Source organism: Telopea speciosissima, chromosome 3 (assembly GCF_018873765.1).
Source record: "Telopea speciosissima isolate NSW1024214 ecotype Mountain lineage chromosome 3, Tspe_v1, whole genome shotgun sequence".
Classification (NCBI taxonomy): domain Eukaryota; kingdom Viridiplantae; phylum Streptophyta; class Magnoliopsida; order Proteales; family Proteaceae; genus Telopea; species Telopea speciosissima.
Window position 1 is genome coordinate 40,562,717 of NC_057918.1, and position 72,089 is coordinate 40,634,805.

The following is a 72,089-nucleotide window of genomic DNA, read 5'->3' on the forward strand; positions in this document are numbered from 1 at the left end:
AGGGCGTGGAATGGGTTATGGTTATCCCATGGCTTACAGCATACGCAAGGACCTAGTCTCCAGTGAATACTGACCCATTATAGCAAGTGACGGTCTCAGGCAGCCCAAACCTGTGGACTATTTGGGTTCTCAAGAACTGGATGACATTGGTCTGACTGACAGAACGCATGGGTACGGCCTTTGCCCACTTGGTGAAGTAATCCGTTGCTACAATTATAAAGCAGTGCCCCTTCGTAGCCGAGGGTGTTACCTTTCCAATCAAATCCATGGCCCACCCCCTGAACGGCCAAGGCTTTACTACTGGGTTAAGTTCCACGGCAGGGGCCCGTTGTATTGGACCGTGCCGCTAGCAGGCTTGACACCCCTTTGCATATCTTATACAGTCTGCCAAGATGGTGGGCCAGTAATACCCATGCCTCCTAATCAGCCATCTTATCTTGGGACCAGCTTGGTGTGAGCCACAAATTCCTTCGTGCACTTCGGCCATAACAACCATGGACTCATTGAGGCTGACACATCTGAGCAACAGGCCGTCTTTCCCTTTCTTGAAGAGATCGTCCTCCACCAAGACATAACTCAGGGCCTTGTACTTAGTCTTTCTATCCATGCTAATGCTGGGATTCCTCATGTACTGGATTATTGGAGTCCTCCAGTCAGGCTGGGTATCCTCTACCTGATTCACCTCTATTGGGTCCAAGTCTAGGACCGATGAGACTAATTGTTTCTGTACCACTATGGTCCTTTCCAAGCAGTCCCCTATGGGGCGTAGGCCTAATGCCACCTGAGCTAAAATGTTGGCCATCTGATTCCTTAGGCGAGGGACGTACCTCACAGACACCTCATCGAACTGGGTGAGTAGGCTGCCTACCAGCAGGTGGTGGCGGACCAAGTGCTCACTCTCACAATGGTACTCTCCTGCCACCTGCTTGATTACAAGCTGGGAATCCCCACTTATCTCAACCGACCTAGCCCCCATTGCGAGAAGGAGTTTCATTCCTATAATAAGGGCTTCATATTCGGCCTGGTTATTGGAGCACGCAAAGCCCAGATGAACTGCCAACTGGATTTCCGCCCCCTATGGTGACCAAATCGCCACCCCTGCTCCAGCTGCCTAGCTGGTTTTGGATCCATCAAATGACAAAGACCATGGTGTGATGCCGATGTGCGCGACTTCCCCCATCTCCTCTAGTTCCGGCAACCTGGATAGGTGGATGATCAACAAGAAAATTGGCCAAATCTTGGCCCTTAACGGCCTTCTGGGGGACGTACTGAAGGGCAAATTCCACCAACACCAAAGCCCATTTCCCAACCCGACCTCTCGTGATTGGCCGTGTGAGCATGTATTTGATGATATTGGTCTGGCATATGACTTCGATCGTTGTAGGTAGCAAATAATACCGTAACTTGGAACAAGACCAAAACAGCGCCAAGCACAACTTCTCCATCGGTGTGTATCGCTATTCAGCCTCTGTCAGGGCCCTGATGAGCACATTTATGTGTGAAATCTTAGGGCATAAAGCATACATTTTACCACATTGGATAGAGTTACTCGGTGCTTTCTTGTGCTTTTTAGGGTTTAGGTGAATTCTTATGAAATAGAGGAGATGATGCTAAGGAGATGTTTTTAAGCTTTTTAGAGGTGTTAATAGTATGGATATATATCCCATTGAGTCAGCTTTGCAATGGTTCAAACGACACTTGATTCTGAGTTGAAACGAAGAAGTTATGGCCGTTTTCGTAACGACGCGCGAAAATGGTCTGTGGGAGTTTATTTGTAATTATTGATAGTCGGCCGGGGACAAAGTAAAGCGGAAGTTCAGATCCGAGGGGTTTTAGCGCAGTAATGAGAAGTTATCCTTGCTGTACCCGAGAGATTCCATTTGAAAGGCTCTAGGTAGTACAACTTTAACTTGAGATATATTGGGCTTCCGAACTCCAAATTGGACGAAATTTAGGTCTATTTTGGGTGATTTTTCACAAGAAACACAGTGGTGAGGCCTATATAATCACCCCATGCTCCACATTTTTTGAAGGACAGATTTGCCATTTCATTTATTATGAGTGAAATCCTAGTCATCACTCTCTCTCTCCTTCAATTTTCTAAGGGCACTTCAGGAATTCTACTTGGGATAGATTTATTTTGAAAGATATTTTCTCATCTATGGAAGGTTGAAAAATCAAAGATGCTTTGATTTTATTGCTTGGAGAAGATATCTACAAAGAAAATGAAGCACAAGTTAGAATTAGAAATTTACTTTTCTAAAAATAGAAGGTCTATGTAAACAATCTTCTCTTCTTCTTCTTTCTATTTTTTTCTTTTTTCTTAGGATTCAAGGCATTGTAAAAGAGGAAGGAGAAGAGAATATTCTCTTTTCTTAGGGAATATTTCTCCTACACTTCCCTCTTCTCTCTTCTCCTCTCTTCCCCCTATAAATACCCCTTGCCCTTTGGGTTGTAACAAGTTAGTTTTTTAGTTCAGTTTTTAGTTAGTTTCTAGTTCAATTTTAATTCAATTTTTAGCGTAATTTTTAGTTCATTCACTTAGTAAAATTTCTTTTCTTCTTCTCCTTCTAAGTTGTGATTTTTGGTTTTTCTAAGTTCTAGTTTGCTTTTTTATTTTTATTTAATGGTTGTAATAGGTTTAGTTTATGCTTTAATTTCAATTTAAGTCTTCAATTGGGTTGTAATTTCTTAATTCTAGTTTAGGTTTTAAGCCTTCTAGTCTAAGTTCTTAAGTTGATGACAAGACTTGAAGATTTAGAAGAGGAGGCCAAGGTAAGTTTATGAAGTAGTCAAGCTTTTCAATTACATTTATGCAAGCACATCCAGGTTTTACTATCTAAACTCTCAATCTCATTCTCCCTCTCCTCTATCTCTCTCTATCTTCTTCTTCTTCTCCCTCTATTTTTTTTATATGGTTATGGTATGTGGATGCACTTTTATTCCCTTATTTATTTTTATGTGATTATGGATGTGTGGCTGTATTTTTTATTACTTCCAACTTGCGTTAATATAGCATTTTATTTTTAATTACTCCCAATTTGCATTAGTTTGATAGTTTAGATGTTCATGTGTTAGGACGCCAACTTAATCCCGCAGATGCATATTTTGTTAGATGCTTGTGAGTTAGGATCCGTTAGTTTAATCATCATTAATTTAGTGCTTAAATTAATTTGGTTCACTTTGCATTACTTTTAAGTTAGTTAAATAGAGTGGCATATATCTCCTCGTATTCGACCCGTAGCTACGATTGACCCGTACGCTTACGGTATAATTTTTAAACTCAAACAAGTTTTTGGCGCCGTTGCCGGGGAGATTATTGTCCACTCTATTTTTTTGATTTTAAGTAGTTCAAAGTGTTTTAGTTTATTCTTTTCTAATCCTCTTTTATAAAAAATAAAAAATCAGTTTTTGAAAACCTCTTCTTGTTTCTTTTCTGTTTCAAATAGTGTGCGCCCAATCTAAAGTCCTTCATATGCCCAAACCCAGCCAATCTTGGTGCCCCTTGATTCGTTGGGTGGTTTGGATTGGCATGTGACTTGTCTTTGGAGGTGACCACTCTTGATAACAGGAAAGCGACATAGTGAGAGCATTGGAAACATAAACGTATAGTAGTCTTCCACCCTACATCAGAATTCATTTGGAGTTGCCCGTAGGTGGCTCGTGAAGACTATACGGGTTCCCTTGCTGTCAACCTATATGGCAACCTTACAGCTTTGGAACCATTGTTTCAATTTTTGAGGGATAGATGCACTATCTACCTTGGGCTCCCTCTTGTTTTTAGTATTTTTTTTTCTAGTCTTTTATTTTTCTTTAAACTTTTTTTTATGGGAGACCTCAACTTGGGATAGGTGGTTAATTTAGAATAATGGGAGATACACTTCCATATAAGACTTTGGGGGAAAGATGGACCTATGCTAAGGTAACCATGATTTTGGAGGAAATGTTTAAACAGGTTAGGGAAGCCAGAAGTAGTGAGATAGAGAACAATTTTGCACCACCCCAGTACAATTTTGCTCCCCAACCCAACTATGGGCTTTCGGGAAATTTAAATTGGTCACATCCCCAGACTATCCATGTTATGGAAGGATACCCTAATCTTTATGGGGGTAGCAATGGTGATGAGAATGTGAGTCCTCAATTTCAATACAATTCTTTTGGCACTTACAATCACGGGTGGAGTGATCATCCCTATTTCTCGTAGGATCAATGGAATAACCAAGCTGGACCACCCAATTTCCAATATCATGGTCAATTTGATCCTCCAATGCCCAAACCTCCATTGAATCTCAATGGGCCACCTCTCCTTGAACCATACCACCAACCCCCTGAATTTCAGAACATGGGTGAGGAGGCTAGACTGAGTGAGCTTGAGAGGAACATAGCCCTTCTCACAACAAACCACAATACCATGGAGAAGCAACTCTCTCAACTGATCACTATGTTACAGGAGGAGGAAATGGGTACATTACCTAGTCAGACTGAACCTAGTCTATGTTTACTTCTGTCGAATGAACCACCCCATCCCCAATTTAATGATATTGAAAGTCCACCACCCCAGTTTGAGGTTAATGAGAGTCATTCCCAACAAGCTATTTTTCATGATGATTTATTTGTTGAGATTGAGTCTCCTCAGGATATTAGTGAAGCGAGATTTGATGAGCTACTTGGGGAAGTCCACCTTTTGCCTGAAATTTTTTATTTCAGTGAGCCTAGTGAATTTATTGATTTAGATTCAGATTTTCATGATAACATAGAAACCCAGGAAATTCGATCTCCCCCTCTCTCTTTGGAAAACTTAGATAATTGTCATTTTGAGGATTCCATTGTCTCACATGTTGATTTGTCCAAATCTCCTAGGTTTGATGATTTTATTGAGGAGGACAATATTAGTCATAATGCCTTTCAAGCATATTTCTATGATCCTTATTTAGCAAACCAAGTTCTGCAAAGAGCGGATAGTTTTATTACTATGATTGATTTGAGTAAACCTCCCATTTTTTATGATTATTTTGATGAGGTTATTCATAATCCTTTTTATGCTTATTGTGATCCATTCTTGGTTGGTTTTTGCGATAATGACATGTGTTCTACATTGCAAATGGTAGAGAAGGGACGGATTTATGGCCTAAGTTTCAATGCCTTCATTTTCCACTATACTGTGTGAAAAGATTTTTCTGTTGGATATTTCTCAGTTGTGCTTAACTTCTATATTATTTCTCACTTTACTAAAATTCATGGTCGAGTATTTTCTGGTTATAAATCTATTTCTACATTTACTGGCCATGGATTGAGATTTCTGTTGCTGCTCCTAGCACTTTTTGTAGAGCTCATCATGACTCTTCATGATCCTCTTTGTTGATTATATCTGGTAAGCCCCTTCATCTCCTCCCTTGTCCTTATTCTTTCTTTTATGCATGCATTGAGGACACTGCATGAATTATGTGTGGGGGGGATGTTTGGCATAATTGGTGAATTTTGATTGTGGCAGTAGTTTGGTTATGTACATACGTTTCTTTGATTGTAAAGCGAGAGAAAGAGGGAATTAGGTGCCCTAGCATGCGAAATAATAAAGAAATCCCTTTTCAAGGACTGTAATTAGTTTGTATCCGGTGATGGGGATTGAATTGAAAAATATGAGTGCTATTTCATTTGATGGCTAGATTACTCTATGTGTTTTATGGACCCTTTGATCTTTTAGCTAATAGTTGAGACCAATTTGTTTGTGGCAAGGCAAGGCATGAAAGTGGAAGTGAATGAAAAAAAAAATGAAAAAAAGAAGAAAAAGAAAAAAAAACAAGGAACAGAAAAGAAAGTGGAATTCCTTGGGACTAGACAGGGCACTGTGTGTTACACCCGCACCCGAGAGCCTATTTGTTTATTATTTATCCTTGTGGTGAGTAGACTATGCTACCTTATTTGCCGGTGTGTCTTTCGCCATGATGGTCAAAGGGTAGGTTACTAAACCTATTTTATTGCTTGTTTACTTCCTCTCGAAGTCCTTGAGGTGTGGGCCCGAACCCAGACCTTTTTGATACTTTATCTGCCTTTTCTATTGCATAGGATGCAGGGTCCTATGTGCATCCGACCCTGCATCCGACCATGTTGTCGTGGCTATTTTGAGTGAGACCTTATGTGGGGCCCACATGCCCTTTATCGAGGATGTTGTTGGTGCCTTGTCATGGTTGACTACTACCCTAGCCTCCCTTTTATTTTGGTGACCTCTTAAGTGGGTCATTGGGCCCAAGTCATGCTTAAAATAGGTTAATATACTTTAGACATTAAAATACCTTAGCCAAACAAGGCCCAATATTTATTCTAAAATGAAGCCCTTTGGGCCCAAGTTGTGTCAAAATGATGTTTAATTGAGTTTAGGTGGGTAATGACTTTAGATGAGTGATATGTTTGTGGTTCATTAAGAGACTCTACCCAAACAACCCCTAAGTGGGCATTTAAACTACCCTACCCAAACAAGCCCTAGATTTATAGCTAAGAGGCCCTAGCCAAACAGGCCTTAGTAAGGCACATCTATAGATATGAGAGCTAGGGCTATTCCTTAGTCTTTCTCATTTTCTTTCCTAACCTAATCGTGAAAGGAGAGGAGAGCTTTGAAGAGAGGAGGCAGCAAGGAGGAGAAGAAGGAGAAGAAGGTGGGATCGGCTGCTTGAGGTTGGATTTACAAGGAGGACCTCTTGTGTACCTCAAATCAGGTAGGCCGAGAACACTCTTGTCTCTCTCCCTTCTCTTTTCTCTTTTCGGTTGAGCTTAGGAGGCCCTCCATGTTTTAGTTTTGAGCTTAGATGGCTCTCCTTGTTTCAGTCTTGAGTTTAGGTTTTCTCTTGGAACCAAATGGCTTAGCCTAAGCTGTGTTTTTGGGACTCCATTAATGTATTTCAGTCCTATAAAGACCTCTATTTTAACCTCCTACTGAACCTATTTTGATTCTAGAGTTTCAACCACCAAAGGAAGCCCCAAATCTGGATTTTGAGCATTTGATCCTTTAAATCCCTCAATCTTTTGATGATAGGTACTTCTAAGACCTTAATAGACCATAGGACACCCCCTCCCTAGTCCCTTGGAACTTAAAGAACCAAATGGGGCAAATCTGGGCTATTAAGGACCTTAAAAATTGCACCTGGGTTGCATCAGAGGCAAAGCTCTGCGTGAGTCCGACGTTGCCTCCGATGTGGCCTGAGTCTGCAGGGAAGGTCGGACTCAAGTTCGGAGGCAAGCCTGCTGAGTCCGACGTTGCCTCTGATGTGGCCTGAGCCTGCAGGGAAGGTCGGACTCAAGGTCGGAGGCAAACCTACTGAGTCCGACGTTGTCTCCGATGTGGCCAAAGCCTGCAGTGAAGGTCGGACTCAAGGTTGGAGGCAGATCTCTGCTGAGTCCGACATTGCCTCTGACGCAGTTTTCAAGGCTTATAACTTATGTAAACTATGGGGTTTCTCTATGAGGCCTCCCCTACACTCTCTCACACTCTTATTCACTTCCATAGGCGCCAACATATGTGCAATGGAGTGGTTTTGAGCGAGAATCGTTGCGCTTATACAAATTCTATTTGAAGTAATTGGTGAGTGAGTTTGGGTGACTGTTTGAGCTTGTTTATTATTGCTTATTCATGCATTTATGAATTATATTATGACATTATCATTCAAGCATGATTGCATATTTGCATTTATTCTTATTCGATGATGATGATGATGATGATGATTATGATGATAGGGATTTGTGTTGCGTTACGGTGATAGGAAGTACTGGCACCGAAACCCCCGAATTACGTGGAATTGTATATTACATCTCATTCTTGCCTGTATGCATCGTGTTGTACTGGTGCCCGGGTGTTAGATGGAATGGGACATTGACACACCTGGATGTACCTCTCAACACGATAGGATTCATGTAGTATATCTGTGGTTAGGCTCAGTTTCCTATGCTACGACCCTTATCAACAGGGGTTTAGGTGTTGGGTAGCCAGAGCACCTGCTGCCTGTGGAGAGTTAGAGAGGCCAGGCCAGGGGTAGTAATGGTTATCGGGGTCTGCCTCTGGGTGGTGATTGCTACGATCGGCGCGGGCCCTATAGTAATAATTGAGGTTGCATTGTGGTGAGAATGGAAGGATCTATAGTGTCTTCCCGAGTTATTGCAGTAGCATATACCCATTGACTTAGCATTGTGTGTTAGGTGGTAAATGAATTAATAATGGCATACACCAAGGACTATTTATGATTGTGTGATTGTGCATCCCCTTTTCTCTCTCACTAGCTCGATGGAGCTAACCCCTGTGTACACATTCTTTTTAGATTTTGATGCAGATGATTACTGTGGAACCAGAGACCATGACTGAGGATCATGGCGATGGTTGCCCATGATGATTGTGCCTACGGGCTATACTGTTACTTGGGATCGTTCCCGTTTTGTTATTTTTGATAGCATTGTGCTTTGTATAAACTTTTATGTTTTACCTTTTTGGTAGCTACTTGATGGTCATAGGAATTTTGTAACTATGTTACTTATTATCATTAGCCAATGAACATCTTATAATTATTTCATTTATGCTTCCGCAAACTCTGACCTATCTTGGAATGTAATATTCATTTATCTTTCACGCTCTGATATTATTGTATTTTAATATTGATTTATGACTGTGAGTTGGCCACTGCATCAAGATCCTGGCGGTGAGGTGGGATGACGCGTGTCACCTCAATCATACCCTGATATTGTACTTTATCCCTTGTCGGGATAGGGGTGTGACACTGTGCCTCATGAAGTAGGGTGACTTGATCGAAATTCCTTGGAAGGAAACTCAAAAAAAAAAACTCTTGCATCAATGTCTCAATGTCTTATGGATATATGCAAAAAGCGAAGCTACGAAGTATTTGGGTGTCTGGTGTATGCTCCACCATGTCATTCAGGGAACAGTAGTAGAGTAGAAAAAGAGTTTGTTGTTGAGAAAGAAAAAAAAGCTTTTGCCTTAATGCCTGAAAAAGAAAGTATGGTAAAAAATACTCAAAGCCTAAGTCTTTGGTTCCATTGATATTATGAGTGGTTTACTTGAAGGTGAGTAATGTTCAGAAAATATGAGGAGATCCCTTAATCTTGATGCATGCTTATTACTTGAATTGATGTGGGGTGATAAAATTCAAGTGTGGGGGAACCTTTGGCTCCTTGATCTTTAGTTGAATACTTTTTGGGATGGGGATTATGTGCACTGTCCTACTTATGCCATGATTAAAATTTACAGCATTCATTTACAATTGAATTTTGGGTGTATATTCACTGTAAACACCCACGAGACACAACTCGTCCACTAGGGGTAACCTAGGGGTTTAAAGGTTTGTTGCATATGTTAAGTGCAACCGTGATTCCTACGAAAGTGAGTTAGGATTTTCTGCATTCTAGATTAGTTTTTCTTTTGCTTTACTTGAGGACAAGTAATGTTCAAGTGTGGGGGAATCTGATGAGCACATTTATGTGTGAAATCTTAGGGCATAAAGCATACATTTTACCACATTGGACAGAGTTACTCGGTGCTTTCTTGTGCTTTTCAGGGTTTAGGTGAATTCTTGTGAAATGGAGGAGATGATGCTAAGAAGATGTGTTTAAGCTTTTTAGAAGTGTTAATAGTATGGATGCGTAGCCCATCAAGTTAGCTTTGCAACGATTCAAACGGCACTTGATTCCGAGTTGAAACGAAGAAGTTATGGCCGTTTCAATAACGACGCGCGAAAATGGTCTATAGGGGTTTATTTGTAATTATTAACAGTCGACCGGGGACAAAGTAAAGCGAAAGTTCAGATCCGAGGGGTTTCAGCGCAATAATGAGAAGTTATCCTTGCTGTAGCCGAGAGATTCCATTTAGAAGGCTCTGGATAGTCCAACTTCAACTTGAGATATCTTGGGCTTCCGAACTCCAAATTGGACGAAATTTGGATCTATTTTGGGTGATTTTTCACAAGAAACACAATGGTGAGGCCTATATAACCACCCCATGCTCTATGTTCTTTGAAGGATAGATTTGGCATTTCATTAATTATGAGTGAAATCCTAGTCATCACTCTCTCTCTCCTCCAACTTTCTAAGGGCACTTCTGAAATTCTACTTGGGATAGATTTATTTTGAAAGATATTTTCTCATCTATGGAAGGTTGAAAAATCAAAGATGTTTTGATTTTATTGCTTGAAGAAGATATCTACAAAGAAAAAGAAGCACAAGTTAGAATTAGAAATTTACTTTTCTAAAAATAGAAGGTCTATATAAACAATCTTCTCTTCTTCTTCTTTCTATTTTTTTCTTTTTTCTTAGGATTCAAGGCATTGTAAAAGAGGAAGGAGAAGAGAATATTCTCTTTTCTTAGGGAATATTTCTCCTACACTTCCCTCTTCTCTCTTCTCCCTATAAATACCCCTTGCCCTTTGGGTTGTAACAAGTTAGTTTTTTAGTTTAGTTTTTAGTTAGTTTCTAGTTCAATTTTAATTCAGTTTTTAGCATAATTTTTAGTTCATTCACTTAGTAAAATTTCTTTTCTTCTTCTCCTTCTAAGTTGTGATTTTTGGCTTTTCTAAGTTCTAGTTTGCTTTTTGATTTTCATTTAATGGTTGTAATAGGTTTAATTTATGCTTTAATTTCAATTTAAGTCTTCAATTGGGTTGTAATTTCTTAATTCTAGTTTAGGTTTTAAGCCTTCTAGTCTAAGTTCTTAAGTTGATGATAAGACTTGAAGATTTAGAAGAGGAGGCCAAGGTAAGTTTATGAAGTATTCAAGCTTTTCAGTTACATTCATGCAAGCACATCCAGGTTTTACTATCTAAACTCTCAATCTCATTCTCCCTCTCCTCTATCTCTCTCTATCTTCTTCTTCTTCTCCCTCTATTTTTTTTATATGGTGGTGGTATGTGAATGCACTTTTATTCCCTTATTTATTTTTATGTGATTATGGATGTGTGGCTGCAATTTTTATTACTTCCAACTTGCGTTAGTATAGGATTTTATTTTTAATTACTCCCAATTTGCGTTAGTTTGATAGGTTAGATGTTCATGTGTTAGGACGCCAACTTAATCTCGTAGATGCGTAATTTGTTAGATGCTTGTGAATTAGGATCCATTAGTTTAATCATCATTAATTTAGTGCTTAAATTAATTTGGTTCACTTTGCATTACTTTTAAGTTAGTTAAATAGAGTGGCATATATCTCCTTGTGTTCGACCCATAGCTACGATTGACCCGTACGCTTGTGGTATAATTTTTAAACTCAACAGGCCCGACTGAGGTAAAAAACCGCTTGCTCCATTCCCGCCTCATTGTCCGGGGCCAACAAGCTCCCCACGGAGTGGTCTATGGCCGAGATGTATAATTTCAACGGCACCTGCCTCCGTGGTGGCGCTAGCATGGGTGGCTTGGCTAGGTAATCATTAATTCCTTCAAACGCCTTCTGGTGTTCGACAGTCCAACGGAAATCCTCACCTGTCTTTAACTTTAGTAGCGAGGAAAATGCCTTAGTCCGACCGGCCGAGCTTGATATGAATCATCGGAGGAAGTTAACCTGACCGAGGAACTTTTGTAACTCCTTTTTGTTCGTTGGAGGCTTAGCCTCCCTGATGACTTTAGTCTTGTTCCTATACATCTCTATCCCTTTCCGATGGACCAGGAAGCCTAAGAAATTCCTGGCTACCACCCCAAAAGCGCACTTGAGGGGATTCATCTTGAGACCGTGAAGCCTCATTCTTTCAAATACACTTCTCAAGTGGTCCAGGTGCTCCTTCTCGTCCTCGGACTTAATCACCACGTCGTCAATGTAAACTTCTGCAAATTTGCCAATCATATCGTGGAAGATAGCATTCATGGCCCTTTGGTAAGTCATGCCAACGTTCTTTAGGCCGAATGGCATAACGACTCATTTATAAGTCCCCAACGAAGGATAGCGGAATGCCTTTTTTGGCACATCTTCTTCTGCTATGAATATCTGGTTATACCCTGCATGCCCATCCATGAAGGACATTATCTAGCTTCTAGATGCAGAGTCTACCAGTATATCGGCTATGGGCATTGGATACTCATCCTTCGGGGTGGCCTTGTTGAGGTCCCGAAAGTCAATGCATACCCTTAACTTGCCATTTTTCTTAACAATAGGGACGATATTAGATAACCATTCCACATAATGGGCAGGCCTTATAAACCCAACCCTAAGTAATTGTTCTATTTTGTCCTTAACTTTCAAGACGACGTCCGGCGCCATGCGCCTGGGCAGTTGCTTTACGGGTCTAAAAATTATCTTTGATGGGTAATCGGTGTTCGACCAATTTTCGATCTAGCCCTGGCATCTCAGAATAATCCCAAGCAAAGCAGTCTTTATATTCTTTTAGGAAAGTTACAAGTTCATCTCGGAACGACTGAGTAAGTAAACTACTAACAAAAATAGGACGCTTGTCGTCCTCATCTCCTAGATTAATCTCTACCAGCTGGTCTTGTACTTCAGCCAAGGTTTCCTCCAACTTGGGTGGCGCGGGCCATAAGCCAAGTTCCCTCACTTTTTTGGCCGTTGCTTTGGCCACCAAGTCCTCTTCCCTGGGCATCCTCCTTTCCAGGCCGAACACCGTCAGCCTTTGGAGGATGTTTGTTACTGCTCTACTGCCAGCTCTAATCATGGCCTCTACTGTTGTCTAGTCGTCCATCCCGGATGGAAGACAACTCTGGCAGCCATGGTACTTGTTCGGCTTGAAAGGCATGTTCCATTACAGTGGCAGTCGTGACCAAAGATGTCGGTCTCCCATGCTCATCGGATCCTACAAACCTGATGGGACCAACACGCCCTCCATATAAAATGGCATCGGATGGCTTGCTTCCACCACGAAGGGTCTACTATCAGCCATGACCACCCTGATATCCCCCCATCGTGCCAGAAGATGAGAATCTGGTGGAGGGATGAGGGTATACATGCGTTAGCATGTATCCAGTCTCGACCGAGCAAAGCGTTGTAATGAGCTGAGGTGTCCATGACAAAACAAGCCGTCATAGAAACGTATTCCGGGAAGTACACCCCTGGGCTTTGTGGCCCCACCCACAAATTTTGTCACAGATACCTCCTCGGTAATAAGGTCCATTTTGTCCTTTTCCAACAGCATCATCATTCTGGCAGGGAGGATGTTGACTGCAGCCCCATTATCTACCAGCACTCGCGACACGGGTTTTCCTTCCATATGTGTCTGGATGTACAACGGCTTCAAGTGTTGACACATCTCCTTGGAGGGCCTGCCCAGGACGTTAGGCACTCTTCCCCGGACTATTGGGGTGTGGACCGGTTGTTCGGTCTCCCTGGTAATAACTGTCTGCATGTTCTCTGGTTGTTCCTCCTTGTCTTCCAGGGGAACAATTTCAATATCCATTACGTCGGATGTCACTTCCTCTAGCACATCACCATCAAGCTAGTTTGCCTGGCCCGACTGGTACTCAAATATCTGGGGCAAAACATAAACCATAGAAATCTGGACCTGGGCCTCGATGGACCCAAACATCATGCTTACAAAGTCCGCAAAGTCGGCTTCTTCCTCCGGCTTCTCGCCCTGTGTGGCCGAATGATCCGCTTCTCCCTGCTCTACCCATTCGGTCAGTGTGGCCATCCGGCTGGTCCCTTGGCTTGGAGACTGCTTCTCCAAGACCTCAAAGTCACTCTCCTCAGTCTTGTAGTCTGATACTTCAGACTCAAGGGCTTGCTTCCTTTCCTCAGGGCTCTCAGTCCTTTGCCGTGGCTGAAGAATTTCTAAGGCTGGTTGATCCCCGGATACCCTTGCATCGATTGCCCTTGACGTTCCCTGAGAGTGTCTAATGGCTCTTTGGGTCTTGGTCATTTCGGCCCATCTTGGCTCAGCGGGGAACTTGGGATGGCGGGCGACGGTCCAATCATCCACCCTTACTGGTTTGGGCACTACTGTTCTTGGCCTGACGATGGTCCTTGGCCAGTATCGACTGTCGATGTCTGCTGAGCTAGTTTGGTCGTATGCTAACCGTCGTTTGGCCGGTGTCCTGCCTAAGCGGTCCCTGACCGAAGGCCGTGGTGCAGAACCCCTCTCTCCTGAGTCGTGGTGGGTTCTGCTCAATCTTGCCCTTCGCAACCAACTGTCGGCCTTGCCCCTTGAAACCCCTTACTATAACGGTGACGCTTCCCTGTCGGAGGATGGTCTATCCTCCCTTAGTGACTGTTCTTCGATCAAACGCTTACAACGAGTAAAGACCCCCCCCCACTGGAAGGCGTGCACCCCCTTAGGTGATGGGTGAACGGGCCCATCGCTCCATTCCTTGAACGAGCTAAAAGGTTCTGGCTGCAAGGTACTCTTCCCTTTGTTGGCTTGCTAGACGTCCTCCTCGCCTCCGGTGGGTACCCTATCCTACATGGATTGCTTGTGGGCCACCCTGAGTACTCCTGTCGTTGGTCTGTCCTGCCCAGAAATCTTTGCTACTTCTTGTGAAGCCGATGCCCCTGAGACGGGAGTTGTACAAGTCTGGAAAGGCACTGCCTGTAGATTGAGGCCGTTTCTTCAGGAAATCTTCACTTGTGATGCAGATTCTGGCTCCTTTGACCTGGTAGGGCTGGTTGTGATGCGGCCTGCAGGTCTGGCCATTTTTGACAAATAGGCGCTCAGCATGTTGACAGGAAAAGGTTTTCGTCGACTAGCATGACCCCTTTCTCCTTCTCGGGGAACTTGATTTGCCCTTCTATAAAGCATTACGCAAAACAACACAGTTAATAGTCATGTGTGTGCGAGTATCGTGCCATTTACAGTATTTTTGGTCCTTCAAGTCAGCGCCGGTAGGGATCTGGTGTCCTGACGGCAGCTTAATCTGCTTGTCCTTTTGGAGCTGATCAAAGATCAATTCGGCCTTTGAAATATCAAAGGAATACTTTACCCCAGCGTCAAAATTCCGCTGAGGGGCAATTTTGGCCTATTCCGATTGTCGGTCGGTTCCGGCCTATTTTGCTAAGGCCTTACAAACGTAGGGTTTCCCTTCGGCAATCTCTGCCGCATCAACCTCATAGTCCAGAAAGCTAACTGTTTTTTGTTCTCCTGCCCTTAAGAGTGGATAGCTGGCCGTGGTGGCATCCTTATAATAAGTCCCGATGGAGGATGTTTTCCGTTGTTCCTCCTCCTTTAATAATGCTTCATACGGTGCTACCTAGACCAACATCTGGCCAAGATCCTTGAAGTTCTGGCCAGCGAACCATTTTCTAAGCTTGAGGTTTAGCCCGTCAAGGGCCATCTTTACGTACTCGCCCTCATGTAGGAGAGTATGACATTTATATTTGGCCAACTTGAAACGGCTGACGAACTTGTCCACCGTTGTTTGCAAGAAATAATAACCGCAAGCGTACGGATCAATCTTAGCTACGGGTCGAACTCAAGGAGATGTATGCCACTCTATTTTACTCACTTAAAAGCAATGCAAAGTGAACCAAATTAATTAAAGTGGTGGACTAAACTAATGATAATTAAATTAACGCATCCTAACTCACAAGCATCTAGCGAAATTACGCATCTAAGGCATTGAATTGACGTCCTAACACATAGGCATCTAACCTATCAAAACTAACACGGATTGGAGGAAATAATTTGCAGCCACACACCACAACCACAGAAAAAAAAACAAAAGAAAGAGACTAAAGAGGGAGAATGAGATAAGAGATTAGAGATGTAAAATCCGAAGGAGCTTGAACCGGATTGAAATTGCGTGCTTCTCTACCACACTTGAAATGGCGCTACCAAATCTGAAATTAAAACAAAAATAATTAAATTAAAATCCTAACATAATGCATGATAATAATAGTGAATAAAAAATAAATTCTTAAAAACATGATTGAATTAGAGAGGTAGAGAATGAGAAATAAAATAAAAAGTGGAGAATGAGAGTCCTACTAGAATGGATAGAATAGAGGTGGTGATAGTGTGATTAAAATAAAAATAATGGAGGAATTAGAAGGGAAGAAGAAGAAGAAGAACTAAAAATAAAATTAAAAGATTGAGAAGAAAAAGAAACTAAAAATAAATTAAGAACTAATACTCCCTTCTATAAAAGTTGAAAGTGCATGAATGTAGTTGAAGAAGCTTGAACACTTGAACAATCCTTGCATGGCTTCCTCTTCCAAGTCTTCTAAATCTTCTCACAAACTTAAGAACTTAGACTAGAAAGCTTTAAAACTAAACTAGAATTAAATTATTACAACCAAATTGAAGACATAAATTGAAAGTAAAGCAAGCATGAATTAAACCTATTACAACCATGGAATAAAATTCATAAATCAAACTAAAACTTAGAAAGTCAAAAACTAGAAGAAGAGAAGAAGAAATTTCATTAATGAATTGAACTAAAAATTGCACTAAAACTGAACTAGAAAATTGAACTAAAACTAACTAAAACTGAATTAGAACTAACTAAAAATTAACTTGTTACAACCCAAAGGGCAAGGGGTATTTATAGGGGGAAGGAGAGGAGAAGGGAGAAAGAGAGAAGAGGTAGGAGAAATATTCCCTCCTCCTTTTACAAAAAGCTTGAATCCCAAGAAAAAAAATAAAAAAAATAAAAAAAATAGAAAGTGGGAGAGATAAAAATCTTAGCTACATAAACCTTCTATTTTTCAAAAAGTAGACTTTCTAATTCTATTTTTATGCTTCCTTTTCTTTGTAGATGTCTTCTCCAAGCAATGAGATCAAGGCATCTTTGAATTTTTCAACTTTCCAAGGATGAGAGAATCTTCTTCAAAAAAATCTATCCAAAGTAAAATCCCAAAAGTACCCTTGGAAAGTTGGAAGAGAGAGAGAGTGATGACTAGGATTCCACTCACAATAAATAAATTACCCATTCTGTCCTTCAAAAAACATGGAGTATGGGGTGCTTATATAGGCCTCACTATTGTATTTCTTGCAAGAAATCACCCAAAATAGACTCAAATTTCGTCCAATTTGGAGTTCGGGAGCCCAAGATATCTCAAGTTAAAGTTGGACTGCTCCAGAGCCTTCCAAATGGAATCTTTCGGCTAACAGAAAAGATAACTTCTGATAATTGTAATACGGCCCCTCAAATCCAAACTTTCGCTTTACTTTGTCCCCAGCCTATTTTTTATAATTACGAACAAACCCCTGTCATAAAAAAATGAAAACAGTGGCATGCCATTTTCGCATGTCGTTACGGAAACTGTCGTAACTTCTTCGTTTCAACTCGAAATCAAGTGTCGTTTGAACCGTTACGAAGCTGACTCGACAGGCTATGTATTCATCCTATTAACACCTCAAAATTATACTAAGGGGCCCACTGTACTCACATTCAAATTTGACTGATTGACGTGATGCTTTCAGTGCTCAATCCAAACTTGATTTTCTGGACTCCTGAGCGCTTTCGACTACTGCCAAACACCACTAAACAGCTTAAAAATGGATCCTTAGCATCATTTGCTCCATTTTTATAAGAATTCACCTAAAACCTAAAAATACAAACAAAAACCTCGAGTTGTTCCATTCCAAGTATAAAAAATGCATGCTTTATGGCCCTAAGATTTCACACATAAATGTGCTCATCAATCGTCAAGCCTGATTTTTGGCGCATGCGGGCCAAATCCCCAATAGTGGTTTCAGGCTCAGTCCTATAGAACTGTATATGGAACAGCTGTTACACTCGCACCCGAAATATACCCTAATTCCCCGGGGCAATTTATACCTTACCCAAAGAGTAATGCCATGGTGGCAATGGTCAACACCTATGACTGTGAACTTAAAATATTATTATAAGTGTCCCCTCGAAGTCCTGAAAGTACGGGTCAAAGCCCCATAGCTTCACTTGAAGTTTGGGCCCTGATAGCAGCACCGTAGTTACGAGCAGACTCACTCGAACTGAATTCGCTCGAGGATCCGCCCGTGCTGTTACCTGCCCTTTTGGTTTATTTTTCTGTGGGACCCACATTCCCTTGTTCCGAACACTATAATCAGACCCTTGGACCAGATGGACCCCCACCCTTACCTTCTTTTACATTTTTTAACCTTGTATGTGGGCCCACAAGGCCCAAATATGATTTTAATGAGTTTTGGTGTTAAAGGCCTAAACCAAACAAGACGTAGGACCTTAGTACTTGAGGTTTTAATGAGAAACCAAACGGACCTTAGGGCCCATGTTTTATTCTAAAACTAGCTTTAGATGTGTTCCTTGTTAAATGAACTTTTAAGCTACCCTACCCGAACAAGCCTTAAGTTATAACTAAGAGACCCCAGCCAAATAAGACCTAGACTAAAACACATTTTTGGGCCCTAAGTTAAGCCAAACATACCCTAACTAATTGGACCTAATAACCTTAGCCAAACTGGCCTTAAGGTCCAACTTGAGTTAAAATGGATTTTGGAGATTTGGGTTGCCAACCAAACTGGCCCTAAGGCCCATTTCATTTTATAGCCAATAGATTCTTTTTAGGTTTGAGAAGTTGGGTTGGTTCAAGGACCATGGGTTTAATCTTGGCCCAATAGTTGGACCATGGCTTGTTGTAGGGAAAAGGGAATAAAGGCAAGGGTAGTTTAGGGAGTTTACATTTTGTTGTTTATTCTAGCCTTAAGAGGGTAAATAGAGGAGGAATCTCTTAAGCTTTTTCTCATTTCTCCAAAAAACAAAACATTGAAAGGAGAGGAGAAAAGGAAAAGAAGAAGAAGAAGAAGAAGAAGAGAAGGGAAGGGAGAAGATAGGAGGCTGTTGTCCTCCCCTCCTACACCCCATCTCCTCCCTCCCCTCTTGCTGTCCAGATAAAGAAAGAAGAAAAGGAAGGAAAAGAAGGGAGAAGGAGAAGAAGAAAAGGAAAGAAAGGGAGAGAAGAAGAAGAAAGTGAAGGAATGAGGTCAAGGGGGCTCACATAGGCTTGGATCTTGTTTCCCTATTAGAGGTGAGTGAATCTTCCATCTCTCTCTCTCCATTTTCTTATTTATTAGCTTAAGGTTTTGGATCTTGAGGTTGGGAGTAGCTTGGGTTTCACTTGGGACCCAATGCTCTTGTGTTGGGGCTTGTTCTTAGTCCCTTTGGATGCCTTTGCACACCTTTAATCCTCCCAATGGTGTACAATACAACCCAAGTCATGAAAACCTAGGGATTTCACCCAAAAACCCAAGTTTGGGTTGAGGAATTGAATATAGACCATAGATACCTCAATGCATTATGCCATTAGGATATTTGGGATCCTAATGAACCTTGGAAGTCATCCCTACAAGCCCTTGAAGTCATTGGGGGCCTTGGGAACCAATTTTGATGAAGTTCAGAGTTGAAAAACTCATTCCTGCTGCGAACGGACTCAGCGGCGGACTCACAATCGTGCATCCGCCCATGGATCCACCCCTCTCGGGTGTGTCTCGGGTGTGTCTCAGGGTTCGAACGGATGCACAGGTGAACTCACACAAGTGGATCCATTCGTGAATCCATCCGCAATTGACAGCTTGACTGATGTTCAGTATTTTGATCATAACTTTATCTATACATATCATATCGATGCGATTCAAGTTGTGATACAAAATAGACTCAAAGGGATACATTTTCTATGAAGAAACTGTGGACCAATCCAAATAAAAGACCCTCAAAAGTGGTCCCAAACCTAGCTGATGTATTTTGATAGCAACTTTAGAACATAACTTTAGTCCAATGACCTCACTCACATTGTGGCTGCTTGTGTAAGACTTAATAAATTTTAATAGGATTTAATTACCACCTAAAGTACCCCCTAAATATATTAATTAATTGACCTATCGAGGTGCCAAGGTCTACCCTTGATACCTCCAAAATCCCCCTTGCTGTCCTAAGGGACTTGTGACCTCAACCTAGAAATGAAAAATCCTAAGGAGAGACCAATCCATGGGATCTCCCAAGACCAATGAATGATATGAGTCATTATGCCCTTAGGAAGGTTTAGGACACCCTCCCCTAGCTCGTGAGGCTGTTGGATCTCAAGAAGAAGGCTGGGAATCAGACTAACATAAGGATTTCATTATTAGAATTACTCGTCTATAACACTTGGGGCTCCTCTTGGGACCCGTCCACACTTTCTAACTTTATGATTCACATATCCTTAGGCTCCCTAACCAGTGCGGGAGAGTGTATATCAAGGCAATCCATACCAAACACATCGAACAATATCTGAATTATTGTGAGTGGGTTTTGGGTGATGTTTGGGTTTGTTATATATATAATTATATATAGATCATATGAGTATGCTTATACTTGCATCCATTCTTATCATGTTGCATCTTTGCATATAAAACCATGTTGGATACGAATTAATGAAATGTGGATATGTTTACTTTACTTCATTATATCGGGTTATGATGTCGGGTATGCCAGTGTCAGAACCCCAAAAATTCTTATTATATTTATTGCTTGTCATCCTGGTCTGTATGTGCCATACCGTGCTGGTACCCGAGTACTAGATGGAATGGGACATTGATGCACCCAGAATACCTCTCGGGACGATAGAAATTGCATGTAGTATACCTGTGGCTAGGATTTATACTCCCTTATGCTATGACCCTTGCCAACAGGGGTTTATGTGTTGGATAGTTTGAGCATCTGTTCCCTATAGAGGTGAGAGAGACCAGGCCAGGGGTAGTAATGGCTATCAGGGTCTGCCACTGGGTGGTCTATGGCTTCTACCGGTGTAGGCTCCCACTTGATAATTGAGGTTACACTGGGGCAATAGGTTAAGTGACCCTCAGTGTCTCCCGAGTTATCATAGTAGCATATACCATGACTTAGATTGTTTGCTAGGTGGAAAATCTATTTAAAATTACATGCATCATGGACTATGTGTGATTGTATGTTTGTGCATTCCCCATCCCCTCACTGGGCTCAGTGGAGCTTACCCTCGTTGCGCAACCCTTTTTAGCTATATATAGGCGATGTATGTTGGTGATCCTTTTGATGTGGACTGATCGGAGCCCGTGATTTTGGACCTTGAAGATAGCGTACACTTATGGTCTGTGCCATTGGGGCACAATTATATCTTTTTATTTTGTTCATCATGAGTATTGTATATATTTGGTAGTATTTCTACTATTTCAGTTTTTAGTTAATCATTTTGGGTCGAAATGTAAAACATTAAACTATCTATTACATAGACTTGAATCCTTTGTATTTGTAATGCTTCCGCTCATTTTTTATCTTTTGGAATTAAATATTCCTTTACTTTCCGCGTTCTGATATTACTGTAATTTAATATTAGTATAAGACTGTGAGTTGGCCACTGCATCAAGATCCTGGTAGTGGTTAGGATGTTGGTAAGCATCCTATCATACACCTTTTATAGTATTTTATCCTTTATTAGGATGGGGGTGTGACAACAGCTCTTCCATTTCCTGCCAATTCTGTACTGAATTAGCTGGCAAGTGAAAGTACCACGTGAAGGCCGAGCCTGTCAACAAGTTGGGAATGATGAGTTTAATGGCATCATTTGCCCCTAAGTTCCCACACTGGACAGTGAACCGGGCAATACGCTCAATAGGGGACATGTTGTCCTCACCTGAGAACTTGGTGAATTCCGGTATCTTCCAATTCCTCCCAAGATCAATATTATCCAGGTAATCCAGATAGGGCTTCCGGTAGACCAGCCGTGCGACCGATCTATACGCAAGGTCTATGCTATACTGTATCAAACGTGTTAGCTCCTCGTAGTCAAGAGCCAGCCTGTTTCCAATAGGCAGTTCTCGGTTAACGGTCGGGCCGGACCCTGGTGCCTATGTTCCTGTGGAAGGCCACGTCACGCCGCATCCTGCCCCCCTTCGGTCTAGGTTAGGAGTCCCGGCTAAGTTTTGGCTTCGGTATCCTCCCAAGGGAACAACGTTTTTCCCTGTCACCAGGGTAGTCGGTCGTGCGTTTGCCCCTGATGGACCGGCGTCAGTTCTGAGGCCCTACAGTGGCCCTACCATCCCAAAGGGGTCTACGGCCGCCTGGGGAGCCGTATTGGTTACTGGGCCAACAACGGTCATTGGCCGATAGGCCGGGTTTGCCCCTGGCAAGGCCATGTAAACCGATCCGGCTTGGGTCCCATTTGCAACTATGGGATTGGCGAATGAAAAGGCGGGGGCCTGTGGTAGTCCCAGTCCCTTCCTGGTAGAGTGGATTCCAATAGGTTGTTGGTTGGTCACCTGGCACCGGGGCCTGGCTAGAACTTTCAACAAACGTGGATTACTGTCTGCGGCCTGCCTGACCTGTGTCTAGGTCGGGTCCGGCAGTCTGAGAAGCTGCGGCCTCTAGGAGGGCAAACCCTAAAGGCTGGACCAACCCTGGCAGGGCTGTCTATCTCTGGGTCGTCAGGACCATGATGAGCTGGTCGAGACGGGAATCTTGACTGCTAATGAAGCGATCAAAACGAGCCTACTGATTTTCAGCGGCCTGGTTCTGTGTTTGGATCAAATTGCGGATATCCTCTGCAACTGGCCTGATAGCGATCACCAGGTATCTCATATCCACGATCATAGGCTCGAGGGCGTTATGCATAGCAGTGGCAAACTGCTGCGATAATTCCTTCCTACTGTCCGTGTCCTGATAATCAGAACCTTCGGTCTCTTGGCCGTCTCTTGCAGCCAGAGGGTTGACCATGTCGTCAACCATCTTTCTCTTGTTGTGGGTCTTTGTTGCTTTCTTCTTTTGTCCCATTGTGTTACCTAAGTCTATGAGGGTCCCACCGGGCGTGCCAAAATGTGTTGGTGGTGAAGATATCCAATACTCTCACAAAATGGAGCGGACTAGAAGGTGTGCAGGGCGTGCCAGAACCTTTGACGCAGGTTCAAAAGGACTGGGATTGTTGCCTATCCGACTGTCAACCAAGGAAAATAGGGTTTCCTCGTGCCTGAGTTAATTCTAAGGACCTTTGGGTTAGACTTTGAAGATAACGGTCTCAATGGAACTGGCCAAAAGCATGCAAGAATGAACAAGAAAGAGATAGAGTCAAACACAGCAATAAATGACTGAATAAACAATGAGAAAGTATACCAACCGATTAGAAATCAGACCAAACCGCTGGAGATGGACGAATTCCATGATCCTCCTTCTCACTGGCTGACCCACTGACGGTGAGCACACCTCCCCAAATGGATACAAGGAAAGCTAAAATAGAAAACTGACAAAAGCTAACAAATGGAAAGCTAGTAAAGAAGTAAATGTCAAGAGTTGTAATTGTAGTGTGTCCTTTCGTGCGACAGTCTTTGGCTTTTAATAGTAATCCTTATCTAATTAGTGGCGGCTGCCTCCTCCATACTGACCTCCAAACCCTACGTCCTTGTCCTCCACGTGGCCCATTATCACGGCATCCCCTGTTTCTCCTTTGGCCCATGCCGATGTGGGGGTAGTGGTTCCTAACTTCCCTTCCTTGGAAGTAGGAGACGTTACCTCGTGGGAGAAATTCCCTCAACTACTTTTGACGAGGTCAACCTATGCCCCCTCTTTTGGCTGCTGCCGTGGCATCCACCATAAAACGGCTCCCAACAGTACTTAATTCAACAATATGTTTACCTTTTTATTGGTTACCTCCCATGTCTCAATGTCAATTCTGTATAACCCTACATCCATAGACTTCAATTATATGTAAATATTGCTTAATAAATAAATGTCTAGTTAGAAGGAGTTGTTCATCTCTTCCTTTCTTCCCTAAAGGACGAAATCCTGAATCCCTTCTATGGTTTAAGAATCCGAACATGGCATGCCAATCTTAGAATTGTCTTCCTAAAATTTGATCGTCCTTAATACTTTAATTTATTTTTTTAAGGAAACCGGGCATAGTAGTTTAAGCTTTTCTAGACAACTAATGGATGGGGCTTATACAGAGAACGATTAACTGAACTCGATAAAGTTATGGTGGTCCTCAATCCAGCCATGCTCAAAGCACCGTGCGTACGTTTTTCATGACAACAACATAACGATATCGTTGGACAGAATGCATGAACTAAGGCTGCAACTTTGGCCCTGTAGGCCCGAACCCGCCCTGAGCCCGAACAGGGCCTGGGCTAAGATTTCTGGCCCTGAGGGTGGGTTAGGGCCAGAAATTCCTGGTCCTGAGTCAGGGTCGGGTTGGGTCAGGGTTGAGACCTCGGGCTCAGCCCGACCCTGATTTTTGACCTGAAGAAAATTCTTTATTTATTAAAAAATAGAAGTTACTATAAAAATAAACAAGTTCCTCGTGTCCTTGGTTGTTTGTGGTCCGTAAAAGCCGATTGCTACCCGGTGGTCTTGGGTTCAAGCCTCCGCTTTCACATCTTCCCTACATTTGTTATTTTAATTTGTTTATTGCAGGGTCAGGGTCAAGGTCAGGGCGGGCTTGGGCTGGGCCGTCAGGGTCAGGGTTAGGGTCAGGGTATTTAGGCCCTGAGTCAGGGTCAGGGCTGGCCTAGGCCCAGCTAAGGGAACTCAGGGTTGGGCTAGGGTTTTAAAAAACCCGGCCCAACCCGACTCTGTTCCAGCCCTAGAAAAAGTACTTCTCAGAGATGATGCATGATCCCATTTTCTACATTTTCCTCTCTATTGCATATGTTAATCCAACATTAAGGGGAAAGTTTTCATACACGGCTGTGTAAGCCGTGTATGCGAGAGAGTCCCTCACAAAGAGTTGGAAAAGTCATAAATCTCCACCCATTAATTAATGCCTTGAAACTCTCACCCTCTCACATACACAGTTTACACGATCGTGTATGAAAACTTTCCCCCAACATTAATTTGTACTTTTTATAACTAATTAAAGATGACTAGCCTAACTAATAGCTGTTTTAGATGGTCTCATACAAATAACTAAACCTTCTCAACTATAATCATACCAAGTACAAAGTTGAGGAGAAGAATGGTTGCAGATAGGCAGGCAAAACGAGAGTATTGGATTGGTGAGTTGACAAGTTTCGATTGGAATCGATTGTAACTGATCCCGATTCAATTTGCCAGATTCACATTAAAAAGCCCCAGAATCGCTGCATTTTTTTTATTTATATCTTGGGCCGATTCTAGGATTCTTTTTTCTTAGGACCAATTCCACAGAATCAGTAGGGACCAATTTCATCCCCGATTCCAATCTGGCCTAGTCCGGCTGATTCGGATCGAAATAGGTATATGGGAGGGGGGGAAAAATGTGTCCATTCATAACCAAAACTAAAATTTTGCAAAAATACTAAGAAGTGAATGGGTGTATTCTCTACTCGCTTTTGGATCCATTTGGTTGCCAAGGGAAATTAAATAGAAGGAAAGTATTGATTTTCATTGTCTAACATGATTGTATATGGCTGCCTCAATGGTTAATTTCTAGATATTCTACCTTGTGGATTGTGGACTAAGGATCAAGTATTGGTACCTTCAAGCCCTATCAGAACATGATTGTATATACAATACTTAAATTTTCTATCATATTTAGTAATGATGTTTTTTACTTATAATTTTAATTGAAGGGGGATACTATTAGGCTGCATATGGCCCATGCACTAGAATGGGGCAATGAGAGCACGTGCATGGGCATCCAACAGGGGTGGGATTTTTCATTTCACGGTAGCAAGCAGTCAACCCTTCTTGTGTTTGGATGTAGGCTACACTTAGCTTGACAGCCTTCTTTTTCCCAAATTTTATTTACTTTTCAAATCCAAGGGATTTAGATGCTAAACTGAATTGTTATAATAAAAAATAATTTAAAATTAATAATATAATCATGTGGGGTAATGATTACTACCCTTGATCTTAGCCAAAAGACAAAGATGGATATGTGGGAAACTACTGAAGTTTCTTTTCTAAGTTTGAAAATGTCACTCACCTTTCTTTCAATTTCCCATGCAAACAAACAGAGCCAAAGTTTGATTGGAAAAATTGGACACAGACGTTAACAGCTTCCATTTGAATGGTACTCTTAATTCTTTTTGAGGATATTTCTGGTTTGATAGTAAATTTTCACATTATTTCCTATGGCCTTGACTAGCTTGATCCAATCACTGATACCAACCAAGGCCAAATAAACCATGAAAACCTCATGCAGGTGGAATTTTTATCCTCTCAAGTGCGATGCACTGTCAGTGCACCTTTAATTAAAATGCATCGGATAGTACATCTCACTTGTGCATTGGATTTTTATCCTCCTAAGTGCAGCGAGTCAATCACTTTTTTTGTTTTGTTGTTTAAAAAGAAAATGTTTTATATAAAAAGAAAAAGAACAGAGCTAAGTGGTTGAATGCCATGTGGCACCTTTCCACTGGCTAAAACATAATCTAAATTCTGCCAAACAGGAGACGCATTCTAAAGGTTGTAATTTCCAAACCATTAGTCGGAAATTAAGGGTGTCAAAACAAAACCGAAACTGAATACCGAACCCGACACGAGTCGAATTAACCAAAGCGAATAAATTCGATTTGGTTTCGATTCTGGTATATGAGCATTTAATTCGGCTCAGTTCGGTTTCAGTTTTACTTAAAAAACTGTCAATTTAAATCAAATCTGAACCGAATACCACACTTAAATCCAAAACCCTATACCTTTTTTTATGGTGTTGGCTTTTCTTTTGCATCTATAATTTTGATGTGTTTCTCTTACTTTATTGATGGCCAAGCTAAATGTTGTTGAAACAACAGTCCAGGGATCAAACCATGGTTCTCTAGGTAAACCAATTATAAACCAATTAGGGTATTGCACACCCTGGGTTATCCCATGGTGTCCCATGGGAGCCCCATTTTAATTTTAGGGTTTCCCATGGTCTCCCATGGGAACCCTGGTGCATCCCTAATAGGGTTTCTCCTTCCCTCATTTGTCCCACTCAATTACAGGACACATTAGGGACAGAGAAAAAACATCTCTAGTCATCACATGGCAAGAGGGATCCATCCCATACTCGAATGCGCAATGAAAATAAATCGATTCGAATTTCTTTCGCATCCCATAAATATTAATAATCAATAAACTAAAGGAATTAATGAAAAACTGCTAACTTGGTGAGCCTCAAGTGTTGCTCCTCCAATAGACAGTGGTTCTTCCTCCAGTGAGCGCTCCAAGCAAACAGATCTGAACCTCCAATGGTGCTACCAAGGTTCTTCAAGCCAATCCCAGATGCTCTCAAATTCTTCAGCACAGATCTAGGGTTTCACAAACCCTAACTCTCAAACACAGATGAGAGAAACTAAAAGAAGAAGAAGAGATCTCAAAGAGGGAGAGAGAGACCAAAACACAGAAGAGGGGGCCAGGCAAAAACATGGAGCGCTGCTCCCCCCCTGCATTTTCTGATCCTTTTATAGATCTAGGATTTTAATTAAACCCTGGATGGATTACTTTAATCCCAGTGAGAGCCTGTCTCTCTCTCTCTTAGTTTGGCAATTCTGTTTAAACTCAAAGTACTTCTAAAAGGGGAAGAAGCAGAATCTAATAGGAAAAGTATTAATTAGCTGCTTTATTTAATTATTAATGGATAATTACAATTAGCACTAATTTCATTAATTAAATAAAGAGCCAATTAAATTAGCAAATTCCAAATAACTCTCCATATGATAACTATTATCATATACAACCCCCCCACTAATCAACACCATCATTATGGAATCTAGGGCACGTACACATGTACTGCCAAACCCCAATCCATAGTACAAGTCCATATACGAGAGTCTGTGCATCTGATCGGGTCCCGTAAAACTCGATAAAATACTTTGTTCAAATAATTATAAATAATGTATCATTTTATGTAAAATAGATTTTTGCAAAACCATTTCCAAAACGGCACTAGATCCAGATTCTGATCCGACCATGCACAGACAGTCTCTATCTTGGTGTTCCCCAATCGGGCAGTGGTTACCGTGTTGGATAACTCCTTCACTCACAAAGTGTTCACGCATTCCCAGAACACTGGCGTTAACTCGCTTGAGTCTCAGTCATTGATGAACCAAAGAATGCGATCACACTTTGCAGTGATAGGGTTCCCTCAGGTATAGGGTGTCAGTGACACATGTCTATCCCTTCCTACATCTAGCAGTAATACATGAGGGAATCGACAAAGTAGATTCTTCGCCAATGCACACATCAAACATGTGAGCACTCGCATTCGTACCTTGACATCACATGTCTAGGCATACCCAATGCGACGACCATTATGATAAGGGTGCCTAGCCAAAACCCTAGTCGTGACTACCATTTTAAGTAAAACTTACGGACACATAATGCTCAAAAAATTTATATTGCATGTGACAATATCAAACTAAAATATATAAAAGTTCAATACAAAGGTGAATCGGGTTGAACCGGACCAAACCAAGTTTGATGGACACACACTTGTCCAACAATCTCCCACTTGTACATCAAAGCCAATTCCCCATACATTTTAAACCCATGCCCTCCACGTGTTTCTCAAACACACCTGGTGACAAACCCTTTGTCATGGCATCAGACACATTTTCAGTTGTGTCCACTTTGGAGATACTCACGTCATCCTGCTGGATAATCTCTCTGATGAGGTAATACTTTCGCTACACGTGCTTGTTCCTCTGATGAGCCCTAGGCTCCTTAGCTTGTGCAATGGCCCCTCTGTTGTCACATAACAGGGGAATAGGGCCCTTGACAAGATCAAGGACTACCTCCAAATCTGATAGGAATTTTCTCAGCCAAACACCTTCTTTTGCTGCATCACAAGCTGCAAGGTATTCTACTTTAGTAGTAGAATCGGCTGTAGACTTTTGTATCGCACTCCGCCACACAATGCCACCTCCACCCATTAGATATACCATCCCGGACGTGGATTTTTTGTCATCCTTGTCAGTTTGGAAATCCGAATCTGTGTATCCTAATACTGATAACTGATCAGATCCAAAAACCAAGAAATATTCCTTAGTCCTTCTCAGGTACTTAAGGATATTTTTGATAGCACTCCAATGCTCGCATCCAGGGTTAGATTGATAACGACTTACCATACCTACTGCATAGCAAATGTCCGGCCTCGTACACAACATAGCGTACATAAGACTCCCTACTGCTGAGGCATAGGGACTCTTCATCTCTTCAATGTCTGTCTGAGACTAAGGACATTAAGATCTGAAAAGACTGACTCCATGTCTGAAGGGAACACTTCCCCTCTTGGAGTTCTTCATACTAAATCTGGCTAGGACTTTGTCTATATAGGTAGCCTGTGACAAGCCTAGCATTCTTTTCTGGCGATCTCTTACGAGTTTGATCCCAAGGATATAGCTAGCTTCACCAAGGTCTTTCATTAAAAATGTTGTGGATAACCATTGTTTTACTGATGAAAGAAAACCTACATCGTTACCAATCAGCAATATGTCATCTACGTATAAAACAAGAAAACATACTGCCCTCCCACTGATCTTTTTATAAACGCATGGTTCATCCATGTTTTGATCAAAACCAAACAATTTGATTGATTGATCAAACCTAATGTTCCAGCTCCTGGAAGCTTGCTTAAGCCCATAAATGGACATCTGCAATTTGCACACCATTCTTTCTTTCTCTAAGGAAGAGAAACCCTCTGGCTGTTCCATGTAGATTTCCACTTAAAGGAATCCATTCAGAAATGCAATTTGCACATCCATCTGTCAAATTTCATAATCAAAGTGTGCAGCAATTGCCAATAAAATCCTGATGGATTTCATCATCGCCACTAGTGAAAAGGTTTCCTCATAGTCTATACCCTCTTTCTAGGTATAGCCCTTTGCCACTAGTCTCGCTTTGAATCTTTCGATCTTTTCATCTGCGCCCTTCTTCCTCTTGAAGATCTATTTACATCCAATTGGCTTGACGCCAAGTGGTGGATTGACTAAAGTCCAGACCTTGTTGGAATGCATCGAATCGATTTCAGAGCACATTGCCTCCAGCCACCTAGTGGCATTAACATCCTTTAGAGCCTCAGAGTATGTCATCGGATCATCATCCGATTCAATCGATACCATGTGAAACTCTTCCACAGTTTCCTCTTCAGTTAGAAGAGTAAGCCTAGTGGGTGGTCTAATGGTCCTCCCACTGCATCGAGGTTTTTCAGGTGTTGGTATTTCAGCGGGTATGCCAATTAGTCTCACTTCAGGAAGTGACATTTCTGAGCTATCTGATAGCCCTTTAATGACTACTGGTTCGGACCTCTGGGTCATCACTTCTTCCTCCAGAAATATGACTTGTTTACTTACAATGACCTTCTGATCAACTGGGTCATAGAAATAATTGCCTATCGTGCCTTTAGGGTAGCCTGTGAAATAGCATCTTGAAGTCTTGGATTTCAACTTGTCTGTCTGTTGCTTTCGCACATGTGCTATGCAACCCCATACCCTAAGGTATTGAATACTAGGCTTACGCCCTTTCCACAACTCAAAGGGTGTCTTGGATACAGACTTGGATGGAACTCTATTTAAGATGTAAATTGTCGTTTCTACAGCATACCCCCAGAAAGAGAGAGGCAGCTCACTATAAGTAAGCATCGTCTGGACCATATCTAATAGGGTCCAATTACGTCGTTCGGATACACCATTTTGCTGTGGTGTGCCTGGATTAGTTAGCTGACTAACTATTCCTTGTGATATGAGATATTCTTTAAATTCATCTGATAGATACTCCCCTCCACGATCTGATCGTAGGGACTTGGCACGTTTATCGAGCTGTCTTCTACCTCGGCTTGGAATTCTTTGAATTTATCAAAGGCCTCCGATGTCCTATGCGTCAAGTATATGTATCCATATCTAGAATAATCATTGGTGAACGTAATAAAGTACTCATACCCATACCTCGCTTGTATGTTTATGGGTCCATACACATCAGTATGTATCAACTCCAACAGATCTGTGGTTCTAGTACCTTTATTGCTAAAGGGTTTCTTGGTCATTTTACCCTGAAGGCATGACTCACATGGGGTTTCACCCTCAGACTCTCTAAGGGTCCATCCCTCACCAATCTATTGATTCGGTCCACGTTAATGTGGCCCAATCTTAGATACCACAGATATGTTGAGTCCACTGGAGCTGCTTTCTGTTTCAAAACAACATTTGAAACTACATTCGTTCTAACAGGGCAATCTAGAAAATACAAACCACTTTGCATATATCCGGATGCCACAAAAGAATTATTAAAACGAATAATTAACTTAGAATTAAAGGAAAAACTATATCCGTCCAAAGTAAGTTTTGAAACTAAAATTATCTTCCTCTTAAAAGAGGGTACATAATAGCAATCCTTTAAAACTAAACTAGCAGAACTAAAATTTAAAATAAAAGTTCCCACAGCCATCGCCATGGTCTCAGCTCTAGTGCCCATCCGAAGACGCACCTCATTTCTTTTCAGGTTCCTTGTCTCCTTGAACCCCTGCAAATCATTGCAAATGTGAACAGTGGAACCACTATCCACCAACCAACAATTGGTCGGTTCAAAAGATAAATTAGACTCATAAAGAACGTGAACATCATATGTACCTTCTTTAGCAGCCTCTGTTTCATCTGGCTTCTTGTCTTTCACAGTAGCCAGGTAAGCACTATAGTTTCTTTTCCAGTGACCCTCCTTCTTACAATAGAAGCACTTGCCTTTGTCTTTATTGTCAAACTTCCCACCCTTGGGTTTCAGGGTCTTACCCTTACTTCCCTTTTTCTTCTTTTTCCCACTTGAAGAAGGCTTTGCCTCAGTTGCATTGACCTCAGCTTTGTCCTTTTTCAAGGACGCTTCAGCCTCTACCACTGCATTAGCAAGTTCGATGAGCTCCATCTCCTTCTCGGACATCTTGTAGGACATCCTAAAAGGTGCGTAGGCAGAAGTGAGTGACGCTAAGATCACATCAGTCTTATATCGCAGGCTGAAATCAGTCCCCATGGATTTCAAATTTTCAAACAGATTGATCATTTTCATTACATGATCCATCACTGGAGTCCCCTGGGACATCTTGGAGTTATGGATTTGACTCACCGCATCAGAATGTGCGTGTGTCAACGCTCTGTTGAACAATTCAGCAAGCTTATCCATTTTACCCCAGCAGTGCGTATATCCTTGATCGAGTCGCAATCGACTTTTCCAACGATCCTAGGATATAGAGTGATGCCTTGGAATCCCTCATGAGGAACTCCTGAATCTCTTCATTTGCCTCAAAATCGTTCGGGTCAGGTTGAGGAGGAACTTGTTCATCTAAAACTGTGTACAGTCCTTCAGCAGTCAGGAGCAACTTAATGCTCTGGTACCAATCGACATAGTTTGTACCATTAAGTTTGTATTCGCTAATGAGTGTTAACAGGTTGAAATTAACGGCAGCTATCGTATATTAATCTACCCATGCACAAGTAAATAACCACATGTCAATTAATGACCATTGAAAATAATAAATTGAGCACACACATCAATGGTCTTTCATGATTTGGGTTTCCCTCATAATCCAAAAGATGAATTGGATACCTACAACCCTTGTATGCATAACTTACCCTGTCGGGAGTCATTATACACACCATGGTAATGTGGACTAAGCTGTCCGCCTCATGGGCTTCCAATATTTTTGGCCACCTGGGTGTCATGTTCAGATCCTGTCGGCTGACATACACCCAAGTCATGTACTTACCTATTGCATTAGTTAGAATCATGGAATCATGAAAAATGGCCCACTGTCGTAGTGCCCTTTCACTATCTATACCCTAACGTATCTTGATAGAGGTAAATATAGATAAATGTGTGACAAAGGTCCTAGCAATGTCCTGTCGGCTTATGTGGGGTCATGTCACACACTTTCTACATTTATCTTCAATAGGCCATGACATGTCTACCGATTAAGACTAGTCTATATCATACATGTATTATCAATTAAGAGGGGTTAAGCAACTCTCACATACATGGATAGATTTAAACAATATAATTAATCAACATTAATTAAAAGTGATTATGGGATGGCGGCATTTTTATCAGAAACAATTAAAGAACTCTCCCAATAAAAATAAAACTAATAACTTTGGGTGCATTTATCATGCCATGGATGCCACACCTTGATCATCTCCTCCGCCCTATCACGTCTTCAAAGTAGGTGACTTGCATCTCCATATGCTTTAAGCGCCACATGTGGATTGCCATCAACATGCCCTGGGAGTCCTAACTCCTCTAAAATTATAATGAAAACCTAGGAAAAATTCTATATACTTTCTTTTCCATAATAATAAAGAAACCTCGCATGGAGAAACCAACCCATCATTTGGGCTGCCCACGGGGTGGAGTACATTTGTTTATTAAAAAGATAGGGGGAGAGAGACAAAGAGAGAGAAATATCACATCCACCCATAAACTCATGTATCACATACATAAATAATCCATCCATTTATTAGAATGTCATTCCCATAATCACATTATAATATAATTTCATACATGGGCATTAAAGCAAGTAAACTAATAAAAATTACATGGATTCCTTCAATCATTGAACCACCACATCACATATGATAACATGTATCCAAGCCCATAAAATTAAAATCATAATTTTAATTGCAAGTGGGTGGAGGGATCCCTTCACCCATCTTCTTCCTCCCAAAAACAAAACAAATTAATAAAAATTCTATTTTGAAAATTTTTTTTTTTTTTTTTTTTTATGTTAAACTGGAGGGAAAACAAGGGGTGCATGCAGCCCACATGTGCAGGCTACAGGCACTCCTTGCGCAGCCTTTAGGCCCAAGGCCCACGGACAGCAGCCCACGGATAGCAACTTGCAGGCCGCAACCCGCAAGCTTGCTGCCCCGCAGACAGCAGCCCCTATATAGGCCACGCACATGGGCAAGAACAAGGGGGAGGGCATGCGCAGAGGCTTAGCAGCATGCTCTCCCCCCCCCCCCACATAAAATCATGATAAAAAATATTTAAATAAAAATTAATGATCATAACATACATGGATACATGTTTCAATAATTGAAAATAACAAATTACAACCAAATCCATCATCACATGGGTAGGTTGTTACACTAACAACCTTGTAACTACCCATGTGCATATGGGAGGGTTATTATAACAACCATAATTTAACCACCCATGTGCAACTTGCATCCCACTCATGAAAATCATATTAAACTATTAATTATTCAATATTTATGGGTGGTGAAGGTGGCTCTGATACCACACTGTTGGTGAAACAACGGTCCAGGGCTCAAACCATGGTTCCCTAGGAAAATCAATTAGGGTATTGCACATCCTGGGTTATCCCATAGTGTCCCATGGGTGCCCCATTTTAATTTTAGGGTTTCCCATGGTCTCCCATGGGAACCCTGGTGCATCCCTAATAGGGTTTCTCCTTCCCTCATTTGTCCCACGCAATTATAGGACACATTAGGGACAGAGAAAAAACATCTCTAGTCATCACATGGCAAGAGGGATCCATCCTATACTCGAATGCGCAACGAAAATAAATCGATTCGAGTTTCTTTCGCATCCCATAAATATTAATAATCAATAAACTGAAGGAATTAATGAAGAACTACTAACCTGGTGAGCCTCAAGTGTTGCTCCTCTAATAGACAATGGTTCTTCCTCTAGTGAGCGCTCCAAGCAAATAGATCTGAACCTCCAATGGTGCTACCAAGGTTTTTCAAGCCAATCCCAGATGCTCTCAAATTCTTCAGCACAGATCTAGGGTTTCACAAACCCTAACTCTCAAACACAGATGAGAGAAACTAGAAGAAGAAGAAGAGATCTCAAAGAGGGAGAAAGAGACCAAAACGCAGAAGAGGGAGCTAGGCAAAAACGTGGAGCGCTGCTCCCCTCCTGCGTTTTCTGATCCTTTTATAGATCTAGGGTTTTAATTAAACCCTGGATGGATTACTTTAATCCCAGTGAGAGTCTGTCTCTCTCTCTCTTAGTTTGGCAGCTCTGTTTAAACTCAAAGTACTTCTAAAAGGGGAAGAAGCAGAATCTAATAGGGAAAGTATTAATTAACTACTTTATTTAATTATTAATGGATAATTAGAATTAGCACCAATTCCATTAATTAAATAAAGAGCTAATTAAATTAGCAAATTCCAAATAACTCCCTATATAATAACTATTATCATATACAACCCCCCCCCCACTAATCAACACCATCATTTTGGAATCTAGGGCACGTACACATGTACTGCCAAACCCCAATCCATAGTACAAGTCCATATACGAACGTTTGTGCATCTGATCGGGTCCCGCAAAACTCGATAAAATACTTTGTTCAAATAATTATAAATAATGTATCATTTTATGTAAAATAGATTTTTGCAAAACCATTTCCAAAACGGCACTAGATCCAGATTCTGATCCGACCATGCACAGACAGTCTCTATCTTGGTGTTCCCCAATCGGGCAGTGGTGACCGTGTTAGATAACTCCTTCACTCACAAAGTGTTCACGCATTCCCAGAACACTGGCTTTAACTCGCTTGAGTCTCAGTCATTGATGAACCAAAGAATGCGATCACACTTTGCAGTGACAGGGTTCCCTCAGGTACAGGGAGTCGGTGACACATGTTTATCCCTTCCTACATCTAGCAGTAATACATGAGGGAATCAACAAAGTAGATTCTTCGCCAAGGCACACATCAAACATGTGAGCACTCGCATTCGTACCCTGACATCACATGTCTAGGCATACCCAATTGCGACGACCATTATGATAAGGGTGCCCAGCCCAAACCCTAGTCGTGACTACCATTTTAAGTAAAACTTACGGACACATAATGCTCCAAAAGTTTATATCGCATGTGACAATATCAAACTAAAATATATAAAAGTTCAATACAAAGGTGAACCGGGTTGAACCGGACCGAACCGGATTTGATGGACACACACTTGTCCAACAATAAAAGATAAGATCTGAAAGTGGAGAACTCACTTGGGATTCTGATTTATTTATTAATATTTCTAGTTCCGTTAAGGTTTTGTGAGCATTTTATTTACACAGATGGAGTTTCTTGATAACACAGAAAGGCAACAACAATTGATTGCCTAGCAGAATGGAACTATATTGGTGAATCGAATTGGTACTATATTGGAGAACCGAATTAGACCCGTATTGAAAAACCGAATTAGAACCGTAACCAAACCGAATCGAGCAAGTTCGGATTCGGTTTCCACTTCCAAAACCGAGTCGGTTCTCGTTTCGCTTTACACCATCAAGGCATGGAACCGAACCGATTGACACCCTTATCGAAAATCGACGTGGAATATATCGTCAAAAAGCTCATTCCAGCACTTTTCAATGATGTGAGACGCAAGCGCAGCCTTAACTGCTGATTTTGAAGCAAACATGCCGCAAGTGAGCGCACTGGCCATACAATGTACATGGGAATTGAGAGCCAATTCGCACTGCTCTCACACCAATGTGTAGTGTCCGATCAGAGGGACAGACGACACTAATCCGCAATGTCGAAATCCATTTTTTAAAATATTTTCTTTTAGGGAGAACATTTTCTGTACCAGGGGCACAGGCAATGCCCAGACACATGGGGGTCGGCAAAATGACCACCCTACCCTCCTAAATGGTAGGCCCATGTGTCTGGGTGTAGGCTGCACTGCAGCACAGAGAACATCAGCCCTTTCTTTTAATACAATGGGGTTAATTTGGTTAATTTCAAAATCCAAAATTCAAATTTTACCAAAGTCCGAAACAATAGTTGTTGAATCTTCTTGTGTCATCATCACCAAAGGGATGACAAAATTTTATGTCTACAGATTCTGAGACTTGGATGGAACAAATGAGGAAGAAAAAACGATTGGGGAATGACTGATCTTGAAGTTTTTTGTTGTTTGGTATAAAATCTTGAAGTTAAGAGGAAGCAAAATCAGCAATTGAACTAGTCTCCACCGATTTTGATCGGCCTGAACTCCGAAAAAAGCTTGATGTTTTGAAATGAGAATTAGGGATCAGGTCTAATCTAATTCGACTGGAGTCGGCCAAACCCCTAAAAAAGACCGATTTATGAAGCAAAAAGAGGGAATCGGACTCAATTAATTTCAATCCGATTCAACATGCTGGTTGCGAACTGAAAAGTGAAACATGAAAATATGACAGGCGCAATCTAGTGATAAGCAACATTTTTTTTTGGGGTGGAGGGGCGGGGGGAAGGAATAGGAGATGACTAATATATTTTGATCAACTTATGAGTGAGTTTGATGATAAGAATATTAATTAATACCAGAAAGGAAACACTGAAATTATTGTAATGCACAAACACTGTTCAACCTTTAATGAACTAAAAAATCTCATTCAATCAGATGTTTCTGCACGCGCTCTTATTGGCCCCCATGTTGATACAGGCATAGACAACGATCTCTTGCCTTTAGTTTTTTTTTTTTTTTTTTTTTTTTTAATCAAAGAAGGTGAAAAAATGCCTCCACCAAGCGAATTTATTTAAAAAAACTAATGACATTCTTCCTGCAGTTTAAAACAGCAGAGTTAACAAGAAAAGAGGGTGGCTCAACCCACCAGACTTTAGACAAATGAACCACAGAAGTCCCTTTAGCCAGGATATGAGCTTCACTGTTACTAGAACGGGGAACAAACCTAAAATTAACACGTACTATCAAAATTATTACACAACCATAGAATATCCTGAATTAAAATGTTAGAAGCCCAATCTAGGGCAGTTGCAGAGCCATTAAGGCATGAGATAAGACCTAGCGAATCCGAGCAACAACAGAGATGTTGTAACAATAAACTTCTAACTAGCAGTAAGCCGTCCCTAAGAGCTTCAGCCTCCATTGAAGCAGCAGAAAAACTCAGCCTAATCTACATTTAGCAGCAACGAACTTCCCGCCTTTTGTACACACTTTCATTACCAACCACGCTGGTGCAGAAACTATATGATCGGTTAGTGTTGTTTCCCTTCTCGGACTTCAAATTTATAACAAGGTCAAAAGTCTGTACATCGGATGGGCATCGCACTTAATTAAGAGAACCTCCAATTACCACGAGTACCACAAAATTAGGAGAACCTCCAATTACCACAGCATCGCACTTATTTTTAATTTCATGTTAAAAATAAAATACTATTCTTTTTTCTTTTGATGATCTCACCAACACCCCGCCACCACCACAATCTTCCTGGTCCCAACCTGCCATCATCACACCCACCCAAGAAAATATAGAAATCTAATGCAATAGAAATTTGAAATAGCGCAGTTGTTTCACTTTTGAAAATAAAATTGATTTCACTTTTGAAAATAAAATTGATTTCACTTTTACACTAGCACATGGTAATTTGATAGATAATAATAATTTCATGTTAAAAATAAAATATTATCTTTCTTTTTTTTTATGATCTCACCAAACATCAATAACCCCCCCCCCCCCCCACCATCACACCCTCCCAAAGAAATATAGAGAATCTCTATTTTAAAAATTCTATTTTAGAAATTGAAACATCGAATGGATTTCTTATTCTTGAAATATTTTAGATTGATGCAACCTAAAGAATTTCAATTTCTTGAACAAAAATCTATTTGTTGACTATTTCATGAAATCAATCCGAAATTGAAATAAACATCATACCAAATCTTACCCTAGTGAATAACTAAAGAAATTGAAATTGAACATCATCCCTATACAAATTTTGCAGGCTAGTCTATCTCCTTCCTTTAGGAGACTGTCTATGAGTCCTATATATTTACAAGATGGACAAAGCCCCATGCATATTCTTTATGCAAAAAAGAGCTATTCATCCTTCGAATCATCATCTTCAGTTAGAGCAGGTGTCTTGCAGATCGGGCAGACATTCTTCATAGACAACCATTTCTTGATACAATTCACATGATAATCATGGCTACAGTTATTCAATGTCCCAACCTCTTCCCTGTCCTTGTACCCTTCCTGTCAATTAGGAACCAAATTAACAATCCAAATATTTTCAAACTTAAGGATTAAAATGTTCCATAGTTGGAAACAAAGCATTCAGTTAAATCTTACCAGGCAGATCACACAAGTTCCTTCCTCCTCCTGTATTTGATCTGAGGAACAATATATTGTCTCTGTCATACACTTTGAAATCGTATCTCCTGACAAGCCTGTGTTGACACTCCCAATCCTTTCTCCTAGAGCGACGAGTTCCTGCACCAAGCCAACAATTTTGACTTCTCAGACTGATTCAAAGCTAGCAAATATCAAGATAGAAAAAAGTGCAAGAAACAAGAGATTATAACAACCTCATAACTCATGTTGTCTACATCTAGCCTCATCTCCCTATGCTGATCAAACAGATTCCTGGAACCATAAAAGGCTGAGCGATCTATCATAAGACCCTGCCAAGGAACAATTAAAATTAAGAAACATTCTATGGTCCGTTTGGCATTCAGTGCTTGAAATAAGAACACTAGGTATGCTAAGATATAAGAGTATTTTTTTAAAACAAAGTTCTGATAATAGAGAACGAGGCTTGCAACCTGCTACGATCATTTACAAAGCTCTAGGCTCATAACTAATAAGAGGATGGGTATTGGGCAAGAGATCAGAGCCACTTTAACGTTGTTTCCCATGAAAAGTGTGGAAATTTGTCCAAGAAAACAAGGCCATCATCACCTGAAAGAACAAACCCCATAGTGCTATCCGCTAGTCAAATATTCTTTAACCTCAATCGCAAATCTGTGTACTTGGTTCTTTCATGTAAAGTGCATCTCTTATATTTGGACCACAAGAGCAATCCAAGAAATACAAAAGCCCAAATGGTTCAATCTAGATCTCTAACGCCATACAACCAAATCAGATAGGACAAACTCCAGCATCCACCCCACAGAACTTTGGGCCACTAATTATTTGGACCACCCAACCAAATGGATAAGTAGGGGTTACAATCATCCAACCACATACACATTAGCCTAGATTTCCCCAAGGCTGGACCAATGAGCATTAGAACCCCTCCATGTATATGTGCTAGATCTACATGCTGGCAGGTCAACATACTAGTGGTATTCAATAGATTTACTGGAATTGTCACCAATGAAGTACAGAAGTAAGATTCCTTGATAAAAAGAAAAATACAAACCTCGGATACCAATCTACCACGGGCACCTGCCTCATCAGAAAGTGATCGGAACCTTTCATAAGGTATCCTAGATCTTCCATTCCTGTCATTGCTACGCCACCCCACAGTAGATGATGACCTTAAATATCTCGAAGAATAAGTTTCAGATGCCAACTGCAGGACATCTTCTGAAGAATATGTGATGTGCCCCAAGCGTGGGTAGCTCAAAGAGGCCCTGTAAGCGGGTGTAGATGATGATTGGTAATAGCCACTGCGACCACTCCTCACAGCTTGAATTGGGTTACCATGAAGATTTTGTGGAGGAATAGCAGGATTTCTGCTCAAAATGCAATCATTCTGGTACCCACCAATCTCTACAGAACCATTACCATTGCAGACTCCCAAAAACTGGTTGGTCTCGTGACTCGAGCTAGTGGTATCTGCAATTCCAGAGAAATTTTCTTAGTAACAGTAGAAAAAAACTGATGCAATGAGGGCATATATCCACAAACCTAAAGCTGGAATTATTCCTCGAGCAGCAGGAGAAACGGAATTATGGCTCCATTCCTGAGTGGTTGCATTAACACCAAGACGAGCAAGATCCATCATGCCAGAATGATCGATTGGATAGCCAGATGAATGGGGATGGCGAGAAACACTGCTTGATAAGTGGGTTCTAGCTAGATTCGCTTCCAAATCAAGAGCAGATCGGCTTCTTACATTCCTTTGTGAACCTTCATTCCCAATTGACAGACTTCCACCTCTATAACTGGAGTTTATGCTGATAGGATCCCAAACCCAATGTTGAGAATGTAAATTAGGTTTCTCCTGCTGCACATTGGGGGAAATACGGACATCAGAGGAACTTCCAGTATTGTAGTATCTGCTACTACTGCCTCTCTCACAGACCATAGAAATTGCTGGGCTTTTTCTTTTACGTGACCCTCTTCCACCACCAACAGTAGGATTGACAGCACTTCCCTCAACACCATGAATTGTGTCTCTGTAATAGCTAGAAGAAGATGCATGGTGAGTATAATTCTGTGAGGCTGGACAGTAGCTCCCAACAGCTGATGGCTGCAGGAAGGGATCATAAGATGAGCCTCCAGAAGCCGGTCGATAATGTGGTACTTCCATGCTGATACTCGATGATGGATAGTCATTTGACCTCGATGCTGAATTCCACTGGGAGGCAGAAGTTACCCCAGTTGTCGAAATACTTTCAACAGGAAAAACAACAGAACCATTTTCTGGATGACCGACCCTGCCTGCAACACAAACAAGACACTGAATAGTTTTAACATAGGGACAATCTATGGACTGATGATAATCACCAATGAGTGGACTACAATGGCATACAATGCCAGCCCAAATCTCCAAGGCAGGACACATGAAAGAGGAGGTCCCAAGTGTCATGCATGTATGCCACATGATTAAAGGTTCCTCTTTAGATGTAATTACCATCTTTATCCATAGGTTTAACCTTTGCATACATTACCTACATGACTATCTAAACGAATGAATCCAGAAACATATGAAGCTGCAGTACCCAAATGCACAAAAGGCTGCTCAGCAGGTATATGGTTCCGGCTCTGATCAGGTTCCATGTCAAAAAGTTGGGATTTGCCAAACAAATGCCTATGCCCCATAATAATGCAACCCCAAAGTCTAAGAGGAGTTAGGTTCCGGAGCAGAAACTAGAAAGAGCAAAAGAAATCCCACCTGCATAAAAAGGAAAAGAATCCAAAAAAATCAAGTGAAATTCTGCACAATGTGCCAAAACATATACATGAGAAATAAGTTCAGATATAAAATTATTTCAAGATTCGCACAGTATTCGTGACATTTTCTTGCACTAATGATGAGAACAACTCAATATACACTACAGTAGGGAATACTTAGACCAAGTATCTAGAAAGATTGACATAAAATTTCACGTTCCCTTCTGTAGCATGAGCCATTGTGAGTTTGATACTTCTAGTGCATACAAGTTAGTACGCAAACTTTCATAGAACTGTTTCTTCTCATTTTCTTTCTTACTCTTACTTTCCTTCTTAGGTAAATGGTATTCAAAAGCTGTGTATACTGACAGTATAAAGCACCAATCAATTAAGCTACAGGCTCATTACCTAAAGGCTTGAACTGTATTTTCAGCCAAAATCTGCCGTAGCTTGGCTAATAGACCGTGCAAAATTCTGCATTGCTTTCCTATACAGTTCAAAGATTTATATAACTTAGAGAAGACCTACATTATGTACACATATCCCTCAGATCCAAGTTAAGCTACCTGCGTGGCGCTTTGACCTGATCCCTAGAGGTATCCAAATCCTTTTTTTTTTCATTTGACTGAAAAAAACCACTTGTGATTTTGTTCTCTAATGCCTATTTCATTTATTCGTCCAAAGTCCAACAGCTTTCAGTTTTGTGATGCTTCGTCTTCCCAACATTATTTCAGTACTCTGGGTAAGCATTGACCATTTATTCATGTCTAAATATTGATCAAAGCTTAGCTTGCTAAACTTGGTCATGTTACATGTATTATTAAAAGCTACTCAAGAGATGTCAAATAATATTTTTACACCACCCAACTTTTACATCAACCTTATGGATCCGGAGGGGGTGGGTCACAAAGGCAGTGTTTGGTATGCATTCTCAGAATGTGTTCTAGGTTTAGAACGCGTTCTGAAATGATTGAAACGTTGTTTGGTATGCATTCTCATTCTAAAGTCTTAGAATGAGGTCACGAAATCTTATTCTGGAATGCACCAAAAGTCCCATTCCATGTTCTCGTTCCTGCGAGATTGTGCATTTAAATAATGAAGACTGAACCTGCTCCTTCTCTGCTGTGATCTAGTCACAGGAGTCATCATTGGATCCGATGAGGAAGAGACCTACGTCGATCGAAGATTTTGGGCTTGTGATCAGGAGCAGGTAGGGGAAACGTGGCTGATTTTAGGGGGAGAAGGTAATCTCTGCTGTTGAATTTGTGATATTTGCCCAAAATGGAAACAAAAACTCAACTTGAAGTGGAAGAGACAATGTTGGAGATTTTAAGAAACTCAGACATGAACAATTGAGTTCAAGGTGAGAACCATCGCTGCGGAGAGCTTGAGATCGATCTTTCACATCGGGCCCCAAGCGGTTTGTCAGAAAGGTCGTCGAATCATCCCTGCTTTCCAAGGAGCAGGACTACCAACAGCCAATAGGCGCAAGAAGAAGAAGAATCCGATGGAGGCGGCGAGGAAAAGAGGAAGCACAATATTGGCACAAAAGAGTACGACGATTAGGCAATCTCATTATTTGCAGCGTGAGGGAACATCATGACTTCAAGAGCCCATTTTGTCTTCTCTCCTATACGAACTGCAACCTTTTTTGTTGTTTTGTTGTTAGTTTTCAATCTTTGGTAATAACCTATGAGGTGTTCGATGAAATGTTTAACTATTCTGAGTTAAAGAATACAGTTTAACAAAACATGTATCCAAACGGTGTTCACATTCTCAGTTAAGAATGCATTCTGTGTTTTGAGAATGGGAATGCATTCTCATTTTGAGAATGGATACCAAACACAGCCAAAATGTACCCAAACCAACAAAGCCATACCATGAATGAAGTAGAAAGTCAAATGATCAAAAACTTGACTCAATTTAATCTGGATGAGGCAGGAGTAATCTCTCAAGTTTCAAATAACTGTACACAATACCAATCACCATATTGAGAATTCACAAAATAGTCCAAACTCCAAATTTCTATTTTGGTCAGCTGAAGTGTCACTGATCCATCAGAATTTAAATCACACAAAAAAAAATGTTAGTTATTATTTCTCAAATGGGTGACAAAAAAACTTATATTCAATTAAGGGACTACCCTAACTATACCTTTCCCATGCTACCCATCTCTCCTATACAGAGATTAAACTACCAAGAATATCGGCATGAACCACCAAATAGAAAACTGATGGAGCAAATAAGGTTTTCCCACAAAAACACAATGTGGAAAGATATGCAGCACCTCAACATAAAAGAAAATGACCTCTATACAAAATTGAACAGCAGAAAATCAAAGAATCCCCCACGACCACCACCAGGAGAAAGAAACCCCTCCCTCTCAACCCCCTCTCCCTCCCTCCCCCCCCCCCCCCCAAAAAAAAAGGGAAAATCCCAAAAAGTAGTGGTAGAAGAATGAAGTCGGAGTCGATCAACAAAACAAAATGGATTGGATAAACTTTAACGCTCCTCCCTCAAAGCCAATACATTTTCACATACCCGTCTGTCAATCAGAACTTTGTAAGCTCACCAGTAGTCACAATCTGGAGTTCACTACCTTGAAAAGTGATCCTGGAGAAAAGAAGCAAAAGAGGAGGAAAGAGTACCATTGCTTTCTGAAGTAATAATAGCACTACTTGATGCTAAAGTTAAATTTTATCTTCTTTGGCTCCTGATTTGAACAAAGCATGCATTTCAACATTGAACTCTGGACCAACCCAGTAGATCATAGCATATATTGGCAGACATTCGATTGCTAGAAACAGTAATAAGAAAGTGAAGGCTATGATTCTCCACCCAAAAGGAGAGGCTTATTGATTTTCCTTTTTCAATGATACATAAAAGCATATTAATTTTAGATATAGCACTTTAATTTAGAATTATATACGAGCTTGAAGTGTAAGTAGATTTCAAAATCCTTCCTTTTATCAAAAGATGCCATTTTGGTTAAGGAGAAGAAGTTACAGAAAGATCATTTTATACTAATGATGTTCCATCTTTTAAAGTAGCACACCTATTTAGTCTATGGAAGTTACAGAATGCAATTACAAATTATTATGAACCTACTTGCCAACGTATTAAATTGAATTGTTTGACTGCATTTATTTGCAGCCTATAACATGTCCAAGATAATACATCTTCTTTCACATAAGCAAGTGGAATTTTACAGCAGGTTCTGCATCACACCTTTAATCCGTGTCAGACAAACACCCGTATCAATGTCAATGTCACCTACGTTGCTAATATTTGGGGAGAAAACATGGACAACAATGATTATAATTCACATTTTACAACACTTCTGAATATATCTTCCAGTCACAAACTAAGGAAATGAAGATGTATATGTTCCATGAAGAGATACATATCCAAAAGTGAAATGGAAAATTTTCGTCAAGAAATATATTAGTTCTTAGACAATTTAACCACTGTGACAGTCCACTGAAATCCAGCTGTATAAAGGCTGAAAATCCAAGTTCACATCTTCCCATCAAGAAGAAAAAAAGTTGGCATTCTATGCTCTATAGCCTCAGCTTTCAAATAAAAACACACCGTCCATTGAACCAAAAAAAAAGAGTCCTCTAGAATTCCAAAATTTTCTTTTTAACTTTCAAGGTTCTGACAATAAGAATAGGCTACAGATGGCTGTGTGAATGTGTGATCGACATCGACAGATTTGAAAAGGAAAACACAACAGAAGATCTTACATGCTTTCCAGCCCACCACTCAAATGAAGAAACTACAAACTAAATCTACACCATATATCAAAGTTACCTCAACCTTTCTCTCTGGAAGTTTTGGCCCAAGGTAGTAATTACTTTTCTACATACTGCATGAAAATTACCTAACCTGAGAAAAAGGTTAGTAATATCAACCCTAACAATTGAAGTCAGTTAAAAAGGAAACAGATGAAACAGGAGACTTAAGCACAGATGCACTGCTATGATCTAGCATTGGAAAGAAAAAGAAGGATAAATTAAGGACAACGATGTGCTGTTTACCTATGGACTTGCAAAATAGGACACAGTAGTTAAGGTGAATACCAGAAGAATTACCACATTGCTAATGCCTTGTAAAATGATCGAACAAGGCATAACTGTATCAGTAACTCCGTACTAGAACCACTGGTCTACAAAACTGATGGTAATCATTCAGCCTACCTCTAAAATCACTTGCTCCAGAATGAGATCAATTTATGGATATGCCAAAAAGATTTGTTGATCATGTAAAGATCGGAATTAAGAAAGATTTATAAGACAGCCAAAATCTTCTCTCTACGTTAATAGGTATTTACTAAAATCTCTAGATGCAAGCTTCATGCCCACAAGAATATAAACTTTCTCACAGTTCTGACACATCATACCCAGAATTCTTACATCTATCCTTGTACCATGCCTGGAGTTTCCGCCATTGTATTATCACATCCAATGTTTTACAGTTTCAGAAATCCTCCCACATAAATAAAAGGGCTCCCCAGTGAACAATCAAAATATGACTGGCCTCTTATGAATCCACTTTGTGAAATTGTAGCAGATGAGATCCATCATGTCAAAGCTAGCAAGGCAGCAATAACAAGAGATATTAGGTTATTCCTGGATCTCTAATTTCATCAATGCCCCTTAGCATGTTCAACCATTGTCTAGAAAATTACTCACATATGCTATTCCCAAGGATCCTACCATCCTCAGAAAGAACTACACAGCTATGAGCAAAAAGCACCATCCCAACACAGCCTCTATTGCTTGGATTAGCATGGCAATGTTGTGCACTCTCCATGAGCACAATTTAAGTAGTAACTCTGCAAATCAAAAAATGAAGTCTTTGTAATCACTATTGTTCTCTCCAAGAGTTCACGAATAATGAAATTTGATGAGAATGCAGGATTTCAGGAATGGAAATCCTTCCTTCTGTTGCCCGGTGAATTCAAAAGGTGCCTGCAACACCATCCATAATTCAGTTGTTCGCTGTAAAGAAGAAAGGCCAACCAAGCCATCCACAAGATTACGCTGTCGTGTAGATGGCTAGGAAGTAAATAAACCTTGACACAAAACAAAGTGCCTGTTAACAGTAAATAAATCAACACTAGAGAATCAAGACTAGGAATGTTCCAGAGGCTAAGCAAGGGGGGACCTGACAAAAAGAATGTAGGATCGTAAGAAAATCAAATCGAGAGAATTACTGGAGTCAATCGACATGGACAACCCAAACAACCATCCAAATGGTCAAAACCACTGGTGGTATCAATGTTTCTGAGAGAATCAGTTTAGAGGAATTAAATGCTCTAACAACTGGGAAATAGATAGAGAGAGAGAGGAGCTTCACTATACCAACCCTTCTTACCTGTACCAGCATATATGCCCCTGTTTAAAGCTCCCATACAACTTGGTGTGATACATCTCAGAGGTCAGGGAAAACACATAAGAGTAAGAAGCCAAGAAGATATACAATCCGTCCTTCAACCTGCATAATGAAATCAACTAAACCTAGTGCCAAGGTAAGGAAATCCATGACATGATAACCAATTCCTAGGCCAAGAATCAATGGCTCTGTTTTAGAGTACCCCCATAGAACAAGGGCAAAAAAAAAAGATTTATTACTATAAGGTTATATCTTAAAATCGATAAGGTGCCACTTAAACAAAAGCCACCAGTTGATTAGTTTTCCGAGAATGTTCCATACAGTTCATCCAACCCACCCACCCCCTGGGTTTTTATAAGCAAGAGAGTACCAGAAAGAAGTCAAGAATGTGGAACCGTATCAAGGCAAAAATGTGGAACGGTATTAAGCAAGAGGGAAAATCATTCTTTCTTTCTTTTCTCCAACTATTGGGTTTTTCACTTAAAGTAAATTATATCTATTAGCTGATTCGATCTCTTCTGTTTTGGCTCACAGACCATCACCAAATCCTCTCAGCGATCCTGCAATTGAAGAGTTCAAATATTTTCTTTCCCACTAACATTGTTTCATTTTGTGCAGTACTGCACATGACAACCAAGGGGACAGAATTTTCTTGGAGGGTAGGGGAGAGGACAGAAAATCCAGGAGCCATTGGAACAAATGAAGAATACATCACCCAACACAGAAAATTAACATTATATAGTGTGTGATAGCAGTACTTTTATGTAAGTATGTTGAGCATATTATAGTAGTTCCTCTAGTAAACAGTTAGTGTAAGAGATGGAAACACTCAGATCAGCCATGTAGGAAAAGGAGGGAGGGGGGGAGAGAATTGAAACCGGTAAGTGGGAGAGAAATAAGGACAGTGGGGGGAGACTAGAAGTAGTTATGTTTTTTTTTTAAGAAAAAGGGCGTACCCAGTGCATGAGGCTTATCGCCATTGTGGGGTTTGAGGAGGGTCATAATGTATGCAGCCTTACCCCCGCTTCACGGAGAGGCTGTTTCCTGACTCAAACCCGCGACCACTAGGTCACAATGGAGCAACCTCACCATTGTGCCAAGGCCCACCCTCTAGAAGTGGTTATTTTTAGACTTCTAAAATGCTAAAATTTGTTGGTTTTTTTTATAAGTTGCAATGTTTTTTCCTTAATTTATTAGCAAAAGTTCTATCCGAGAAGTATATGGACAAGAAGGGGGAGCCCGGCCTCCAAATATATGACATGGCATACACGAAAGTAGGCATCCGCTTCTCTTTATACAATAGAATAGATTAATGATGTGTTTTGAAAAATTTTCCAATCGAAGAAGAATTCTAGATATCTTACCTCCATTTTGTACCGGTAATGATAAAACCCAATGACTCTCAAGTTTAATTTCTATGAAGATGCACCTGTAACACCTCTGTTTTATCTGCAGAATGACTATAATAAGCCAGAATATATATCTATATATAACCCTCAACAAAAATGTTCCAAGTGAGAAATTTTTCACAATATGTATCAGTTCTTGTCACTAAAATGAAAATAAGATATAGCATGTGGTTGTTTATGACATCCACCACTTTGAACATGATGAGGAACCTCTCTGGAAAGCAAGTAAATTTGGGTTCTCCCATTCTGTCTTAAGTTAGCTTTCTTGTTTTGCACATCTCACGGATGTTCAGAGCGATAGGAAAAAATGACCATGGATTGATGTTTACAAGAAAGAATACTTTTTAGAAGAAAATTTCTCTTCATTAATTTCCACCAAAAGGTACAGATGTGAATGAAAATAAAAAGAAAGAGAGAGATATCTCTGGACGTATGTTATTTCTTTTGTATAGCAATCGCAACAGACATCCATGTATACAATAGATCTATTATAAACCAATTTTTACAATAAATTTTTATTTCATGGACACTGCCGGAAACTGCAGACTAATAACAACTTAAATATTCCTATACAACTCATGAATATGGTCCAACATGTATGATCTAAGTGTGTAACCGGTTTCGAAACTATGCCACTAACACCCCTTCGTTCCACGTGAAGTCAAACCTAATGGCTAAGTAATAGAACTTAGCCGCATATCCTCAACGGTCATACTGTCCTGTGGCAATTGCAAGAACTGAAGGTGCATACGCTGCTTGTGGTCTACAGGCAAAAATCTCCAGTTCATGACTTCGTCCATTTCAGCTTTAGTGTTGACCAGCCAATACCTCGGGCCTGATTCTTCTGTTGGTACTTGATCCACCACACACAAGCCGTGCCCTTCAACTTGGCTTTGGTGAATAGGAGTTTCCTTGCCTCACTCGAGCCATACCATCAAAGATGATCTCCAGCCTATGAGTCCAATCAAGGTACTACTTCAGATTGTTATCCCCATAGAAGGCGCGACAAACTTGTTCTGCGATGCTAGGCTCCAGGCTTTTGACTTCTAAGAGCTACACTCTCTCTTTTAGTAAGGTCTTTTTGCTTTTTCGTTGCTAAAGCTTAGAGACGGGATGGTGACTCGTAGAAAAAGAAGAGACGTAAGGCAGGTGCAGAGCCTTCTTTTGTTTAGGTTTGGAACCCTTCCCTGCTTTTCAGGTGCTGTGATAGTCAAACTCTGCTTTCTTCTTCTAGCATCCAACTTGGCCCCTATTTCAGCTCATAAAGAGCATCGTCAAGAGTTCGACCAGCTCCATATAGTGGTGGTGGTGGTGGTGGTGGGACAATGTGAAACAGGGCCCCTTGTTGAGAACCCACACTCCCTCTGAAAGAATTCAGGTCCCGATGTTTGGGAGGAATGTGGATGTTGGCTATGAGGAAAAACAGAGAGTTGTGAATTGGAGTTGGAAGAGTCCCCAAACTGAATTGGACTCTTTCCCTTATTGGAATGTGTCAGTTTATCAGGAAACTTTTAGGTAAGCCATCATGGTCTGAAGAGATGTGACACTAGTGGTGAGGTTATCAATATTAGTCCAAAGTGAGTTGTTAGAAGTTTCAACAGAGGTAAACCGGTCCTGAGATGGGCAATGTCTGCCTCAGTTTACTCGGACTGATAGAAGTTGACCACCTCGAGTGATAGCAACTTGTAAAATAAGGATTAGTGGCAATTTTGTAACTTCTGGAGCAGTTCAAACCCTTATAATTAAACAAATATTAGAACCAAACTGTAAATATAAGTTGAAAAGAAGAGCTTTCTGGAATGTCGGAAAAGGGACAAGGAGTAATTAGAATCGACTTTAAAAAGATGGTTTTTTTTTTTTTGGTAAATAATAGAAAGACGGCCTTAAATGGAAATATTAAGAGTCAGTTTCCTTCTTCCTTGCGACAGACCAGAATCTGTTTCAGATGAGAGAATCTCTCATGCAATCACGGATCGACCTGAAATTTCTGGCGAATAGTCTTTACACCCAAAAAATCTCTTGTAATCAGCTAAAGGACACCCAAAACAGCAAGTGAAGAAAGGATATTTAAATTCTGAAACTAAACCTGGGGAAAATTGAGAAACGTAGGTCTCTAAGCTTCCAGCAGTGTTTCGGACAGGGACTTTGCAGGTGGATTCACCCTGAGGTAGCGATTCCAAGCCCCAAGTTTGAAGGTGAAAGAACAAAGGACAAGGGAGATTGATCAAATCTCTCTCAGCCCTGTTGGTTCGATAGTAGAAGGGAACGAAATCGAAAACAGAATAACGATAAGGAAAGAGAAGAAGAATTAGGGAGGAGGAAAGAAGGATTGTACCTGGGATGTAAGGAAGATAGGAGGAACCAACAGAATAAGGGAGAATGGTATGGACAACCAACCTGGCTACTGACCCACAACCCCACAGCCCTGAAGGCAAACTCAAACTCAAATTTTCATTCAATATTCTGAGAATAGATTACAACAGTACGCAATATATATATATATATAAAGAAACTCCTAATTACATCCTAAAACAGAAATAGAATTCAACTCAACTGGGAAACTATCCTATGGTATCTAAATTACATAAAACAACCCAATAAATTAAATCTCAAAATATCACTTTTTTGGGCGACCAGGTTTGGATCCGTTTCTTCTTGGTCTGGGTCTCCACATTAGAATCACGCCAGTACAGCCACGATAATGGTACAGCATGATAAGTTGAATACAGAATATTGGTTTTCTTACTGTTGTTGTGGGCGAGCCTTGGCACAATGGTTAAGTTGTGCTATTGATGGTTGCAGGTTCCAAAACATGGAAACAGCCTCTCTGTGAAGCAGGGGCAAGGCTGCATACATTTGCCCCTCCCAGACCCTGCAGTAGCGGGAACCTCGTGCACTAGGACACTCTTACTCTTGTTGTGGTTGTGGTGTGACTGCTGGCCATGTCCCTTTCCTCTCCTCCTCCAGCGATTTAGATCCGTCTCTCCTCTCATGCGCAATCTTTTTCACTTCTTTCTCACTGATTCTCCTTCCTTCTGAATTCCTTCCTTCTATTTTTGAGATTCAATACCTTTAACTGGTTCTTACTGTTTGACTCAACCCTAGATCTTAGTCCATATAGCGAACCCTGCTGTGAGATATCTCCTTGAAACCAAAACTGGTTCTGCAATTACTGCCCAGTCTGGTTTCCGCAAGCTTTGTCTTACTTCTAGTGTTTCCTTTGGGATTGCTATCAACTGATTTTAAGAGGATTCTGTGATAGGATTATTCTCTCAAAGTTTCAAGCTCGAACTCTGCTAGATAGGGTGAAATCTCTCATCTTCAACCAGTCTTGGCCTGGCCTGTTGTGTGTTTCAATATGAGACTGAAGAAAACCTTATTTTGTTAATTGCAAATAAGGACAGCCACTGTTAATTTACACACACCCCCTTGCTTTCTGATTTTATTCTGTTTTATCCACCATTCTAATATTCACTTCCAGATTGATCCTTCCTTTAGAACTTACCTACCAATTAGTCTCAGCTCCTGTTTTCTTAACCAAAGGGGTCACGAACTTCTATATATTTACAGAACTGCCACTGCTCCTTTATATTTGGATTTTGATCACTTGGGTGGCCCATAGCGACCCAAAAACAGGGTTTTGTAACCCATGGTTGCATTGGTGGCCCAACAAGGAAAATCAGAGTTAGTCCATATGAAATCTCATCCCATAGAAAACATATAATCAATGTATGCTCATCCTAAGCTTTTAGCTAAAATTAACAGGACTACAGGAGTGGCTTGGCAGATTTATAATGCCTCGACATGATTATAAAGCAAAAAAGCACCTGATACGAATTTATATAAAGCCTTCCGTTCAGGAGCTTAGTCAACTACCAAAAACCATCGCAGGAAATAAATACCTCAGAGGTAGCCGGCATAAAAACATTTTAATATCTTTTCTCACTAGCGCCATTATCAGTAGGGATCCGTCACCCTTAGAATGGTAACCTGCAGCAAAGGTAAATAAGAAGAGCCAAGGCTTGACACTATTCCAACGATTACAATGGGAAAGGTAGAAATAGCAGTCCATGTAGGCAAGGAATGATGTGATTGTTGCAACCATTTCACCTAAAAGCTCGAACTATTAGGAAAGGGAAGTGTCAATGTATACATCAACACTCCCCCGCATGTGCAGGCCAAGATCCCATGGTCCTTGCACGTGGAGCTCACACGGCATTTCCTTCACGCGGCACTGAGGGAGAAGAAATGTCGGGAAAACTCTTCTGATGCACTTCTTAAGAGTTGAACACTTGACCTCTCCACTCTAATACCATGTTCGCTACCGTTTCACCTAAAAGCTCGAACTGTTAGGGAAGGGCAGCGCCAATGTATGCATCGACAATGATAATCCAGTAAATTGGAAATACAACCTCCAACGATCTCCACTCCATGCCTTCCTTACGAGAGCTGAAACTCCAGCTGATCGAACATAGTGGCCCATGATAGGAACTCAGGATTTCAGAAGAAGATAGGGTTTATAGGAGATAGATCATGAAACACCTTTCAAAATTCAGCTTAAACTGCAAATTAGAAAGCCATCAACCAATCCACCCCTCAAATGAGGCTACGGCATTAGTTGTCCATTTGTCATGAAAAATATTCACCTATTTGAAAGAAAGAAAAAAAAAAGGAACCTGTTGTAAGTTAAAATAGAACCACATTAGACAGAAAAGTTTTGGACTGTTGCATTAATTGAGCTATCAAAAACTAACGTGATTAGGTCGGGGAAACTTACTGAATATGAATGTTAGCAAAATTCGAGCACACAGGGATGATACAATCTTCTAAAGAAGCAATTGGAATTTCTGGATGATAACAGGACAAAAAGTTCTGAGAAATCCGTTGGAAGGATAACAGTTTAGAATGCTGTAACCACTGAAGTGAGCCTTTGGAGAAGGGAGGATATTAACAGAGAAAAGTAGAGAATTAGAGAAGGATAAATAGAGAGACAGATCACCAAAATACAACCCTTCTCACCTGCACATACAGGCATTTTCCCAGTCTAATGCCACATGCCTTTGAAATTGCATATTTCCCATTGTTCAGGTAAGTAATTGAAAAATAAGGTAACTAGAAGGAAGGAGCTGTTTGTGATTCAGTAAGAAAAATTATCTTTCCATAAACCTTCATATTGATCGAAATCAACTAAACCTAATCACAGATAAGGAAAACAATGGAAACACAAAGCTACTTCCAAGATATATATTGAAGTGATGCTGAATTCAAATGCATCAAAATCAGCATATGGATTTTAGAATCCTATAATGCTTATTTATTTCACAATAAACCTTCCTACCGCAGGAGGAAGATTACTGATGCTAAAACCCTTTTTACATTTATTCTATTGTACCTTAAAGAGGATCAAGGGAAAATCTCAAAGTAGCAAGCATTACCTTTATATTTCTGTATGAAGCCTATTACCTTCTAAAGCTCCAACTAATTGTACCCCAGGGGTTTCTGGATGGAGAAGAGAGATAATCATGAATCATCTAGCGTAAGAACAAATTTAGATAATACTCCTCACTATATTCAGATAAATATGCCACTCATGTAAGCTTTGTGGAATAGGATTATAACCGATGATGATAGAAGTAGCAAGCATTGCCTTTATATTTCTGTATGAAGCCTATTACCTTCTAAAGCTCCAACTAATAGTACCCCAGGGGGAAGATTTCTGGATGGAGAAGAGAGATAATGATGAATCATCTAGTGTAAGAATCTATTTAGATGATACTCCTCACTATATTCAGATAAATATGCCACTCATGTAAACTTTGTGGAATAGGATTATAACCGATAATGATAGAATGATAAAGCAAGGGAATGGGTAAGTTCAGTACTAGCGCTTGGAAATTTAAAATAATCACTTGATTCCTTTGTTCAAGGAACAAATCCTTCTTGTTCCAGAAGCTCAGGATCTTAGAAATAGTATCTCTCATTCTGGTGATGGGCGAGCAGACCCATTTTAATCCTTGAGTAATTGCTTTCGAAACAGCCCCCAGAGTAGCAAATTCGAGGGACTCATCCAACACTTGTTGAGAATGTAAGATAAGTATGATTAGTTCAGCTTCAGCTTCGGTTTTGGTATACTAGACTCATGAAATTTCAGCAAGGAAAGCAGCATCAAGTAAGCAGGTCACTTACAAAGTAGTTTACAAGAGGGAAATCAACTCCTAGGAACCACTGAAGTTAATTTAATCCAAACATTTTGTATTGCCTCTAATCTTGTAATTATCTTCGATGCCCCATTAACTGTTATCAGATAACTGTCCAGATCATTTCCTATACCAAGACATAGACACACAATTTGGCATTAGGGTCAAAACAAGAACAAGATCTAGATGCAAATTGTTTAACTAGGAAAACACCTATATACTGAAGCATCAAGTTCTTGATTTTCTACTTTAAAGACTGATCCTGTAATAGAATTGCTTTATTAATTAAGAAATTTTCATAAGCTAAACTATATTCCTTAATATCATCCTCTAACGCTTTCTTTTCATATTCCAGCTTATGATTCAAAGCCTTTTCAATTTACATGTTACTGGTAGGATGCAAATGAGAACAAAATCAGTGAATACTGATGGTAAGCATGACAAAGTTGACCTAAGAATACATATCCCAGTCTCTCAAGTTCTCTGCATATTTATTTTCCATTAGTTTAACTACAGTACATGGCCTAGAAACAAAGCCAACCTTCGAAAAAGTCCCCCCCCCCCCCCCAAAAAAAAAATGGCTCCTTCCATTTGTAACAATGAAGTTGCCTCAAACTTTGTTAGATGGGAGAAGAAGATAGTGAAATATAAAGACTGCCATGACGATGTTAGATATGGTGAGCTCAAGCCAAAAAACAGTCAAATAATTTTTCCATAACAATAAAATAATATTGAAAAAACAATATACTCTGTCACAAAGCATCACCGATCACAATCATGTTCATCCGGAACCAAATTTTAACTAATTAAATTCTTCAACATGAAAATTCAAAAAAAGAAAAAGTAAATAAAAACCACTACCACCAAATTTAAAGATATTCCTCAAATATTCTAGAGAATTGTTAAAAAAACACAACTCATTCTGCAAAATCGAACATGAATTTCCTGAACAGAGACCGGAGTAAAGAGCTCATGAACTGATCCTAAAAAAGATAAAAGAGAAACAACTACTCCGGACCGAAGACAGAAGACACAAAATCAGCAGACCAGAATAACAAGAATTAGATGCCGTTATCGCATAACATATTTGCCTTCACAAACACTAAAAGTTATCGATGTCACAGAAGAATCTATCCACCAGTTGTAAAACGATTAGATGATCACATAGTTATACTTCAAGACATCGAAAAAAGATAAACTTCAACAACAGAAGCCGATAAATTATAATAACGACAACGATCAATAGATGATCGATCTAAATAAGATGAAATTTCGCCGGAAAAGCATACCTTAGATGACCGAAAATACGTAATCACCGACAAGTTCGATCAATGAAAAGGTCAGACAAGATCGAGAGCAAAAAAGCTACGAACGATTCTCCGCAGAGAGACAATTTGATTGAAAAGTGATGAAGCGGTGTGGCTGCGTTGGTGCTGAAGAACAGGAGGAGAGATTGCTTTGACACCCACCTCCGAAACCGGAAAACTAATAAAGAAACTGACTTACGTTTACAGTAACAAACAAGTAATAATCCTTCTTATATCCCATCACATAATAAATAGGATAGTTGCAAGCAATTCTCTCCTTCTCCTTCTGTAACACAAACTCGAGGGTTTTTACCAGAAATAAAATAAAAAACACAGACTCGAGGGCGAGGGAAAAGCGCCTTCTACAGTGGATTTTGGAGACGCGCCCCAACTCACTCGCGCTTATCTGTTGACACGTGGAACATAAAAGTGTTATTCCATCGTACTTTTTATCTGACCTTGAAATTACGATCTTACCCTTAAGTGGCCACATTATTTGTACCACGTGGGTGGTACGCACCCTGCCCAATAGGCCAATAGTGACACCTCACCCTTACCGTAGAGAAGAAGAAAAAAGCGGGGCAACACTGACACGGGATGATAACACGTGTGAAACGGGAAAGGGCATGGATGAAACAGTGTCGACATCGTGTGTAGAGGGACTTTCTTGTCAGGGAGATAAATGTAATTACACAACAAAGAATGTCTCAAGGAATCAAGGTACGAGTGTACGACACGTGCATCTATTGGAAAAGAAAAGGCAACCGTTGCCAACTGTTGATAGCGAGATGTAAAATAAGAATGTATTGATAGCTGAGAAACCTACCTACAAGGTTATCCAGTTTGTAAAGAAAAGGCTGGAAAGACGAAACTCTTTTGTGCTTCTACCGGTGTCAGAGGCTCAGCATCGTAGGAGCAACCGTGGAAGCAAGCGGCTAAAAGTTTTTTCTGTTTTCCGTTTCGTTTTTCACGAATTGGAGGACTGAGTGGGACACGCAAGCATAAAACTTGCGTGAACGAAAGAAAATATTTGACACACTTTGAACGCTAGCACCCCTCACCTCCTCATTCTGTGCTTCCTTTCTTTTTGCATTTTGGACGACACTCTAATAAAATATGGAAGTCTTTCTTGACTAAATGCAGGGATTGAATACTAATTGTGCAATGAGAGAGAGAGAGAGTTTTTTGAGCAAGCGGCATAGGATAGAATCTCGCATATCCTTTTGCCCACACTTTATTCATGGTTTAAATCTCTTGTTTTACATCTTAGGATTTGTACGCCAATGTTTCTATTCTAAAATATTGTTTTTGAATTAAAAACAGATTTTTGAGAAATATATATGGATTGCGTGTTTATCCTATTTAGTGGTAGTGGTGGTGGTGGTGGTGGTGGTGGTGGTGGAGGTGGAGGACCCCAAGGGATCACTCAGTTGGCAAAGACCAACATCTCACAAATAAGAGGTCATGAGTTCAACTTTCCTTAGGGCCTATCTCAAAAAAAAAGGGAAGAGGTGGAGGTAATGGTGGCAGTGGTGGCAACAGTGTTGGTGGTGGCGATTCGTGAATATCGAGTCTATATCGTGCACATTTTTGCTTTTAGTTTGTATTTTTGTTTTTTTGGAGTTTCTTTTTTGTGTTTCTCAAAATTGTGACAAATCTTTTTTTTTTTTTTTTTTTTTTTTTTTACTAGTTCAATCCAAAAAATAACGAACCACACGACACATATAGGTTTCGTCCCATTTTTGTTCCAAAAAAGTATAAAAACAATAAAATGCCATACAAACCCTTAGTTGTTCAATCCATTTGTTGTTGCTACTTGTTGGATTTGATGGTTTTATCTAGACTAGTTGATGGATTGGTTTAATAGTCTAATTTGGGTTGTTCATTTGTATGGGAGGTAAAAAGTCTTCAAGTGGAAGACTGGAGTCTTCAATAAGATTGATTCTTCCAAGTAAGTAGAAGTAGTTGGTAGTTGAAGATATTAAGCAAGGTGAAGCTTCCAAGCATGGTTCACGGGTCGGATCGATATCGGCCTCAGCCGATCAAGATTAGACCGATCATGTCCAGGTTTTATGAATCAGTAGTTGGATTGGATAACCCGTTCAAATTGGGCGATCCAATATGCATGACTTGCAAAAAGGTTTTAAAATCCATATTTTTTCCTTTGTTCTTCGTTCAAGCCTTCAAGTCGCGATTCACAGATTTGGGAGCCTCAAATCCACTAGAGAAAAAGGAGGGACTTTATTGTTTTTTACTGGGGGACCCATTAAGGGAATATTTCATTCCATGTAAACATTAATCTTCTTAAGGTGGTATGGTTTAAAAGGTTATAGAACCAAGATCCTTTCATGCCCTGATTTAGAGATTTGGGAGCCTCAAATCCACTAGAGAAAAATGAGGGATTTTACCGAAAGGGATCTTCCCGTTTTTTACTAGGAATTAAACCTAGAGTTTTTTTTAGATAATGACGATAATGGTGGTAGTGGTTGAGGTTGAGGTTGAGGTTGAGGAGGCCAAGAAGATAAACTCAACACAAAAATAGAGATTAGATAAGCTCAACAAAAAATTAGGGATTAGGGAAGCCGTCATAATAGTGACTACAGTTTTTTTAGAATTGTTTTTTTTTTTTTTTTTTTAATATAATTTTTTTTTATAGATATAATAATCGATCTGATAAAGCCTAGATTTTGGTCATTTTTTGTCAATCTAGGATGATTTTTATGATCCTGGTCCGTATCAGATTGGTATCGACCTTAACTGATCCCGAGTCCATTACCTGGATTACAAACCGTGCTTCCAAGAGATACTTTGGAATAAGTGTGTAGTGGGTTTTCTTTAAGGATAGAAAAAGTGAAATCTTACCCATCAAGGTAGAGAGAGAGGTGAGTAAGTGACCAAGTGAAAAAAGGGAAGAGAAAAAAAGTGTACAAGAGTCTTAGGTTTGGGAGACAAATTGCAAAGTTGTATTACTATTTTTCTTTTCTTGTTCTTAGCAAAATATTGAATCACTTCGTGGATGAAGGCGGTATTGTCAAACCACGTAAATATCTTATCCCTCTTGTGTGATTAATTTTTTTCTTGTTCTTGTTGATCTTACACATACAAATTCGTAAGGTGCTTACATCGAAAGAGAAAGTTGTTTCCAAACCCCAACAAGTGATATCAGAGCTATTGGTTGGTGACTAAGATAGAGGTCTACGGTCTTGGTAGATTGTTAGCACATAAGATATTTCAAGAAGATTGATTTGAGATCAATAATGCTTGTGGTGAAGAAATTTTATGGTAAGAATAATTTTGGTTTATAGCAAAACACAATCAAATACATCTTGATACAACAGAGCTTGATCAGACCATTGATTGGAGAGAAGCCGGAGAAGATCCCAATTGAGGATTAGGAAAAGCAAATGAGATGAAAATATAATATTTTGAATGAAGTCTTTCAGACTAAGTTGTGGAAAAAAATTGGAATAATGATATATGTCGAATTCTCTCACAAATAAGTTACTTCTTAGGAAGAAAGTGTATCAATTTAGAATGGAGGAATGATCAAATATTGTTGATCATATCAATGAGTGTAACAAGATTGTTACTCAGTTGATGAGTTTAAAGGTGAATTGTTGGATTTTGTGTTTTCGAAAATAGTTTTAAACCATTCCTTTTTTGAAATGTCCTTTTGAAATATAAGTTTCAAATATGAAAAACCATTTCCCTCCACTTTGTTTTGATTTTGTTGGAAACACTTGTATATGTGTATGCATGGTGGTTTGAACCGAGGACCTCTTGTGTAAACTTGTAAGAAAACTTGGAAAGGCTTGAGTGTCTCTTCAAGTTTAGTCCCACATTGCTTATGGACAAGTGGAATGGTGAACTAATAAGAGTTCATACATAGGGTTCTAAGGGAAGTCTCCCTTGTCCCATGTGTGAGGTTGGGGTCCAGGGTACTTTTCACACACGCACACGTCGAGCAGTGCCGGGCCAGGTGGGGCCGTGGTCTAGGGTGGGGTGGGTGTGGGTGTGGGTTCATATAGTGTATTCTTTTTGGTGAAATACATGCACCCACATACATGCACATGCACCCTTATCCGAAATGGCATCATGCATATGCATTGTAGTACGTATAGACACATGCATATACATACACCCATACGTAGGGACTTGGTATGTACACATACCTGTATGTAAAGGGGTCTGTATATGGGGGTGTACATGTTTATACATGTACAGGTGTGTAGAGACACGTCCCATATGTACAGATATTGGTGGGCCTATAAATATGAATGGGCTTTGGGCTTCAAAACATACAATTCGTGCAAGTGTTTTCTTATACTCTTCAAACAGTGTGCTCTCTGCATTCTGTTTGTTTCTTTTCTCCTTCTTCTTCCTTTCTGATTACTGAGTAATTACCTTCGGGTACTCCGTATTGTAATTACTCTTGGGTGCTGCCAATTGTGATTGAAGTGGTTTTATCTTGGAGGTAGAACGCCAAGGTCAACCCGGATCTGCACGTATAGGGGCATTTAACACCTTAAGGAAAGTACTCTCTGTACGACTCCATTTGTGTTGCTGCTTGCTGCTTTGGAAGAAACAAGAAGACAGTCATCGTGGTACTGTAAGTTGTTTCATTTCTGTATTTATTTTGATATTTCATTCGGTATATATATATATATATATATATATATATATATATCGATTGCCAGCTATCTAATAGCAAATGATTTATTGCGATCCAAATGTTTGTCGATCCAAATGTTGATGCCAATCCAGTGTTGCCTACCATGTTTTCTCATCCGACTAATGTTGTGCCCTCGATAAGTGCCCTTTAGCCGTTGATGGAGAAAATGAGGATTGTTTTGAAGTTTGACAAAATTGACCAGTTCAATGGTCAAAATTTCAAACATTGGAAACAAATGATGTTGTTCGCTTTGACTCAAATTGGGGTAGCGTTTGTTTTAACAGAACCCAAACCAAACCAAAGTGATGATGCTGCACTTGAAGTAAAGAGGCTTACATGGATAGAGGCAGACTTCCAGTGCAAAAATCATATATTGAACGCTCTCTCTCTCTTGAATTGTACAATGTTTACAATTCACTTGAGTTTGGTTATATTATTTGGAAAGCGCTCACCAAGAAGTATACTCTTGAAGTGCGAGAAGCAGCAAATATGTGGTGGGAAATTTTCTCAATTTTGAGATGAATGATGGAGAAGAAATATCTCCTCAGGTTGACAGGTTCCAAATACTTATTGAACGATTGGCCAAAGAGAATATTGTCTTGCCTGATGTTTTTGTTATCAGTTTCTTGATTGAAAAATTAGCTTCCTCTTGGAATGCATTCAAAGTGGCTATGAAACATAAGAGGAAAGAATGGACATTTGAGCAAATTGTGGTCCGAATTAAAATTGAGAAAAGGAACAGAGCAAAGGATAATGTTGACAAGGCAACTGGGTTGACTAAACTCAAAGCAAACCTTGTGAAAATCGGGTAGCAATCACCATTCAAGAAGAGCCTTCAAATTAAGAAGGATAAGAGCTTCAAGAAGAAAAATGGTAATTGCTTCATCTGTGGCAAAGCAGGTCATTTCAAAAAGGATTGTCGAAATAAGAAAAAGAATGAGAAAAAAGTTAATTTTATTGAAAGCGAGATTTTCATTGCTATGGTAACCGAGGTGAATATGGTTGATAAACCCAAAGATTGGGTTATCGACACTAGTGCTACTCGACATATCAGTGGGGATCAAAGTATGTTTTCCAAGTATTCACCGGTTATCACAGATGAAAGGGTAATTACGAAAGATTCTAATACTTCGATTGTTGTCGACAAAGGACAAATTACTTTGAAATTGACTTCGGACGAGACTTTAATCTTGAACAATGTTCTTCATGTTCCTGAAATAAGGAGGAACTTAGTGTCAGGGCCACTCTTGAACAAGACAGGGTTTAAATTATCTTTTGAGTCTGACAAGATGATATTGGTTAAGAATGATGCATTCGTAGGAAAGGGTTACCTAAGTGATGGGCTCTTTGTATTAAGTGTTTCTGATGTTATGAATGAAGTTTCTAGTTCTGTTTACTTTGTTGGTTCTTATGATATGTGGCATATGTTAGGTTAGGACATTGTAGTGCTGCATACATTAACAAGATTTACAAGTTGGGATTAATTGATGGTAACACCAAACCCTTCTTGGACAAGTGTCCTATCTGTGTTGAGGCCAAATTTACTAAGATGCCACATAAGTCTGTGACAAAACAAAGTAATCTTCTTGATCTTGTTCATAGTGACTTATGCGATTTTAAGTCACTAAAATCAAGAGGCGGTAAGAAGTACATGGTAACTTGTATTGATAACTATTCAAGGTATACTATGATTTATTTGCTTGCTTCAAAGGATAAAGCGTGTAATACATTTATTTCATATAAGACGGAAGTTGAAAATCAACTTGGGAAGAGAATTAAAAGACTTAGAACTAATAGAGGTGCAGAGCATGTTAATCTCTCTAATTTTCTTGAAAGTATGGCATCATACTCGAAACTACCGCTCTTTATCAACAAGAATCGAATGGTATAGCCGGAAAAAAAAAAATTGAACTTTGAAGGAAATGATGAATTCATTACTAGTAAGTTTGGGATTATCTCTTGAAATGTGGGGGAAAGCTATTTTAACGGCTTGTTATATACTCAATAAAGTACCCCACAAAAAGACGGGTATGTTGCCTTTTGAGTTATGACACAATCGAAAGTTTAGTATTAAACACTTAATAGTTTGAGGCTGTTTGGCTAAGGTAGCAATACCTGAACCAAAGAAGAGGAAACTTGATTCTAAAATTTTTGATAGCGTATTTATAGGATAGCGATGCATAGTAATGCATACAGGTTTATGGTATTAAAGACCATAGAAGGTGTATGTGAAGAATATGACATTGTTGAGTCTAGAGATGCTGAATTTTTCAAAAATATCTTTTCTTATAAGTCAAATCAGTTAGCTAATAACAAAGATTGTAGTGATTCGATGTTAAGAAAAGAAGTGTCGAATGATGATCATGCACTTGATGATGATCATGAAATTGATGATGGTCATGAATTAAGTGATGACGATACAAGTCAACTACGAAGAAGTAAAAGACGAAAAAAATCTAAATACTATAGACATGATTGGATTGTTTATTTAATAAACGATGAACCTCACTGGCTTGTCTATCTAATAGATAAAGATCCTGTTACCTATAGATAAGCAATAACATCTCAGGATGCTGTATTCTAGAAGGAAGCAATAAAAAATAAGTTGGATTCAATCATATCCAATCATACTTGGGAACTTGTTGACTTGCCACATGGATCTAAGGTGTTAAATACTAAGTGGATATTCCGTAAAAAAATGAAAGCGAATGGATCACTTAACAAGTTTAAAGCAAGACTAGTAGTCAAAGACTTTAAACAAAAGAAAAATATTGACTATTTTGACACTTTTGCTCTTGTAGCTAGAATTACTACTATAAGAGTTATGATAGTCATAGCGTCTATATACAATTTGGTGATACACCAAATGAATGTCAAGATAGCATTTTTAAATGATGACTTGGAGGAAGAGATCTATATCAAACAACCGGAAGGTTGTAGTATACCTGGACACGAATAAAAGGTGTGTAAATTGGTGAAGTCTTTATATAGACTCAAACAAGCACCAAAACAATGGCACCAAAAAACTTAATGTTATACTACTATCAAATGGTTTTCTGGTCAACGATGCAGAAAGATATTTGTATAGTAAATTTCATCAAGAAAAGGGTATGTTTATACTAGTTTATGTCGATGACATGTTGATAATGGAAATTAGTGTAGATATAGTGAAACAAACCAAGAGTCTTTTGATGTCTAACTTTGATACAAAAGACATGAGTGAAGCTGATGTGATTCTTGGAATCAAAATCATCAGAAAAGAGAGAGAAATTATCTTATCTCAAGCTCACTATGTTGAGAACATGCTTAAAAAGTATGGTTATTTTGATTCAAAGGCTATAAAGACCTTTTTTTTATCAGGGATGGCATTTACGAAGGAATTTAAGTGAACCAGTTAATCAAAGAGATATTCTCAGATTATTGGTTTCGTTTCGTATTTGATGAATAGCACAAGATCGGATATTACTTTAGCCATTGAAAAATTGAGTCAATTTACTCATAACATTGGGGAAGAGCATTGGCATGCTATTAACAGGTTGATGAGGCACCTAAAAGGTACGATGAATTATGGTCTTCATTATAGCGGAATACCGACTGTACTAAAAGGTTATTGTGATGCTAATTGGATCTCAGATACGAATGAATCCTTAGCAACTAGCGGGTATGTATTCACGTTAGGTGGTGGAGTAATTTCTTGAAAATCTGTAAAACAGTCATGTGGTACAGGTTCCACCATGAAAGCTGAATTTATTGCCTTAGAAAAGGCAGGAACTAAAACCGAATGGCTCAGGAATGTTGTGATGGATATTCCATTGTGATCAAAATCGGTGCCTTCTATCTCACTTCACTGTGATTATATGGCAGCTATAGCAAAAACAAAGAATAGGGTATACAATGGAAAAAAGAAACATATTCGTCTACGTCATAATTTTGTTAGGCAATATATAAGTGAAGGGACGATAGCTATCAACTATGTGAAATCCGAAAAGAATCTTATGGATGTGTTCATAAAACCTATGCCTACAGTACTTCTTAATGAAGCATCTAAAGGAATGAGTTTGAGGCCTATGTCATAGGTCATATGATGGAAACCCAACCTATGTGAAGAGGACTAATCCTGAATTAGGTTCAAATGGTACAAACGAAGTCACTAGGAGACCTGTATAGTACTACTATGTATTTGTTCATTCTGGTTAGATGGTAAAGTAGTACCACCACAATGAAAAGAGGTTGACTTATAAGACTCTTAATTAGTCGAATTCTACGAAATGTGGGGGTGTGTTAACTGTGGTGCACATTGGCTAACCTAAATGAATGTAGGGGGTGGACCGCCTGCCGATAAGAGTTTTTAAAAGACAAACTCTTTAAACATTCATAAGACCAAGATAGGGGACAAAGCCATATAATGTTCAATTTTATATTTAAGATAAGGTCCAAACGTCGACTGGTAGGATATGGATGATGAGCTAGCCAATTACACAGAAGAGGAAAGGTTTAAGAAGTCTGACTTCACCCGTACTCTGTAGCATAGTTCATCAGACCTAGTGTAAGTTCAAGTCCGAAAAGACACCTCCAACGATGTGTCCTACTATGTCTAAATTTTACTCAGTAGTCTATTCCGTTTCATCAATATTTTGAAACTTGTGGGGAATTGTTGGATTTTGTGTTTTTAAATGTAGTTTCAAACCATTCCTTTTTTTAAATGTTCTTTTGAAATATAAGTTTCAAATATGAAAAACCATTTCCCTCCACTTTGTTTTGATTTTGTTGGAAACACTTGTATATGTGTGTGCATGGTAGTTAGAACCAAGGACCTCTTGTGTAAACTTGTAAGGAAACTTGGAAAGGCTTGAGTACGTACCTCTTCAAGTTTAGTCCCATATTGCTTATAGACAAGTGGAATGGTGAGTTAATAAGAGTTCATACATAGGGTTCTAAGGGAAGTCTTCATTGTCCCATGTGTGAGGTTGGGTCCGGGGTGCTTTTCACACATGTGCGCATTGAGCCGAGCCGAGCCGCGCCGGGCCAGGCCATGGTCGAGGGTGGAGCGGGTGTGGGTGTGGGTTCATATGGTGTATTCTTTTTGGTGAAATACATGCACCCACATATATGCACGTGCTCCCTTATCCGAAATGGCATCATGCACATGCATTGTAGTACGTATAGGCACATGCATATACATGCACCCATACATAGGGACTTGGTATGTACACATATCTATACATAGAGGGGTCTGATATGGGGGTGTACATGTCTATACATGTACAGGTGTGTAGAGACACATCCCATACGTATAGGTACTGGTGGGCCTATATATACAAATGGGCTTTGGGCTTCAAAACATACAATTCGTGCAAGTATTTTCTTATACTCTTCAAACAGTGTGCTCTCTGCATTCTGTTTGTTTCTTTTCTTCTTCTTCTTCCTTTCTGATTACTGAGTAATTACCTTCGGGTACTTCGTATTGTAATCACGTTTGGGTGCTGCCAATTGTGATTGAAGTGGTTTAATTTTGGAGGTAGAACGCCAAGGTCAACCCGGATCTGCACATATAGGGGGCATTCAACACCTTAAGGAAAGTACTCTTTGTATGACTCCACTTGTGTTGCTGGTTGCTGCTTTGGAAGAAACAAGAAGACAGGCATCGTGGTACTGTAAGTTGTTTTATTTATGTATTTATTTTGATATTTCATTCGGGTATATATATATCTATGTATCCTATAAAAGTACGTACTCTACCTTTTTTGTCAAATTTTTTAGATACCCAAAATGTCCCTGATATCCACCCATTCAAAGTCCAAAATACCCCTCCGTCCCCTTTCAATCTCACTTGTCCGTTTACATGGGTCTCGCTGTATTTGGGCCCACCACTCTTTCTCTCTCTTAGCTACTTTATCTTTCGTAATTGGCTCATATTTTGATATCTAACGCTTTCATTGGTTCATGTAATAAGAGTAGGCCCATTGAAACGGACTCCGTTATATAATATATTTATTTTTTTATTAATTTTGTGGAGGAAAAAAAAAACACGAAGAAGTGTAATTACCTTGGTCTTAGTGGGACCCATTGTCTAAAGTGGTCCCATTAACCATGGTCCCGAGGATCTTTAGCCCCATAAATTCGCCCATCCCCTTCTTTCTTTATCTGCATTCTTCGAGTGTCTCAGCAGTGAGTGAAGCGCAGTCGTTCCCTAATCTCATCCCCCCGGCCCAAAATACCTATTTATTATTCTATTATTTTATGGTGTTTTAAACCCATAAACAACAAGAGTTGATGATTTTTGAGTATTATATGAGTTTTGGGATTTTGGGTTATTGTAACGGTATTAGGATTTTGGGTTTTTGTCAAAATCCTCTTTCAAATCCTTTTCCCCACTCAAACCGACACATCCCCTACTCTTCCCACTATCCCTCTCATACGCAGGAATCAAACCCCACAACTGGCCTTCTCCTTCCATCAACTCAACTGTCGCACACTAAAATTCTGGGCTTCGAGAATGGACACCTCCCATCGGCGCTTTCCATGGCTGTATAAAATCCGCCTCCCACCCTCTCACCCAACAGATTCCATTCTCTTCAAGCTCAAGGAAACAAGGGAAGATTGCAAAAGTTATTTGAGTTTGGTACATACACAATTTGGGCATAAAGGATTCTTACTATATTTGATTGTTGTTCAGTAACGAATTTCTTTTTCTGATGTTTTATTTGTTATGGGATTTCTTTGGTGCTAAATTTGCAATTTAGTTGGATTATGTTTATGTGGAAGTTTGTTTTTGACTTCTTTCTTCAGAGGATTCTATTCTTCCTTTGCTCAATTTAATATTTTCTGCTTGTATAAGATAATGGGTTCTCCTATTTTCTATGGTTATAGATTGGTTTTTATTAAGTTGGATTTGTTTTTTTATATGGTTTTAAAGCGTCGACTCTCTTTCCTGCAAGTATTTCTAGTAGAGAGAGACACTCCCACAAAAGAGTTTATCACAGGTCCTGCTGTTTTTCCTCTGTAGGAGACTACACATCTGTGGTTTACCAAGTTACCGTAAGCCTTATTTGCTTAATTAGATCATGAATGCCTAAAGGCTACTTATGGATTACATATTGGGTTAAATTTTTATAACCCTATCCTACAACAGGTTCTCCCCCCTCCCCCCTTCTAGAAGATTGCTACCTATTCATGAACTCGATCCAAACTAGAAGAGATTCTAACCAGCCTTTCTTCATATTTTGAGTTTAGAAAGTTGTTAAAATTTAGAAACTTAAAATAAAAAACAACAGAAAATAGTAACAACTACAGTGAAGAAATAGCAAGTGTATCAAAAATAGAAAGTGAGGAATGGAATTAGTAACTGATGAGACAAAATCTTGTGTGTAAAATAGAAACTAACGAGATGGAATTAGAAACCAAGCCAATAAGGTGCTACCACGAGTCTTCTAGAAGGTGTGTGGACCACCCATTATTCAGACCGATGAATCTTGCCTTTGGGGTCTACTACAGCCTAAGGATCTTCCCAAACTTGAGAAGAAACTCGGATAATGATTAGTGAACAAAATAGTATTCAAGAGAGCAAACCAAAATGTATACAAAATGTATTCTTGCTAGATTTGTATGGCTGGTTTCATAGTAACATCTTTAGTTCCTTCTCTTTGATTCCCCCCCCCCCCCCCCCCCCCCCCCCCCCCCCCCCCCCCCCCCCCCCCCCCCCCCCCCCCCCCCCCCCCCCCCCCCCCCCCCCACCATTCTTTTTCCCCTTTTTTTTTCTTTTTCCCCCTTCCTCCCCCCCCCTCGCCCCCCCGGTCCCCCCCCCCCCCCCCCCCCCCCCCCCCCCCCCCCCCCCCCCCCCCCCCCCCCCCCCCCCCCCCCCCCCCCCCCCCCCCCCCCCCCCCCCCCCCCCCTGGCGTTTGCACTTCCTTGTACTTGTCCACAGCTTTGTTTAGTATATGAACCTTATGAAAACCATTACCGAAGGAGAAATCAACCAACCTCAAGGATGGGTCACTTCCTTGTAGACTGTTCTTAGTGGGAGATTTACGAAGTTTTAATTTTTATTTTGAAAATATTATGTAATTTTGGGTAGGATACACATAGGAAGAGTTTAGAAAAATTTTGGAGTTGTTTTTGGTTGGAATCTTAGTAAAGTTGTTTCCTTGTTAGAGTCTTTTTCTTTTCTTAGTTGTAGCTCAATGCATTGGACATATGAAAATATATTGAAAAGTTAGGTTTGTTGTGGTGTGGGCCCGTGCCTGCCTCTCCCCTCCTTTCTTTTTCCTTCCTTCCCCACCATTCTCTCCCTTTCAATAAGCCTTTATTCCTTCCTTTCTTTTTTTTTTTTTTTTTTTTTCTTCTCCTTCCTTCCTACCTTGTTGTACTAGTGGCAACTAGGTTAAATGAATCGTAAAACTCCTTAAATACCAACTCGAACAGGTTTAGGTGTTTGAAACTTACCTTATTGCACCAAACTTGAGTCTTTTGTGAACACTCCAATTCTCAAAGATAGAACCACCACTTGCCCCCCTTGAACTCTTAGTTTAGACCTCCCAGTCCCTATTAATTTTATAGCGTTCTGTATTATTATGAACTCGATCCAAAAAAAAAAAAATAAATCTTATTTTTTTTTTTTTTTATTTTCCTCCCAAACCCAAAAAACCCCAAAAAAAAAAAAAAAAAAAAAAAAAAAAAACAAAAAAACAAACCCACACACCACAACAAAAAAAAAAAAAAAAAAAAAAAAAAAAAAAAAAAAAAAAAAAAAAAAAAAAAAAAAAAAAAAAAAAAAAAAAAAAAAAAAAAAAAAAAAAAAAAAAAAAAAAAAAAAAAAAAAAAAAAAAAAAAAAAAAAAAAAAAAAAAAAAAAAAAAAAAAAAAAAAAAAAAAAAAAAAAAAAAAAAAAAAAAAAAAAAAAAAAAAAAAAAAAAAAAAAAAAACAAAAAAAAAAAAAACTCGTTGTATCCCTTCATTTCCCATCTTGTCCATGTTTGGAAATGAAATGTTTAGTTGGAAAATCAGATTTTTATGCATCATCCAAAAACATCGTGCCTTAAGTTATAATCATAAATAATCATTCATAAACCTTCATCATACTATCAACAAATAAGCATTGGATTCATCAATCTATAAATATGACATTATTAAAAATTCTGCACACACATATGTGAATTAAATCATAAGAAAATCACTATTCCTTACAAGCAAACATGTGTGAATAATTTAATTAAGTAAAAGCATGAATGGAATATATTTTTGGCTTGATTAATCTCAATTTAAAATTAAATTTTAGAGTTAAAACAATGTTTCAAAATAAATTTTATATGTAAGAAAATATCAAGTATAATGGTTGAAGATCTACTCACCTTGTGTGAAGCAATTAGGGTTTCTATAAGTGCCCTCAAATCAATGCTTCAATAATGTTGATATATGTTTTCCTAATTCAGAACCACTTTAATGGAAGTCCTATGATTAAGGTAATAATGAAATCAATATTACTATATTGCATAAACTCGGATTTGAGAAACATAGATTTTTGACAGAATGACCTACCTTCAGTAAATCAATGATATCTCTCTGCTATAATTTCTATTTGGGTTTATTCAAGTTGGGTTACGAAGATAAGAGATGAGGCTACGTTTTATCATGAAATAAGATTTTTTCAATTCGGCTCAAAAAATGGTCAAAATTGGACGTCGAGTTACTGGTTCTGCACAGTCTGAATCTCCTTCTTCTCCTCTTCTCTATAGTCCACAAATTTTTCTCTCTCCCTCTGTCTCTCTCTCTTAAATTTATGATAAAGGAAATGAGGATTGAGATTTAGTTATGGGGATTTAATCCTAACAAGAAAGAAGGTGGGAAGAATTCAATTTTGTCTCTAACTACATCTATTTACTTGCCCTCCAATGAAAATATCTTAAAAGAAATTTTGATTTAAGATTTTTAAATTAAAATTTTAGATTAGGTAATTTAATTTTAGCTAAAACTCTTTTTCTGTTAGGATTTTATTTTATGAAGACTTTCTTTTTTCAAGTTTGAGTTTCCAACCAATTGGAGATTGCCACCTCACCTTTCCTTATCAATCCATAATACTTTCCTAGCTAAAATCTAAGACCTCCCAAGTTAGAATCGTGGAAACCTATTCTAAGCCCTATAAAATTATTAAAAAAAAAAATAAAATATGTAATTGCTCCTCTAAATAATAGAACCTTAGACCTCTAACAAATTGAATTAAATGTCTAAGCACTAGGCTAAGTTACTAATTATGAATTATTTTTCAAATCAAATTATATATTTTATAAATAAAATCCTAATTCTATACTTAGGTAAGGAATAAACTCAAAATAAGGATGTTACACTAGGACACACTACTTACCATGCATGCATGTGTGCACCTACAGTTAGTCCAAGTTCCTACACTTTAACTTGTCATAATCCTACATTAGGTAAAAAAACCAAATTACTCTAGTCCAAAATCAGGGTATTACAGAATGATACCCATAATAAGACCATAGAGGGCAAGCACTACCGCAAAAATGAGGATAAGGATCATTCCAACAAAAAGCTTTGGTTGTTGTGCATTGACCCTGAAAATTACAAGAACCTAGAGTATCAAGAAGTTATAACAATAGGATTAATAAAAGAATGCTTCTGAACATTAATCCTTTTAGCAAAATAAACTAATGACTCACACAAAGAGCTAAATAAAATTATAGCAAAGATCATAACTGCATAAGTGTCCCTCTCCCCCTTCGAATGATGTATATGCTCTCTTCAACTCCCCCCCCCCTCTAATCCTATCCATGCTCTCATATATGTGTTTTTCATTATTGAAATATTTTCATGAGAAGTCCCTTTATAATTTGCTAGGAGGTTCCCAGAAATTATCTTCCCATAAAGAGAGTTGAGTCAAGACTTGATAAGGACCATTGTCCGGGCATGTGACAGTATTCTAGCCTTCCATCCCTCAAATTTTTAACATATTTTTCTTTACACCAATGTAAATAGTGAAAATAATTATCTACATTCTTTCAGGTAGTACACATTTGCTGGGGCTGGGAAGTTGATGCATTGTTCGGATACCTGAAACTGACGGCGGATACATTTTATTTGGCTTCTGTGAGTAATGAGTCTCTCTTTCTCTCTCTCTTCTTTTTTTTTTTTTTGACTGAGATCACTTAAAAAAGGATTTTCATGCTCTTGTTTATAAATAGATTTTGTTGTGTTCTATTTATACAAAACTTCATGTTTTTATAACATTAATAATTAATAATTGTTATAAAGAGACTTGTATACTCTTATACCTTGTCCAAATTTAGTATTTATTATTTAGTCCACCACCTAATTGTTTGGTTATAATTGTGATGGTGAATAGTTATTGGATATGATAATGTTATGGGGTGATACCCAAAATCTCTATCTACTAAAATGTATGTAAATAGTTATTGAATACGATAATGTTACAGGGTGATACCCACTATCTCTATCTA

The 72,089-nt window shown here is 39.6% G+C and overlaps 1 protein-coding gene across 7 annotated transcripts; it reads right to left on the reverse strand.

Moving 5' to 3' along the window:
- Positions 1–7,221: 7,221 nt before the first annotated feature.
- Positions 7,222–54,738, reverse strand: LOC122654294 (probable E3 ubiquitin-protein ligase ZFP1). Of its 7 annotated transcripts, XM_043848314.1 has the most exons (10): positions 45,837–46,714; positions 41,466–41,638; positions 40,429–41,184; positions 39,938–40,356; positions 39,102–39,197; positions 38,866–39,006; positions 38,611–38,769; positions 35,969–35,982; positions 15,525–15,528; positions 7,222–7,233 (listed from the first exon to the last, which is right to left on the reverse strand). In XM_043848314.1, exons 2-7 carry the CDS (start codon positions 41,563–41,565, stop codon positions 38,614–38,616), a joined length of 1,668 nt encoding a protein of 555 aa, XP_043704249.1. In that variant the 5' UTR covers positions 41,566–41,638; positions 45,837–46,714; the 3' UTR covers positions 7,222–7,233; positions 15,525–15,528; positions 35,969–35,982; positions 38,611–38,613. The 7 variants fall into 7 exon arrangements, with proteins under 7 accessions (XP_043704249.1, XP_043704255.1, XP_043704252.1 ...); XM_043848320.1 differs by lacking the exons at positions 7,222–7,233; positions 15,525–15,528; positions 35,969–35,982; positions 45,837–46,714 and adding exons at positions 53,221–53,290; positions 53,463–53,501; positions 54,353–54,738 and having other exon boundaries at positions 38,466–38,769; XM_043848317.1 differs by lacking the exons at positions 7,222–7,233; positions 15,525–15,528; positions 35,969–35,982; positions 45,837–46,714 and adding exons at positions 53,221–53,290; positions 53,454–53,501; positions 54,353–54,738 and having other exon boundaries at positions 38,466–38,769.
- Positions 54,739–72,089: the final 17,351 nt, after the last annotated feature.

What these genes read in the sequence shown, in the direction of transcription:
- LOC122654294 (XM_043848314.1), bottom strand. Translation starts at nt 41,565, where the DNA reads ATGGGGCATAGGCATTTGTTTGGCAAATCCCAACTTTTTGACATGGAA. An exon ending in GCAGCCTTTTGTGCATTTGG is followed by an intron (nt 41,185 to 41,465) that starts GTACTGCAGCTT and finishes TTTGTGTTGCAG; the next exon opens with GCAGGGTCGGTCATCCAGAA. An exon ending in AGGAATAATTCCAGCTTTAG is followed by an intron (nt 40,357 to 40,428) that starts GTTTGTGGATAT and finishes CTGGAATTGCAG; the next exon opens with ATACCACTAGCTCGAGTCAC.